Raw genomic sequence first — 72089 nt, forward strand, 5'->3', positions numbered from 1 at the left:
GAAAGGTGCAATAGTGTTGGCCATGGAGACTGAAGCACTGCCTATTTACAAAACAGGTACAGCACAGGAAGCAACATGACAAATTTCCTACCAACATTCCTCTGCCCTGCGCTACAGGGATCACTGCTGTAGCAAAAAGCAGTCTCCCTAGCCCATTAACTCTAGTCATTCTTCAAAGACTACTAACAAGCTGCTCGTTGGGGTAGTTTTTGTGATCTCTTGGGGTTGGACTAGGAAATCATTGTGTAACCAACACAAAACCAGAAGAAGAAACCCAACCACATGGTATAAATGCAGCTCCCTCCTTGGCATCCACACGGCTGCCTCTCCACTTCCCTGTTTTGGCAGATTGATGACTCGTTACATTCTATGGCAGCAGGTTTCTGTCAATGCAAGTACTGATTGTTTGGTCTCTTTCCATTTTTCCTCAGGTGATAAGAGACTGGGGCCAGGAACTTTCCTATGCCCTGGAAGCTGCTGTCATCATTGGCTCTTGCATCTCCGTGGCAATAAAATCTGTTCTGTTCTGGGCACTGCTCCATGTCTATCGCAGCTTTGGGCAGGGGCTGAGAGAGAGAAGTGAGTATTTAGAGTATAAACTGGCCAGTGCAAGAAGACTGCAGTCTGTAGCATTTCAGCCACAATCAAGCAGGGAGTTTGTCAGGCAGGAAAGGAGATTTGGAACAACTGACAGTTTTAGGACAATAGACAGACCCTTAACTACAGCAGATGCTTCTGTAACCTCTAAATTTTCTGACCTGGCCCTAGGCTCCTCAGCTCCTGCAGGGCAGTGAGTGACACATGCCCTCTCCATAAAGTAACGTCAGTCAAAGTTGTGTCTTAGCCTAGGCTGCAGTGGACACCTGCCCGGAGAGTAGCTTTATGTAAGATTTTATTCATGCATCTAAGACTACAGAAACAGGCACTTTTTATCTTCATAGTGCTTTCCAAACCTGCTGAGCCTCACAGCACCTCAAGAGGGGCAGCTTAACAGCTGGAAAAACAGAGGCACAGAATGAAGGGACTTACCAGAGCAATTGGCACTGTTGGGATTTGAACTCGCATATTTCCATGGCCCACTCTTGTGCTTAACCACCCAGCCCCTCTCTTACATCCTTTCTATGGCAATACTAGAAGGTGGCTCTGACAATGACCTTCCTTTTCCTTTCTCCTCCACAGTGTTTTCTTCCTATGGAAGGATTGATTCCTGAGGGGCAGCAACCCTGTTCCATCCCATTTGGTGCTCTTATAGAGTGAAACCACAGTGGGAAGGATCTCATCCCTCACCCTGCCTAAAAAGCATGAGATGACGGGGTCCATTTCACTGGGGGTTTATTCAGAAAACTCAGCCCAACCTGGGGAATTCGCTTCTTTGGTCCTCCCATTTCACGGTTTGGTCTCTACACATTCCGTAGGTTGCGTTGTGCTTTCGCGAGTCCATGTGTCCAAGCAGTTGTGGCTGTGCAGCTGATAACTCTTTCCAGAGCTCTCTCTGCTTTCCAGACTAATGCCACCCCTTCCATTCCACCATTGCTCCTGCTGACAGGATAGCACATCTTGCATTTTATTTCACATTGCTGCAACGACCACCACTTTGTGACCAAAGGCCAATAAGACGTGCACGTGGTGGAGGTTTTATTAATTTACCACCATAGTGGAGATTAATTGCACAGAGTTTAAAAGCAGAGCAGCAGACTGCTGTCTTCTGGCTTTCACATACACCACAGAGACACAGGTTTTCTGACTGAGCAATGAGGCATAAGAGTGGATTGGCCTGCTATAGTTTCCCAGTGGGGTGTGCAGCATTGTCCCCGGTAGCACTACTGTGCATAGCCTCTCTTGCACTACTGCAGATAGTAATTTTTTTTTTTTTTTTTTTTTAAAGAAACAAGATGTTTCTATGATTATTACACATCTCCTGGCTTCTGATATGGCTGTGCAATTGCTTGTACCATAACAGCCTGGGTAGGCCTCTTGCTCCTCAACTGTCATCTTCTTAAATTGGAATCTTTTTTTAAATCCAACTAAAAATTAGTTTGCAAAACAAACTCAGATTAACTAACTCTGACTGTGTGAGTGTAATAAATGTGCCATTTCATAACTGAGATTGATGGTTACATTAAGCCTTTAATACTATAAAAAAAAGTTTGATATTTTATTAATTGGAAGCTTTTGTTACTGGCTTTGTATTTTTCAATAAAGCATAAACACAGTTTGGGGGTGGAGAGTGGTTTTTTCTAAGGTTGTCAGCATGGTAACTTGCAGGGGAATCATATGGACTATGGATTGGAGCTACAACTGCAGTTTTTGTGTTGTGGGCAGAGATTCTTTTGGGGGGGTTGATATTAGAAATCTTGGATTAAGTACTGAGAGTAAGTAGCTAGTGTCATATTTTTCATTTTTATGTATCGTTTCTTACATCAGAGGCTCTCAAAACATTTGAAAAATTAATCCTCTCTGTACTCCTGTGAGGTGGAACTACATCAACTTCACAGCTGAAGACATGGAAGCAGATAAGTCAAATGATTTGTCTGAGGTCACAGAGCACAGACGTGGCAGCACCAGGAGCGAACAAGGGAGTTCTGTCTATGGTCTCTGCCCTAAGCCATTGGACAAATACACTGGCTTCGCTTCACTAAGAGAAAAGGTTTTTACTTTTATAAATGGTTGCAGAAATGCAGAAAGCCAGTAAGATTTGTTCAATACATTTTTTGAAATAAGCAAACTTGCCCTTGCTCTCTCCTCAGCAGACACTGTATGGTAGTCGCAATACTTCTGCTGCACAGCTAAGCTCTGCCAAAATGTTATTTCAGTTACAAAAAATGGACACCTTGCGAATATGTCCTCGTTATTTACTATTCCTCTCTCACATCCTCCTCCTAACAACGTGATAGCAGAAATGGTTTTATAACTAGAAGTAACACAGCTGTGACTACACACAAAATCTAGAAAGCAACAATGTGTTGTTATGCCTCAGGGAATTAACCTTCACCTTTTAAGAATAAAAGGTTCTTATCCCCGACTGAGGTCTTGTTGAGCTCCTCTGGCAGTCTCTCTGCTACATTTCACATTGAACTCATTAAAAAACAAAAACTTAAGAGTAACAAGCTACCTATTCAGTTCATTTTAAAAGCACATTAATACGGCTACCCCCTGATACTTGACATACAGGGGGCTGTTAATCTGTATCCACAAAAACAACCTTAAAGACTAACATTTATTTGGGCATCAGCTTTTGTGGGTAAAAACCCACTTCTATGAAAGCTGATGCCCAAATAAATGTTAGTCTTTAAGGTGCCACCGGAGTCCCTGAAGCCCCATAAATGTTTATTCTTTAGTTACCAGCTCAGCATAACTGTCAACATTAATATCTGAGCAATAAAAGCTTTTGTTAAAGCAAAGTTTGTTAGTGAATTCAGTGCATGTGCAAGTGAGGGACAAGTAGGGTTTGTTGAAGCAGGCATCCCATGGGTTTGAACCATGCAAGTTTCCCCACATAGTTACGCCCGTACATTGGAGTCATGATCTGCAGCACACCCAGTTATACCAGTCCTGCACCCCTCTCACTGGCTCTGCCAATGTCCTCCAAGCCTGACCTGCAACACTTTCCATCATGTCCCAGATATTCCAATCCTAGGCCACTCTTGAGCAGATTGAATCATTACAGACCAGGGTGAGACAAAATCACTTTCACCAATGACTAAGACAAGAATTGAATCCAGCTCTCGAGCTGAAAATCCAGCCTTACTCCACCAGCAACCAGAATACAAAAGCATTGATATGGCAAGAATGGGATCATTTGTTCCCAACAAATGAATCCCAGCTATTTTATACAGAATCTAACAGGGGACTACAGCTATCAACAAGCTTTACCTTGGGCAGCATGGATTTAGGGTTGTAATGCCTTTCACCTTCAGGTCACGGGTTCAAATGTGCCCCATGTCAGCGGTTACTGAGTAAAGCTGGCTGAAGACTTCACTCAAACTGTCAACCAGCCCCTGTCATCAGCACTCAAAGTTTCTCTTAATAGGATTCGAGGAGGCTAATGGTTCACACCCATGAAAATTGTAAGTGCACACAATAGACGGAAGATAGTTTTTTTTTTTTTTTGTATGATCATCTGACCCATGGCTCTTTCCTCAGAACTGTTTCTAACCACAGATATCTAGAGCAATTGCTCAACATGCTGACTCTAATTTTTCTTCAGAAAAAGACCCAAAGGGACTTGGCCCGACAGTCCTTGCTCAGGCAGATCTCCTATCGAGGTCAGTGTGAGCTCTGCTTGAGCAAGGACCACTGCTTCAGGTCTAAGGTCATCCATTTTATTTTTACTACCATCTTCTCTCCTTACTGACTACCAGCCCCCTTTGAGATGTTTGAATTTTCAAAGGATTATTATACCTGCTGGCATCAGACACTGATTTGGCTTTAGGGGAAAGAAAAAAAAAATATCAAAGAATTTGATTTGGAACACACCCCACAGAGAAGCACATGAATTTGGAAAACAAATACAGAAGAAAAGACAACATTTTAGGCCTTCGAACTTTGCAAGTGCTTGAATATAACAATACGGCATGAATTGTTATTGTGGATATAAATGCCTGTCAAAGCATCTTAACAGTGGTGTTTATTGTGAGATAATCCAACTCAAGAATGCTATTGCAACTGCACTATATATTCCCCCCTCCCACCTTTTTAGTACACGTTGATCTTTGAAAAAAAATGTTACACAAGGGCAGGACATCAGAAAGATAGTTCCCTACTGTCAACTTTTTCGGGCCAAATTCTCCTAATTTGCACCCTTTAAATCCCATTAACATTGGGGCTGCACAAAAGCAGAATTTGGCCCTATTTCTTTTAAATGAACTGATGACATGATGGGGAGGGGAGAGGAGAGGGGCCAGGCCCCGATCAGTGAACCAAATTCTCCCCTCAGATATACACATGTAGTTCCCACTGGTTTAAGTGGGAGTGGTTCAGATAGCCCCGATTTTATTGCTACTTTAAATACAAACTAGAAATGCTAGGTTTCTGGAGATTACAGGCATTCCTGTAAAGCATTTTTTTATGAATATAAGTGGTCCCCTTTTGTGCTTCTTCCTCCTCAACCTGCAAGAAAAATTACAGGACGTATTTGTTTTTGACGACTGGGGTAAATCTAAGGGGTTTTTTTGCCACTTAAAACCCAGTAATTTAAAACTGGAAATGTTATTTGGAACACTCATTTTGACAGGAGAGAGAAAGAGAGAGCGAGCTTGTGACCCATATGTAAACAATTGTGGGAGTCATGCTGTCAGCAAGTTGAGTTCAGCCAAATGAGTCCCCTGATGGGGCAATGCTATTCCCGCACAGTAGAGGCAAGAAAAGGAATCACGGTCATGTGAAGGTCTGGGTGTGGTTTTGGGCGGTGCTTTGGTTACAAATAACAATGTTTCTCAACTGGTGAGACATGTCTCTGCACTGAGGAAGTGAAAGCCCTCCTGGCACATAATCTCAGGCATGTCAGCTCTAATGTGGATACACCATTCAAAACCAGCTATGTTAACCAGGTGCAGCAAACACTGAATTTCCTTCACTGCTTGTCAATCCCCTTCATGTGGCCTGAGAATATGCACCAGCTGTTGCTTTGTTGGACAGGTTACAGGCTAGGCTAATCAAGAAATCCTGTAAAGATGCCTTAGATTCCCAAGCTAATTAAAGATTCTTTAAGTATTTATCACTGGGTACATGTCAGGATGAGCTGTCTGGCATCAGAGCCGAATGTTCATTCATAAACTTTGAGTCAAATTTTGCATGGAAAGATTGTGTTTAGTATTCTTCCCAGTGTCTCAGAGGTTGTCCTTAATTTCACTAGTTCTTTATCCCCGGCTCTTGTAATTTTTCTTCTCTTAGATCCTTAAGAAATTCAGTGTAGCTATGTGAACACAATGCTTTTGTTTTAGCCTATACAGCAAATGCCAGAAGCTTATTTTGTACCTTTCCTTAAAAATTGGAAGTCTTTTCTCATGAGTGCACACATGCTCAGTTGCACCTCCATATATCAGTGACACTATAGAAGCTAGTGTTCAATATGAACCCTAAAACACACTGTACTTTTGAGAAATTACTGCGTATCTATTTCTATGATCTAGAGACCGGTCAAATGCTGATGCATAAAGCCAACTTTTAAAAAAAGTTTATTGAAAGGTTTGAAAAATATTTGATATATCAGCAATATGTAACAAGTTTCCAAAGCGTTAACATGAAACATTGGGATTTTTAAAATGTCAGTATACGCTGGATTATACTATGTTACATCAGTTTTAGTTCTTCAATAACTTACATTTTCCTTTTTCTTTTTTTTAAGTTTTGGAGATCACCAACTCATTTTTCCTTTCAAAGGAGTAAGTTACAAATCTTAGGCCCTGTCTACGTATGAAAGGGTTTGCCGGTATAGTTACACCAGCAACCCGCACGCTAGTAGAGATGCAGTTTGTCTCAGTAAAAGAGGTCTTTTGCTGATACAGTTTAAACCATTTCCACAAACAGAGTAAGCTATACTGGCAAAAGGAGTTTTTTGCCAGTATAACTGCATCTACACTAGGGCTTTTGCCAGAATAGCTGTATCAGTAAGGGGTGGCGGAAGAATAATGCCTCTAACTGACATAGCTATCAGAGTGGTAGCCGTGTTAGTCTATATCAGCAAAAACGAGACTAATCAATTAAGGCGGGCTATTATTTTTTCCTCCTGCTGATAATAGCCCACCTTAATTGATTAGTCTCGTTAGAGTTGGTATGGCAACCCCCATTTTTTCATGTTCTGTGTGTGTGTGTGTGTGTGTGTGTGTGTGTGTGTGTGTGTGTGTGTGTGTGTGTGTGTGTGTATATATATATATATATCTTCCTACTGTATTTTCCACTCCATGCATCCGATGAAGTGGGTTTTAGCCCACGAAAGCTTATGTCCAAATAAATTTGCTAGTCTCTAAGGTGCCACAAGTACTCCTTGTTCTTTTTGCTGACATAGCTATGTTACCAAAAACATTTTAGTATAGCATAGACGAGGTCTTAGTAACCTGCTTGGGTACGGCCAATTAGGAGAGATGGGTCTTGGGAGTGGGGGTGGGGTGGGGCATTCTTACAATTAGATAAATTCTTAAAGTATTAAAATACAACTCACTGTTTGGGGTTTTTTGTTTAAGCAAAGCTGTTAAGAAAACAGGATTAAGTATCTTGTCCGAAGTGAAAACTGAAGCATAAATCCACCAGGTTACTTTCATGATTGTAGCTCTTTCTATTCAGCTGTGTAGCAATCCACAGATTTTTGTCATCAAGGTGGCTTTCATAGGCAAAACTATGAAGAAATTTCACTCCGAGCCAAATAATGCAACTGCCCGTGTATGTTAGATTAATTTTAATAAGAAACATAAGTCAAATTTAGAGGGAGTAGTTACATACAGTTTTAGAGATTACATTTTATGAAATGTACATTGAAAACTTAAGTTCCACAATTTGCTCCATGTAATGAATGATATTTACTATTATAAAAAAAGCACAAATAAAAAAGGTGCTAAAATGCTAGGTTTTAGCTTTTTTTTTTTTTTTTTTTTTTTTTTTTTTAAAACAACAACTGCTGTTCTATATAAGGCTCATTTTTACTTATTTTGCCTTACCATTTTCTCAAATGGTTTATTTTTTCACTTCCTATCCAGCAAAGCCTTCTGTCCATTCTCATTCATTTTAGTAAATTTATATACTAAATCTTAAAATTAAAGGCTCTACTCTGTTCCTTTTCTCAATTATTGCATTTTTAAATAGGGAAATGTATCTTTTTCCAAAACAAAATATGTTTCTATAGCTCAGAAAGCAAACAGGTGTTCGAAAATTGAATACTTTGTTGGCTAAAAAACCCGTAAGCAACTTTAAACAGTGATATAACCATTATACTGTAAATTCAAGTGAAAAACAAAGATCTAAAGCTGTCTGAACATACTCAAGGGTGTCACAAATTTTGCTGGTCCAGACGGAATTCAACCAATATTCTAGTTAACAAAACATTTACAAACTGAACATGAATTTATATTAACACAATATTAGCGTGATTTACACCATTACCAGAGAGTTTAAATCTGCTGCTTTATGCAGAGTGCTCTCACCTTGATTTGACAAAATTAAACAGACCAGGGCAACATGCAAAAACAAAACAAAAAAAGACATTAGCCCATGAATCAGAGGACTGCAGGGTAGGTAGAGCATGGGAATTAATACATCTCCCATTGTTACCCCTGACTGCACAAACACTAACAAGAGCAAGACAACCATGAAAGTTCAATAGAGCTTCTTTGAAATCCCACACTTAATCAGTAAGACACAGATTCCTCTGCAATAATATGCTGTAGACTTCAAGATTAGCAGAGAACCTCCATCCCTTTTAATGGTCTATGCAGAGATACATGAAGATGCTAGGATTTGAACAATATGGTTATGAGAGACTGCACCACAGAGAACATAAATGTAAACATTATAACTGAGTTTGATTTTTAGTAAAAGTGATTGCAGTACAAACCCTTTTTTCAAACTACTTGTTTTCATAAAAGCATGTACAATAAAATATGTACATAAACAGGTTAGAAACATTTGAAAGACTCTTAAAAAAGTACATACAAGACTTAAAATATCTTGAAGTGTGCTGAAGGCACCATTGCTACTATGCTGGGAATGTGTCCTGTTTCTGATCAGCCTATCAATGCAGTATCCCTTTTCTCCCTACTCAAAATTCAATCCTGAAAGGAGCACACTTATCTTCAATGGGCGTGAAGAGCATTCAGATCCTAATATAGAATGTGAGACTAACATAATTAGTGGTTCAAACGAATAACAATACAGCCATCCTAGAAGAGACTCTGCTTGTTGGGTCAACAATGAGCACTTGATGAAAAATCTGTAGTTTACAACCTCAAATGCTGCTGCTTATCCCAAAGGGTTAAAAAGAGAGAAGAAAAAACCCAAACCTTTTCTAAGGGTCACAAACATGCTCAAAAAGCAGGGAACTGCTCAGGCATAATTAGCTCATCAACAAAAAAGTATGCCACTTTACCAGTTTGTCCACCCAGGCAGTTGTCAATGCTGCCTATGGGGACCCTAAATGATGTTAGTTCAAATGGACAGAAAGAAAAAGGGTTCTCAATACTTACAAAACTATCTGTATTTCTGATAGTAAGTTGTATCTGAAGAGCATCTGTATAGTGGTTCTTTCCCCTAATTGTTACTATATTTTTATGGAAAGGCAAAATATTTAAGTAGTTCACCTGATGGGAAGACATTTTGACTACCATGCATTCATTTAAGTTAACAAAGAGCATTTTAAAAAGAAAAAATCCTTTGAGTTTTAGATGAGAAGTCTTAACCACGGAATTACAAATCTACCAAATTAACGAATATTTTAACGCCATTTTTCTATTATGTATCTGGGTACAACCTATAATGCTAGTCTGCAAATTACTTGTTACAATTGTGTTTGAGGTGGTTTGTAGATCTGTGTGTTAATATTGATTAAAAATACCAATCCATTATAAATTTAAAAAAAATCAGATTCTAAATTCTTCCACTCCTATTCTCAGGAGACAGGAAGCAACATGATAATTTCTGGGCATCAGCAGAGCAGACTGATATGAGTGAGGTACATCACTATTTAAAAATATATGTATTGGTCTATTCCCCCTAGGCTGAACAAACATTTTTATACAAGGGATACTGCCATTTTAAGTTCCCATGAGTCTCATTAGGTGTCGACATTCAAAATTCTTCTTCAACAGCAAAGTGATTTTGCTTCTTCCGAACATTCCAGTGTAAACACTCAGCCAGGCTTTCAAACCAGTCACTCACAGGATCTCGGAAACAGATCGAAGGGAGGGGATAGCAAGAGGTAGTGATGCTAATACTGAAATACAGGAATACCCTCAGTTAGTAAAGAGGGAGGATAAATGGTAGTAAAACTGTACATTTGTGGTTACAGAATCAAACAGTCCTGGATTCCCAGATTTATCTATCTTTCTTTCTTTTTTTAAAAATACACCCTTGGGACACTGGCTACATCACTAAGCATTCAATCCTTTGGAGAATGGTCAGTTTCCAAAGTCTGGGGGTGACAAAGATGGGGCACAGTGCCTAAATAATACAATGAGCAGAGTGCTTTACAAATGTTGAGAGATTCTGTAAAGCAAAGCTCTTGGGAGCAGAGGGTTCTAGGCCAACCTGCCTTGCCCGTGATCCTCTCTCATCTTACCCCTTGCTGGGGTTTAAGCACCTCACCTTCAGACCAACTCAAAATTTAACACCTTAAAATATTAAACTGTCACCATGATCCTCAAATTTCAAAAATAAGGGCAACAAATACTAGAGTCTAACTTTTCTACTAAAGGACCAATCACCAAATCTAAGATTGGGATCTCCGAGTCTTGCTGTTCACCTAATCTGTCCGTCCCCTCCATTTTTCAAGTGGTCAGGGCAATTCAGAAGACTCCAAATGCAAGAGCCTGGCAATTTTCCAATTCCCTGCCTGCCCACAAATATGAAACAAAGGCAGTGTGTCACACAGCATGACTGGCCTACCATGGAAAACACCACACTGAGCAGAAGACAATTTGGGTTTTTTTCTTAGCGTATCCTCTCTGGGCTCTCACATTTCATTGTATCTATCAAGAGGTTAAGTCCTTTCAGCCACAGCACTGTGTCTCATGAGCTGCAGAATCCTGTCACTGAACGTAGCAAGACTCCATCAATGCATCTGCTGTTGTATACGTTTGAGCACAACAAAGGGATGCATCTGCTCTTTATGATGTTTTATCAGCTTCGCCAATGGCACAGGACACAAACATGGTCTTATCCTGAGAGGTACAGAGTACATGAAACTCACATTCACCTCACTGGGCTCAACAGGTCTCATGATCAGGACCATAAGTTGAAGTCCACAGAATTCTTTAAGGACATGCATTAAGTAATGTGTGTATGATTTTTCCTGACACTTCCTTTGCTTTTAAAATGTGATTGAAAATTTTTTTTTTCAAGTGAGAAAATGCCTGAAACAATGCCTGAATTTTTAATTCAGCTTGAAATTTAAGGGTCATGATGGCCTATCATAAAGCCTCAATCATTTGCCTACTATAACCCAAGTTTGAAAGTGTGGCCGCAGATACTTGTGTCAATATTATGAAGGAAGGTCATAACAGTCAAAGAAAAATCTTCACCTGTCTCCATGGCAGACTTCCTGTCTCTTCCTCCCATCAAATGAAACCCATGCTGTGTTCCTGGCATCAGGGGACAGCATGATCTGAGGAAGAGAAAAGCAGAAGACTCAAGAATGAAATAATAAGAACTTTTGTAGCTAAAGGGCAAAGAGGAAGCACTCCCCTGAATATTACACTTTTGTTATTACTCTTCAGTGATCTAATTGTTGTACTGAAATTTAGCTTCCTCTCCTGCCATTTTTTACTGAAAGGTTTGGCATATTATGGATAAAAGTTTAATATTTTATATACAGTTTACTTCATGTGCAACATATACGTCCCCTTGTTATATGTACATTGGAGCCTTTTCCTAATGATGGCAATAAGCTGATTTACCAAAGGCATTCCAGTTACAAAAGACCTGAGCTTGATATAAAAGTCAATACATGACCCAATTCAATGAGATGAGATTATGAAATTCTCCACAGAACAGAGTCTAATCTGCATTCTAGAATAATAAATTTGAATTTTGATGCAGGGTGAATCTAAGGCTTGCAAATTTAAGACAGTTTTTCTTTTAAATAAGAGATGCCATGAAGTGATCAACTACCACCATAATAGCATTATCATCTACTGTGTAGATAATTGTGGGTTTATAGAGATGCCATTAATAAACAACAAATCCATGAAATACAAACTTACCATTTCTTTAAACTCCACCCAGCATGCTCACTCTCCTGGCCACATTTTCTGCCCCACACCCCTCTAAGAAATAGCCCAAAACTTCCATATTATACATTACTATACAACTGTTTCAGTTATATAAATTAACAAACACAAAACACCTGGCATTTTTTTGAACTCAAAAATGTATTTGTGAAAACAAAATCCACTCTGTACCAAGACCTTGCCTGCCAAATTTTTCTGCAGAACTATATTTAACCACAGTAGTAAAAGACAAAGAGTTTATAACAGATGTGCTAATAGCACTTTCACTACACACCCGTGAAAGACTTTTGACACTAGGGTCTGATCCTTCACTGCCTTTCACCTTGTGTAGTCATCTACATCTATGCAAAATGGATATAAAACACTATTACTAATTAGAATGGTAGTGTATTTACACCCACTTTGCATAGGTACAGATGACTATATAGGGTGCAAGTCAGTGGAGATTCATGGTCTAGAAGTTTATTCTTCTAAACAAGTATATGTTGCTTCAAGAGTACTTGACAAAGTTCTACAGTATTCAGTCATGTTTTGGCATGGTGGATAATAATGAACACATTCAACAGTTATCTCCATAAGTTTCTAACTCTAAAAAACGAAGGAACACAATTTAACCTTGAGCTCAACTCCTGCAGGAACAACAATGGGTCTGAAGGACAGTGAGTGAGGGCAGATTGGGGTGATCATTATTGCAGGAACATTTGGATGAATCATTGATGCTCCCGCTGCAGCCGCATAAGCCGTGCTACCAGTTGGTGTGGAGACGATCACGCCTGTGAAGGGAACAAGAGTTTTATCCGTGTGGCTGCTTGGCTCGATGCTGTTATTTAAAAGGAGGCTAAGAAACAGGACTGTTGCACTTCCTTCATTTGAAAATACTAAAAAAAAAAAAAGTTCTTTCTGACTTTAGTCATTAGCTGGATTTCTCCTCCACTCAACACAGGTGTAGTAGAGGCTGGAATTTTTAGCTAAATGCTTTAAAAGATTGCTTATAAAAAGTTAAATTGGTGAAATAGAAAGGCCTAAACCACCAACTCGCATTTCATATGACAGATGTGGTAATAAACACATGACCGCAAGCCAGAAACATCTTTCCCAATCCTAGCACTGACACAGACTACACCTCTGCAGCCTTGGGCGAGTCATGTAAAACTACTGATAGAAAAGGCCTAAAGATCTGATGGAAAAGGCCTAAAGACCTAAGTAGAACTAAGGACGTGCATTCAACCTTGCATTTAATCATGTTAGCTATTTGTTATTTGTTAATCAATTTAATTGGCTCACTTGGCTCACAAGTATATGCAGCTGTTTCCCCATATCTCCTCAAGGTTTTTAGTGCAAAGGGTCAGCAAATGTACCTTGTTTTCCCTTCTTAATGACAAATGTATCCGCCACAGATGTCTCTTGTATCCCCCTCCCCAAAAAGTAAGATATGTATCCTGTGTAACCTATTATCCATAAGTCAGCGTAATGACGCAAAAGGATGAAGGCTAAGTTGTTTGTTACTGGTTATAAAAAGGGCCTGTTCGGCCATGTAAGGTGTGTCTCTCTTCTGGCATGAGCCGATGAGAGCGCCCGCTCAGCTGATCGATCAATAAAGAACTTGGTACCCGTCTTCCTGGCTCTCCGTGCCTCCTTGGTGTAATTGGGTAAGCTCCGGGGAGAACGGGCCCTATTTGGCCAGCACTACTGTGCCTCAGCTTGCCCCTTTGTATAACGCAGATAATATTTACTTTTCTTAGAGGGATAAGAGGATTAATGTTTCTGAAGAGTTTTGCAGGTGAAGTGCTAATATTAAATAAGTAGTGACTTCATTAAAAGATCTTAAGATTTCAGCAAACTCAGACATTCAACTCCAGGATCTTCCCCAACCGTCTCCCCCTCCCACCCCTTGCCTTTTGTCCCTAATTCCCCTACACAAACAAGTGGTGACTTGACACTAGGCCTCCACATAATAAGATACACTCTGTAAGCCTCTTTTCTGCTTTCAATGCTGCTCTATGGACTGCAACAATTGTCTAAATGAAACTCACCACTCCTCTGCACACCTAGTTTTCAACAACCCAGGAGCAGAAGCCAAGGCCTTGATTTCTACCTCATAAAACAATGCACCCTTTTTTAAAAAAGTAGGAGCAACCTAAATAAGAGCTGATTACCTCATACTATTAAGACAGGAACAGGCTGTAAGCTTTTTGATTATGAAATGGCCTTACCGTCACCTTGAACTGTGGTTATGAGATGTCCATCTAGAAAAACATCCACATTGGAAAGGTAGGAGGAAGGACCTCGATCCACAACAACTTCATTTAGGACCTGACATAATGTACAATACCACTAGTTAGTTATTTCCCTGGCAGCATAATATTTGACAAGTGATCAGTTAAGTATGTCTCCCAGATCTCTGAAAGGTTAACACCCTCCCCACCCCATTACAATGTCAGTCTAGCTTAGTCTTGGAGAGACATACTTTTGTTTTAGTGATCACCAGTTGTAATGATTATTTGGTGCAGTGGATCAAAAATTACTTTCCAAAAGCCAGTTTCCATTAGCGTTGATAGATTTTCCCTTTGCTTATATGAATTAGTGGGAGATTCAGTGGTAAAGATTACTCTAAGTAATTTCTTGGTTTTCAAAAAGTAAGGAAACCTCTGGTGCAGATACAGAATATTACAGAAATTAAACACAATGAGGTTGCTTCTGCACACTCCACCCACCCTTTTTTCATTAGCTTTAGTAACCATTCTGGAAATTATGTGGAATCAGATATCATAGGTGTCATAATACTGGGTTAATATAATTGGGTGTAGATACAGTACACAAAAGAGAACTGGAGATTATCTCAAGTGAAGAGTGAATTATTTCTTAGTTCTTTTGCTTATTTCCCGTTTTATGCTATTCAGACCTGATATTGCATGATATGCTTGCCCATTTCCATCTCTAGACTTGTAGAGATCACTCCATTTTCTTCAATACCATTTTGTATCAATGTCTTCTTCTCTCTGTGTTCCTTTACTACTTTCACTTTCAGTCTGCTCCGGAGAACAAGCGCTGCATTTCCTATAAGAAAAAAATAAGTGAAGAAAAACAAATACCACACACACACACTAGAGTGGCACCTACTACATTATCAGGAACTGCACTATTTTCACAGCAAGCTGGTAGTATTCACTGTGAAATGTTTCCCCCCATTTTTCAGTTGCTAATAATGTTCTCAAGTTTCTTTTGCAGGAGAATTTTCCATCCTTTGTCTTAATTAAAAATAGAATTTTTTTTGTAGGAATGAGCAAAACTTGAGTCAAATTTGAATAACATAAGCATAAAAACCCACTTTCCCCCATATGTTCTAATGAGAAATCTGAGAATTTACATGTACATAACCTAAAGCAGCTGAAGATAGAAACTTTGTAGTTGGCTTGTTTGATAATCCTCAGGGAGATGTAAGTAAGACAAGCATGAAGACAATCAGTTCATTTTTAAAAAGGTATGAACTATGAAAGACAACAATTTAGCAACATGAGAATTCTGTTAACATGTTTGGATGTCTTAATTTTGGGGTGCAAGCTGAGCAGCTGTATTTCCCAGCGACCAGTGGCATCAGTTTTTTTTATTTTATTTTATTTCAAACACAATTTAAATACCAAGAACTACTGTAAATGCAACTTTCAGGTTGAGAAATCAAGCACTTAAGAGTCAAACTTCAAAAGTTAAGATTTTTCCTTCAGTGCTAACTCAGTCACACGCATTTTTCCATACTCCATGTAAACTTGAACAGTTTACTATTTAACAACATATCAATATATATCAATATAATTGGCTATATTAGAGTCACAAAATAACATTCTAGAAGAAACTTTAATTTTTTGAATTTTCTGACTTTTGGATGCTTGATTTCTTACCATTTTAATATGGCATTGTTTACAAAAACAGAGAAGTTACAGGTGGTTGGGTCATCTAGAGTATGTCCATGCCATTAGATCTAGGTTTTTGCATTTTATATTCATAAATTGTGCAAAACATTAGTTCTATATTCTTTCCTTACATACCATAACCAAGAAGTGATTTCTGGACCATTCCAACTTTACAAATAAGTGAGGAAAACAATATTGAAAGTTAATAAAATATCTATGTATTTATTTTTGATAGTTCAGCTGAGTCCTATTTTAAAGAAAAACTCTAACAAGACAAATAAAGGATAACTCTCTAAAAAGCAGCAAAGACATTAGAAGACTTACCTTCTATAACTTGAGTAACTTGGGACTGAAAGTTCTCAAAGTTAAAGGGGGTGAGAAATCCAAGAGATCCCAGATGAAAAGCCATAACTGGAGGTACGCTACCCTGTCAATAGAAAGAAGAATGTTGCACAAATCAAACAGTTATGTTATTTCCATGCTTTTTAATGTGTAAGAGGTACCATATTACAGCCCAATCTGTCTGCAAATATCTTAATTACGGGTTTTACTTCAGTTGTGCATAATAGTAAAAACAAAAGGTATAATCCACCTAAGTAGCTCTCATGCTTTTTGGATGAGAAGGGGAGACTTGGCAGGAGCAGAATAAAATAAACACAACATGGCAGAAAACTTCAAGACTGTTTCTAACATATAGAGGACTTGTTTAGGGAGAGGACCTCTAATAACTATTCCCTATAGGACTCACCTGAAAAAGTGAAGAAGCATAAAGCAAGGTACCATCTCCTCCCAGGCATATGATAAAGTCTATCTGATTGGAGATATCATCATAATCTAGAGGATAACATTGACAATAAAGGTTTAATTTACATAATGTATCAAAGGTTTAAATTTATGGATGTAAATTTGGTGCAGCACACTGATGCTAATTTACAAGTGTAAATAATTGACAGCAGGCTATCAAAACAACAGCTACATGGGTTTATCAAAAATAGGTTTCCATCAGACAATTCTGATTCATTTGAATGGATCACTAAGGAAACAGGATTAAAAGGCAGTAAACCTAGATTTTAAGAAATCATTACTGTACCTTCTCTGAAAGTGCAAAATTTCTTCTTCACTGGTCCAAAATTATCATCATTAACTATGGCTGGGTCTTCTAGCACTTTTTTTTCTACATAAACTATCATGTTGTTCTCCTAAAAGAAGCATAATTATTTACTAAAAAAAAAAAATCTGCTAATGAAATGACAAGTGCCTGACCCTCAGCAATATTCTATTAGTTTAAAACATATAATGATGTAAAATATTACAAGACTGATTGCCTACTTCTGTATGTATTGTTACAATCCTGTAGCATTTAAGCATTACACTTATTGTCATATGAAGGCCACATAACGATTGAATTAATGACACTAAACTTTGGAATTTTCATTACATGCTTGTGATATGGTAATGTTTGCTAATATTTTTCTCAAGGCATAATGAAATGAATATTTTACCCTATTCATCTATGTTAAAGAAGCAGATTCCTTTAAGCTAAATTAAGCTGAGCTCTTATAGCAAGAGAGTCACTTGTTTTAAAGTTTAACAATTTATTATTTCTGTTGTTCTCTATATGTATTGACTTATGTATTCATTTGTTCATTATTTATTTGAATTACCTCAGTAAGATATACACAGAGTTCTTTAAAAGGCTGGAGCAGACTGGCATCGCGAATCTTTTTGATAACAAGGACACTCTTTGGAGGTTTGTTCCATGTCAACCGCTGACTTGCTGGGTCCTGAATATGCCTGTGGAGGGAAATCAACAGTATAATTATTATATGTGGGAAAATGGATTGTAATTTCATGACCATCAAGTTAACAGTCCCCTTTAGTCAAAGTATGCTGGACTAAAAGAGAGATGAATAAATCATGAAAAACCTTAATACGATAGCTAAATTTAATCTAGTAAAGAGATCAGACTGGCTACAATGCAACGCCACACCAGCTTTCAGCAAATATGTGATTGCACTTTTCATTGAGAACATTCTGTTCAGTCTTTATTAAGAAAACATTCTAAGTTTTAATCATGAGAGGTCCGGAAAGATGCAACTAAACAATTATACAGTGATTTATAATTAAAGCGGTTTTCTTGGAGCCAAACAGCACTGCTTTATACTGTATAGGGTTCTGACTAGAGGGACCATTTTTCTGCCCCAGTATAGCAATTCTTATTTCCCCACTGAGTTGACAGACTCAAGTAATATTAAGGTGCCCACTCCTGCAGGTTCAAACATGCTAGAGAAGTTTGAGAACATGGGTCCTTTGTTTCTGCTGGGAGCATAATGATAGCTACTAAAGCCCTTTCTTGAACTACAAACCACTCCACTAAGGGTGGTGTCTACACAGCAAGTAGGTACCCATGGCTGGCCCATGCCAGCTGACTTAGGCTAGGGTCGCGGGGCTGTTTCATAGCTGTGTAGACTTCTGGGCTTGGCTTGCAGCCCAAGCTCTGGGAACCTCCCGCCTTGCAGGTTCCAGAGCCAGGGCTGCAGCCTGAGCCCAGAAGTCTACACAACCCTGAAACAGCCCTGCAGCCCAAGCCCCATGAGTCGAAGTCGGTTGGCACGGGCCACCCACAGGTGTGTAGTTGCTGTGTAGACATACACAAACAGACTTCCAGCAACTGTGCTCCCCATCTCTTGCATTAGAGGCCATTCCACTTGGACTATCAGAGTGGTGAAGCATTCAATTGTAAATCTGGGAGCGCAGTAACATGAAAGACTACCTATGCTTTTCATCCAACACTATAATATTCAGCATGGGTCTATATCAATCTAAAGAACAGTAAACAGTTTTCTCTCAATTATTTTAAAGGCATGTTTCCCTTAGTATTTTGATACAGCCACTCCAATTTATATACCAAGCTTCAGCCAAAACCATTTATAGCTCAATTTTAAATCCTACAGATCATCAATCCTACAGTTTTTCTTCAGACTTGAACATAGCCATCAAATTCATCCAAAACGACAGTAGAGTAAAAAGAGTGAAAGCATTTTAATCAATGAGACTCTCAATCTGAAATAATTAAAACCAAAACTTGTCAAGAGTTGTAAAGGGAAGTTTTAAACATTTCAGCTCTAGTCTGGGAAGTTCCCTACGTAAACATTTTATATTTCCTCTTCAGAGATATTACAATAGTGCTATTCAGAAGGAATAACTAATTAGCTTAAACAGCTGTTCAAGTTATTCTATTCCTACACAAAAACTTCACTAAGGTTCTTGCTGTATAAGAGTGCATATTTTCCTTTAAAAAAGACTTTTACTATCCAATTCACTTTTCAGTTTGTCAAACTCACTTCTAATTTTACAGAAACAACCTTAGCCTCAGATCTAATCTAACAATTAGACCAATATAACTTTTTGTGGATTTTTTGGGAGGGAAAAATCTGTAATGGAACCTCAATTGTAACCCTAAATATGAGGCAACAACTGTGGCTCCATAATACATTTAGCTGATTTAGGGAACACATCTACATTCTGCTCTATTTCTTTAGCATGAATGTCTAAAGCTAAGTAAATAATTTCACATTTGTGCTTAGCAGTTTATAAGCATCTCATCTTTTTCCACCTGCTGTAGATGTAATCTAGGCAGAAAAGTGGATTAATGCAAAGGCTGAACAAGCCAAATTTGCAAATAGATTTGGAATAGCCATCTTTTGGAAGATCGAGGGTTAAAACAAACACAGCTGTTTTATACCTCCCGGCATCTCCAACATACATAGGATCAAAGTTTCATTAAGCTATCCTGAATTGCAAAATAAAAGCTGAAAAGATCAGCTCCTATATCCAGAATTGCTTATACGTATATTGTATGTAGATATATAGCATTAACTACAGACTGTAGTGAGATACCAAAACACCAAGTACATAGTCACTGACATAAACAGTACTGTATTTTTTTTATATAGATGTAACAACAGAATGTAAAGGTGAGAACAGGGATCAGAACTCATGTACCCCATACCATCTACAAGGCCTTCAGTTTCCTCCATCCTTTTCTCCACTATATTTAATCCTATTAGATGTTTCAGTTTTGAAGACAAAGTATTTAGTTTCAAAGGTTATCACAAACTAAGGTAACTATACACTTTCAAATCTCCTCCAATTTCACCATCCAACTTCTAACTGAACTGTTTTTAAAAATAAATCCTGAAGGAGTAAGGAACTGAACAATGAAGAAAAGTCACAAGCAGCACATTTGAGATTAATTTTTAATTGCTGCAAAAACAATTGCAAAGGGAAAAGGGATTCAAATTTTACAAGTCATTTTCAACATTAATGACCACGAAGGAAACAGTATTGTTTCTCCTCTACACATTTTCAGAAAGTAAATTAGAATATCCTCATATCTGTAACAGAGAGCGACAGGATAAAGACATTTCAACATAATCAGGCTGGTTCTCTGTCAGCTGTAAGAACTGCAGATTGTATCATTACCATGTCACTTAGTAATCTGAGAACACATCAGAACTCATATGGACTTTATTCAAACAAACAAGACAAACAGTTTATTATTTCACTGTACTCACCATTTCCAAGCAAATCTATTAAATGAGGGATCATTCATAACATGCTTAAAGATTTTCATGGCTTTCTTCAAAAGTCGTGCAAGTGCTCGAGAGAAAACTCCAGAAAAGGCCTTGACCTAATCATTTTTAACTGAACTGCTACCTTAAACAAATCATTTTTGTCTGAAGTAGATATCCAGTTGAATGTTTCAAATAGTCCTGATAAAATGTTTTTGCTGCTTCACAGAAAAATTCCTTATCAAAGTGCTACAAAAAAGTATTTAGACGCATCCTAATGTCTTTCATTTGCAAAAACCCCTTTCAAAAAAGTTTAACTGAGCCTAAAAGCTACCAAAAATATAGTATTTAAACAAAAATACAGTATTTGATTTCATTAAAATTTATTCCATTCAGTCATTTCAATAGCTTTTCCACAAACAAACTCTTCAATTCTGTCAAACACTAGCAATGTAAAAAGACTCAGATTTTGTGCTTTTATACCAACTGCTGCCTTTGCACTCTATTCTAGGATTTTCTGTTACATTCCTCTTGCTGAAAGTATTTTAAATGACAATCTGGAAAAAAATCTGACTTTAAAAATACAATTCTTAAAAGCTGAAACTATCATTTACAGTTTAGATTTCTAAACAGCCTTTCTCTCGTATGACCTGAGAATGTCCTTATCTCCCCAGCAATTCTGAACACTGCATGAGCTGTCTTTTTCTTGGCAATCAGAGTGCTCTTAGTACTGCCTACAGTCTCTGTACTGGACTAATCTTGACATGCTATCATTATACTGTACAGCTCTGAGTCAGCCCATGGGGAGGAGTATATTTGCCACAATCAGGTGGTGAAATACATGATGTAAGCAAAATTTTAAACAAATTACAATCAGAGCCACAGACTCCTGTTGACAGAGGGCGAAAGGAAGTTAAAGACCTGCCTACACATTACAATTTCCTCCACACCCTCACTGGAAAAATCACCAACACACTGCGGAAAAATTACTACTTTAAATGCACATTTAAAAATCCAGATCACTTCACTTTGTAAATTTTTAAATTAAAAATTAGAACAACAGTGCACCCACCAACTTATTTTAAAGAGATATTTACCAAGATGGTTAGTCCAAATTGGTATTTATCTTCTCTCTCATCCCACTCCTATTTACGAAATTAGGAATGAATTCAGTGTCTGCTCAAGAGAAATAGGCATTATTTTTATGCTATGCAACTGATGTCCACTGGCCGACACCACCTGAAGAATTGAAGTAATGCCTTGTTTCTGCACTAACTTTACCAGCAGAGCATGAGATAAGCAAAATTGCCTGGTTGAGCTTAGTTTCACCTACAGCAGGTGTCACAGGCAAAACGCTTCAATTCATGAGCATGCACCTAAAGTATTGTAACTCTAGAACTATCAGCTTGAAACTAAGGCCTGGTCTACACTACCCGCCTGAATCGGCGGGTAGAAATTGACCTCTCGGGGATCGATTTATCGCGTCCCGTCAGGACGCGACAATCGATCCCCGAATCGACGCTCTTACTCCACCAGCGAAGGTGGGAGTAAGAGCCGTCGACGGGAAGCCGCGGAGGTCGATTTTGCCGCCGTCCTCACAGCGGGGTAAGTCGGCTGCAATACGTCGAATTCAGCTACGCTATTCACGTAGCTGAATTTGCGTATCTTAAATCGACCCCCCCCTGTAGTGTAGATGTAGCTTGAGAAGCACAGGGGAAGTGTTTACCACACTATGATACCAATTAGCAGTTTCTGCACTTCACAATGCCTATGCAAATCTTTGTGTCCCCCCAGTCTTTAAATGGAGAAAAATGCCAGTTTATAGGTAGAGTAACACAAGAATGCCAACAATAAAGAATAAAATAAAGGATGAGAAAGAAATCTGGTAAAAACACCAACAGCCTCAATTTTCAAACATCTACTACTCCTCAAATTCACATGATATTGAGATTCTTTACAGAAAACAATTCTCTCCATTATAACTTTAAACTTCAAATCAATGAAGAAGGATTCCATCACTATCAGATAGTATTGTTCTAAAAAAAGAATCCCTTCCAATGAAGCTCAATCTCCATCAGTGACAAAAGTCAGGGCTGCCCGGGGGGGGGGGTGGGGGGGGAAGAGGGGGGAAGTGGGGCAATTTGCCCCAGGCCCCACAGGGACCCCCACGAGAATATAGTATTCTATCGTATTGAAACTTTTTTTTATGGAAGGGGCCCCCAAAATTGCTTTGCCCCAGGCCCCCTGAATCATCTGGGCGGCCCTGACAAAAGTTCTTTTCTATGTAATTCACATCAGATACCAAGAATTACAGATTATGTGTGACTTCCCAGAATATAACTAATGTACTTAATACTGTTTGAATTCCCTGCATTATTCTAAGTGAAATGGCTCATGCCCTTTGCCAACTGGAAATAAACTTATTGGCAAATGTGGGCCATAAATATACTATACCCTATATATAAATAAGGACAAGTTGTTACAAGTTATTCAGTTGTAATTCTGCTAAGAAGCTAAAAACCAAAGAATCCTGACAAATGTATCTTTAGAGAAGCTGTACTACGAGATCAAACTATTTTAGAAATACATTAAGATTACTTATTTAATTGAGGTATTACATATTTTGATTAGATCAACCATCAAATGCTTAGGTATGAAATTTAGAATAATTTTGCCAAGCCACATTTATATCCTCCAATTCTGGATCTTTAACCTCCAATACAAAGCCAGTTTTCACCAGTCTAGAAAAGAATACTATCAGAGTGTGGCAGTCTATGACCACAATAATGGCAGCGCAACATGCTGCAGTGGGTCAGACCTACAACAATTCATTTAAAAAAAAAAAAATAGCTAAGTTGCTATAAAAGCAACAATTGCATTATAAACTTTTAAACACAAAGCATTAATAGAGGAAACTTGGAGGTAACTTGACTACAGCAATACAAACAAAGCCACTACAGAAAATTTGCTAGAGAAACAGAGACTAAAACAAAACTGCATAACCTTGGACATGAAGGGACATTGTCAATTTGAAAGCTAGTTAATGTTTTAGAAAATTAGTTAAAAGCAGTTTCAGGTACTACACCTGCCCTCTGCATTCACCAGGACTTCCAACTTTGCTAACAATGTTTAAGGCAGGAAGTTTTTGGAGAGTGTTGGGGACAACTTCCTGGTGCAAGTGCTGGAGGAATCAACTAGGGCAAGCAGGGAAGAAATGGTAGGAGAAGTAGAAGTGGGTGGCAACCTGGGCAGCAGTGACCAGGAGGAGGAGCAGGAACAAACCATCCCAATGTGCAGAAAGAATAGCAAATATCGCAGGCGACCAAGTTGGCTTAACAGAGAAATCTTCGGTGAGCTTAAATACAAAAGGAAGCTTACAAGAAGTGGAAACTTGGACAGATGACTAGAGAGGACTATAAAAATATTGCTCGAGCATGCAGGGGTGTAATCAGGAAGGCCAAAGCACAATTAGAGTTGCAGCTAGCAAGGGATCTGAAGAGTAACAAGAAGGATTTCTACAGGTATGTCAGCAACAAGAAGGTAGTCAGGGAAAATGTGGGACCCTTACTGAACCTAGTGACAGATGATGTGGATAAAGCTGAAGTACTCAATGCTTTTTTTTGCCTCGGTCTTCACAGACAAGGTCAGCTCCCAGACTGCTAAACTGGGCAGCACAGCATGGGGAGGAGGTGAGCAGCCCTCAGTGGTGAAAGAACAGGATAAGGACTATTTAGAAAAGCAGGACATACACAAGTCCATGGGTCCGCATCTAATGTATCCAAGGGTGCTGAGGGAGTTGGCTGATATGATTGCAGAGCTGGGAAGAAAGTGGTGTATTCCTGAAACACTTTGTTAAAGCAACCCCTAAAGAAATATAACCCAGATAACTGGCTGCTGTCAGTAACAGCACAAGAAAAGCTAGTTAAACATGGGGAGAAGCAGAAATATGACTGTGAGATACTGCGTAAGTGTGATTTTTAAGTTGACAAAAAAATATGAATCACAAAGAGATATAAGGTGGGTATACCAATGACTTTACAAGACTGTATTTATATGTTTTTCCAAATCACAAAGATTAAGCCAATAGGCACACTGATTTTACTTTTAAGAGTCCAGTTCAATATACACTATCTGTCCTCTTCACAAGATGATTTTTCAGGGCTTGTGTGGTGCAAATGGTACATAGATTTTTGGCTGCATCAGACCCTACACAGGTACTTCTTAAGCTAACTGAAAAAATCTTTGTTTAAGCACCGGGTAAAATACAGTGGATATTGATTAAAAAGACAGACCAAGATATTCTCCTGAATGTAGGACGATAATACCGTGCATCTGAAAAAGAGGTACTTACATTATAGTTTTAGGGTTTTGCAGCATACATGCCTTTGGTCCAAATGTGGTCACTGGGCATGGTCCATGCAAGGAGCGTGTCCTCCTGAAAAATGAAACACATGTAAGGAAATGCGGAATATAATTCATTCCTACTTCATTATCCAAATTACCTGTGTCTTTGAAGTAGTTATGGTAAAAAAGAAGGGTGGGGGAAATTACACTTCTAAAGTCTCAGTATGCAGCTGATCAGCAAGTCAGTGTAATTCTGACTTCAGTGATTATTGCAGTTGAAGCATTAGTAAAAGCTCATCTAGTCCGTGTATAGCATGTAGAAATACTACTACCCTTCTAGTATCCTAGTACTGTACCAAACAGACTTACTTGACTTGTTCCAGCTTCACCTCCATTCCCTACACAGGAAACACCACAAACTCAATAATGCCAGAGTGACAGTGAAGTTTCGCCTACACAGTTCTGCCAGTGCACGTCAATCCTGACCCGCAACATTCCTGTTATTTCAGTCCTGGTTTTCTCCTGAGCAAAGGCTAGTAGATGTGCTGTTATGTAATGGGACAAAAGTCCACTAGAGATAGTAGGTGAAGATCAAACTCACTTGACTGTGACAATCAAGTCTTAAGCATAAAAACGAAAGACTAAAATCAACAATATAAACTTCAAATTCTTCTTGACAGTGTGAAAAGTGAAAGCATACATTGTTAAAAAACTAAACTCCCATATCAGAATTAAAAATACATAATTCTTGAAAGTCACCTTTTAGGGTTTTTTTTTCCAAACTACTGTAAAGAATATGAATGACTAGTAGACAGGTTTTTCCAATCACACAACATGAATCCTAAACCAATACTTAAGCAACAACCACCAACAATAAGAATCTAGAGCAGGGGTAGGCAACCTACGGCACGCGTGCCAAAGGCGGCACGCAAGCTGATTTTCAGTGGCACTCACACTGCCCGGGTCCTGGCCACCAGTCCGGGGGGCTCTGCATTTTAATTTAATTTTAAATGAAGCTTCTTAAACATTTTAAATGTATATAAAGTAAATAAGATAACAATAGTTTAGTTATATATTATAGATTTATAGAAAGAGACTTTCTAAAAACGTTAAAATGTTTTACTGGCATGCGAAACTTTAAATTAGAGTGAATAAATGAAGACTCGGCACACCACTTCTGAAAGGTTGCCGACCCCTGATATAGAGAATTAAAGAGTGTTCAGCTGTTGGATCGACCAGGTGATTACAGCTTTTTAGGTAGTGCAGCAAAGTTCCTGAAGTTACAGCACAACATTAAGACACTACGCTACAGGAGACTCTCAGCAAATTTTTGAAGAAGGCTTTACTAAAAGACAAGCAAAACAGCACATATATTCCAGTTGTAATATTGCCCAGCAAAACAAACAAACAAACAAACAAACAAAAAACAACGTCTGTGTTCTGTCTTTGTTATATAGTTCAATAGTTTCATGGCCTTCACTAAACATTTTGCAACAGAACAAGTGTGCCTAGTTAAATATTTAAAATGCTAAGAAGGACAGCTACCAGGGCTTCCTTCATACCGGATCTTAGGACATATGCACTTTAAATGATAAAAGTATTTTAGCACAAATTAAGTGTTCTCCAAACAAACAACATACAAAACAGCTGTAGATACACATTCAGAACTTCAAAGCCAAAGACCAAAACCTATTCTTTCATATCTTTTTATTTTCTCAGGCCATGCTCCAGGGAGACACTGCAGTAACTGGTAGTTTTTATGATTAGACAGCTGTAAAGACTGCCTTGAATCAGTTCCCAAAGGACTTCAGTCCATATAACCACAAACACATTCATCCTAATTCAGCACACTTGTTTCCTAATTTTCTTAAAACACTACACCTTTGTTAAAGCAGATCCTACAGAAAAGGCAATAGTATCCAATTTTAGAACTAATAAGCTATGCAAAATGATTGATACATATTGTATAGATACACAACACCCACCCCTAAAAATATATTCTTAACAGGTATGCATATTTAAAAAGTACCCTATGTTTTAAACTGAGACATGCAGTGTGATCCTTGATAACCATTTTTGATAAAATTCACCATGCCTGGATACATTTTCAGGTCTTCGGCAATGTCGTTGAGGCAGTAACTTGCAAAACTTTGCAGAGTAAGATACCAAACATACCCAAATGAGTGAAGAATTGGGGCAAGCATTTCCAGTGTAATTGCAAAAGGTTCTGATTTTTGTTTTGTACATTTAATAGAAGGATTAGATTAACTATTCCTGCATTACACCTCCAATGGAAATTTGAGTTCTGAATTTCAATTTAGCCTCAAACAAAAAGGGGCATAGTCCAGTGGCCTGAACGTGGGACTAATACCAGTTCTAACACAAGTTTACCTTGGAGAAGTCACAACCTTTCTGCCTCAGCTTCCACCCGCCTCCCCCAACCTGTAAAATGTGAATGAAGTTTACCTACCTCCCATATCTATTGGAACAATTAGCTAATGATTGTAAAGCATTATGTAAATGTTACCATAAGCATTATAGTCATTCCCACTGAAAAGTGACAACAGGGAAATATGCCTCTCCTGTTCCTGATTAATTCATGTAATGTGCTGACTCATTCCCAGCCCCAGAGAATTTACAATCTGCCAAAATACAAAATTAGATGAATAGTGGAAGAAAGAGATACAACATACAAGCAAGTGATTGTGGTGACATCCTGTTATTTCCACATTTTTTAAAAAGTTTGAATAAAATTTGTATTCTACTAATAAAAATAAATAACAATTTCTCCCTTTCCAGCAGGCCAATAAAACTGCATTTATTGATATCAGAGACACATGATGGGTGAAGTAATATCTATTATTGGACCAACTTCTGTTGGTGAGAAAGACAACTTTTGAGTTTACACAGAACTCTTCTTCAAGGTGACTTAACTGATGTGTCAGTACAATGTATTAGTATAAATTTCAAGCATTGCTGAGCCTATCGAAGGAGGAGACATTAACAGATATTTTTATACTTATCCTTATTTATTCTATTATTAGCAAGAAGAAAAACAAACATACAAGGACTTTAATTACACTATTTCTGAATAGTATATTAAGGATGAACAAGAATTACAAGTATGTGTAGGGGAATGAAGGCAGCACTGATAAAAAGTCTCCATACATTTTGAAATGATCATATTTTAAATTAGGATAGTAAACTATTCCCTTGCCTATGTCCCCTCCCACAGCTTCCACTCCACTCAAATTCTCCCCCCCCCCCCAATTGTTCTGTCCCTTTCACCTGCATATTTTATCAAACCTTAAAGAGTGGCATGAAAGAAACTCCTTCCTGCTCCTCCTACAAAGGGCAACCTCTAAATACCTCTGTTCCCACATGGCATTAAAGCAATGAAAGTTATACACAACTCTACGTGTTTGCAGTATTACAACATTGTGCACTGTATGGATTTGTATCTTTAAGGACCTGATCCTGCATGCTGGATCATAACCTCAACTCCTGTGGCATTCATTGAGAGTAGAAGCAGCTCAGAAGCTTAAGAGGATCAGATCCTCAACTCTGATGAAGAAATTCATATTTGATACAATTTACCCAATGTACAGCACCATGTACATCTTTCTAAGGCACTATATAATTAAAATAGGTTTTAGGTAAGGGTGTTATCAGGATCGAATACATGTGCCATTTAATCAAAGGATAAGATTCTTTTATTAAGTGAATAGAGATAAGAAGGTATTACTAACATTTTCTATTCTAGTTATAATGTACTAATGTGCTTTAGAAATGTATTGAACTGTGTGGAGAGAGAGCCTGCTAAGTTGATACATAGAGAGAAGTACTCAGTTACAAATACTGCACAGCAAATCTAAGATAATTTTAATTTGACATTTTACAAGTTCCTTTGAACTGGTGGTGAAAGTATCACAAAACCAGCCAAAGAGTGACTTAATTAATGAAATATATTTTTAAGTAGTAAACCTCATTCAAACCACGAATGGATATATATCCCTGACTGCAAAGATAGATTGTAGTTTCAGAGCAATTTCTATCCATCAGAGAGCAAACTAAACAAAAGAAAATGGAAACAAATTAAGAAATGTGTGTCCAATAGAAAAAAAGCAGGTTTCCTAACTAAAAAAAAATAAAATAAATAATGACTTGGAAATATTCACACCTAGAAAGAGAGCAGAATTTAGGCCAACAGGCCTTTTACTCATGTAGACTAATATTAGGTGTTTAAAATCCTATGAACACAATCAAATTTCTGCACTTAAATGCTATTAATTATAGGATACATTTCTACATAAATACTTTGTTTTCTTATATTGTACTATGCAGTCCATAGGCAATAACAGGAAACTCCAAGCATTAAAAGGTTTCCACTGACCCTGCAAGAACATCCTCCAAAAATTTTTAAGTACATTAGCTTTATGTCCCTAAAGAAACTCCACAGAAGCTGCACTTGTTAGAAAACATTTAATTAGCTTACAGTCTGTTTTGAGATCCTCCTGTCTTTGATTTGGGATTCCCTCTCCCCCAACCCCTTTCCCCCCCACCCTTATAGTCTCACCTACAGATGCTCCACATTGCAGCAACAATACTGCTAGCAACACAGTTTGGATGGGGGAGACAATCCTCTCTGGTAAGCAGCTCCTTTAGAATCTTGTCCATGCCCCTCAGGCATCTGGAGGGTCAGAGTTCATTAGTGCGAGGTACTCCCTCCCTCCCTCGGCAAAGCATACTGCCTCCACAGTACAGTCTTTACCTGCCATTGTTGGTCTGAGGAATGCCACACCAGAAGTTAAATCCAGGTTCCCCATGTGACAGAAGATCATACTAGTAGGTTAACAATCTGGTTCGAGGAAGGCAATAGACTATGATCTATGAATAAAATGACTTCTGTGCCATCACCCATTACTATACAGCTGAAATGCATCCAACCAGGTTCTTCTTACCATGTATGCTAACTCTAAGTGGAGCTGTGCGAAAGATCTGGTATCAAGTCCAGCTCTGCTCCTATAATTTAAGGAAGCCTGAACCTTCCTTTTGGATTATATTACTATCAAGCTATTAAATTAATGTACCTCAATGTCACAATTTGTTCCATACTTCATTTTTGTAAGGTGTGTAGAACGGGAAGTTGGATCCTTTGCATGATGGTTGACTTAAAACTGACAACAATGTAACACATTGTATCTATCTACTCTGTAAAACACTACAGACCTCTGTTAAATAAAGCCACATGTATCCTTATTGTCCCTATAAAGAACTTGCCAGAACTAGAAAAATTACTTGAACGCCTGTATACCTATTTTCTCAGTTATGGGCAAGTTCTTTTAGTATATTATAAACACTGCAGCTATGCACTGCATCCACAATTCCTATGCTTTGTAAGAAAAAAACGTGAAAAGCTATTACTAGGTTCAAAATTCTCTCTTGAAGCCAGCAGATGATATACCAATAACTTTTTTTCCTTGGTAACATACTTCTAATCTCAGGAGCTATTTAAGGGTTACCTCACTATATAAATAGAGACTAGAAAAGCAAACATAAAACTTGGGTAAATTTCACTTTTGCCCTACTTCTACAAAAGCAGGAAACTTCCTGCTCATTCAGAAAGAATCATCAGCATAGAAGATTCAAGTCTAGTTTATTTCATACCTGAATTCTTTGGTGCTTCCAAGGGCTGGTGAAGCAGACAAACTGCGGGTCTTAGCCCGACCCCGGATAGGGTTAGCACAGCTCCAATCCTCATCATCATGACATGCTGAGCAATGAAAAGCAGATTCAGAGCTCTCATCATCTTTACTGATACAAAGGTTTTCTTGTTCTGTCTCCATGGTGGAAGTAAAGGAACTTCAGCTGGGGGAAATACAGCTTCCTTTGGGGAAAAAAGAAGTATGATTTTACTTTATTTCAAATTTTGGAGAGTAACAAACCACAAATTAAATGGATGCTATCTAAGTTCATGGGCATAGAACATGACACACACTTCTCAAGCTATTCTTGAAGAGATTCCCACCCTGCAGGGAATTTCAGTGCTCTGCCAAATCACAAGAAAGAAATCGGCAGTAGGATGGAGGGATTGAGTGAAGTGCATGTGTGTTAATGATGCCGGTTACCTGGGTTGTTTAGGGCCACTTTCGGCTGCAATTTTAAGACCATTACAATCCTATTTTAAAGAGTTGGTAACCACTTTCTGTTATAAAAGGAATACCGGACAAAAGCCAAAAGTCATTCTTAGAAGTAACATATCAAAATCTGCAATTACTATTGTATACCTGGATTCATCCTCATCAGGTAAGCGGGACAGATGGGCATCCCTAAGTTGCAATGTATAATACACTTGGTCTTAAGAGCATTTTCAGTAACTGTGAATCCAGACAAGGGGGAACAAGGCATCACATTATGCAGTCCAATACTTTTTTCTATCAAAGCAACTTTATTAGCTTGATATCTCTGTGACCAACAACAAAGCTGTGGAGCAAATGAACAAGAACTAAAAAATTTGGTTAAGCAGTTCCAGAACACTGAACTACAGTGGAAGGAATGGACCTGCTAAAGTAAAAAAATTAAAACATTTTGAGAGAATTTGGATAGTTTACTGAAACTATATATATATATATAAAAAAACACAACACTGTGGTTAGTTTGGGATCTCTATTCTTCTTGTTGCTCCCACCACTTCCAGCAATGTAACTTCAGGCACAGCTCCCATCTGAGACTAAGCAACTAGCAGAATGTCAGGAACAGCATTGCAGTGGACCTGAAAAAGGAACTCTAAGTGGACTTTCTTTCTTAAAACCCTATTTAGAGAAGGTGGGGCCCTGCCAGGCACACAAGTCTCAAGTCTGAGCATATAGTTTTACACGGGGTAGATTTCTAGCCTTTAAAAAAAAAAAAACACGAATTTCAAGAAGACAAAACTGGCATTGATGCCAACTCTACTGAACACAAGAAGAAAGTATGAAATAATCCTGCACTGCCAGGGAAATAAATGGATAAAATGATCTACTAGGTCTTTCCCACCTTCAAGATCGATGAGTCTACGTGAGTCTACCAATCTGTTAACAGAACTTCCTTCTGAAAGTCTGCTACAACATCAATATATATTTTTAGTCACATTTGGTAGATAACGAGTTACATTCGAGTAGCTTCTCTACATAAAACATTATACACTTCCTCCTTAGAGAATGTAAGATAACAATGGAATAAGCCAACTCATTTTAAGTCCTTGAAATGTTTACTTTCCCCACAAATGTTAAGAATCTACATTTGCGCATATCCATATCTGAATATAGCTGATGAAGAATCCTTCTCTATATATAAACAGCAAACAAATTTCAGTTTAAAAAGGGAATCTAATCTAAGGATAAACAGTGATTAAAATAATTAAGCTTGGATTAATATTTTATACTTACTCTTTAATAAGATCAACAGAAAATATGTTATCTTGCTATAATATTTGAAGGATTACACTTTTACAACTGCACCTCCTTTTGAACAGATTTCCTAGTACATACTGTGAAGAATGTGATAGTATGGCATATCAATTAGGAAAGACTGATAAACTAGGGAGGTAAAATATTAAACGGTAAGCATTAGTCTTACCAGTTAACCTACCCTAACTATTAACCCCCAGCCTCTCTCCCTTTAATTGGTTAACCAGTTAAACTATATAATTGTAAGCATTTAAATGGTTAACTTTTAAAACAATATTTACATCCCTATGGTAAACAAATATGCTAATAATAGTAATTTGCAGTGATATAGCTGTGCTGATCCCAGGATATTAGAGAAACAAGGTGGGTGAGGTAATATCTTTCTTTCACCCACACAAGTTGGTCCAATAAGACAAGCTTTCGAACTTACACAGAGCTCTTCTTTGGGTCTAGGAAAGGTACTCAGATTGTATTTTCACACAACTTGTCTTTCTAATGATAGTAATGATACTTTGACATCCTATAGCACAGTGGTCTCCAACCTTTTTAAGCACAAAATCACTTTTTGAATTTAAGTGCAACTCAGGATCTACCTCAAAGAAAATGTAGAAATAACAGTAATCACACAAACCCGAACACCCTTGCCCCGCCCCCTCCCCAAGGCCTTACTCCGCCCCTTCTCCAAGGCCACGTCCGGCTCACTCCATCCCCCCTGCCTCCGTCACTTGCTCTTCCCCACCCTCACTGGGCTGGGACAGGGGCTTGGGGTGCGGGCTCTGGGCTGAGCCTGGGGCAGGAGTGCAGGAAGGGGTGCAGGCTCTGGGAGGGGGCTCATGGCTGGGGCAGGGGGTTGGGATGCAGGCTCTGGGAGGGAGTTTGGGTGCAGGGGACTCAGGACTGGGGCAGGAGGTTGGGGGGCAGGAGGGGGTTCAGGGTTGGGGTGCAGCTTCTGGCCAGGCACCGCTTACCTCAGGCGGATCCCAGGCGGCAGCACAGCAGGACTAAGGCAGGCACCCTGCTTGCCCTGCCCCACGCTGCTCCCAGAAATGGCCAGCACATCCCTGCGGTCCCTGGGGGGGCAGAAGGGGTCTCTGTGCGCTGCCCGAGCGCTGACTCCGCAGCTCCCATCGGCAGAGAACTACAGCCAATGGGAGCTGCAGGGGCAGAGCCCCCTGCCCACTCCAGGGGCTGCAGGGACATGCTGGCCACTTCCGGGAGCTGCACATGGAGCCCCCTGGCCCCGCTTACCTCAGGCGGCTCCCGGGCAGCCGCACAGCAGGGCTAAGGCAGACTCCCTGCCTACCCTGGCCCTGAGCCACTTCTTGAAGTGGCCAGCTTGTCTGGCAGCGGCTCCGGGGGGGGGAGGCAGAAGGCTCCACACACTGCCCCCATCTGCAGGCACTGCCCCCACAGCTCCCTTTGGCCGCAGTTCCCCATTCCCAGCCAATGGGAGCTGTGGGGGCGGTGGCTGCAGGCAAGGGCAGCGCGTGGAGACCGCCTTTCCCCCTCCACCCCGGAGCTGCTGCCGGACATGCCAGTCACTTCCGGGAGCAGCGCCAGGCCAGGGCAAACAGGGAGCCTCTGCCTTAGCCCTGCTATGCCACTGGACTGTTAGCAGCTGATCTCCCGGTTTGGCTGCAGGAGGGTTGGCATGACAACCCTAGACTGAGACCGAGATCAACTGTCAGAGGCTCCATGATCGACCAGTCGATCATGATCTACTGGTTGGTGACCACTGCTATAGCAACTTTCCAATGGTTTCAAAGTACCTTACAAATATTAAGCCTCACAGCACCCTATTTTAAGATACAGAAATTGCCTCTGGCATGAGATACTGTTTCAAAACTATCACTGGTTCACTACTGACTCACATGGAAATGACACCTACTGAATCACCAACCACCACTTCCTTCATTCCTGACATGAATTACGTCCCCATTCCATAAGGACACAACTACAAAAATAGATACAATTTAGTGGCATGCATTAGTTATCAATTTATAATGTCCTTCACTTTTCCAAGATACAAACATTTAGTGGCTTAGAGTCACCTATGAATTTGAGCTTGGAAATACTCATTTCAACATACTTTTGACTTTCCTAATATCTAGGAATTTCAGAAGAGGGGCCTGGCTTTTAGAACATAAGAAAGGCCGTTCCGGGTCAGACCAAAGGTCCATCTAGCCCAGTATCCTGTCTACCGACAGTGGCCAATGCCAGGTGCCCCAGAGGGAGTGAACCTAACAGGCAATGATCAAGTGATCTCTCTCCTGCCATCCATCTCCACCCTCTGACAGACAGAGGCTAGGGACACCATTCCTTACCCATCCTGGCTAATAGCCATTAATGGACTTAACCACCATGAATTTATCCAGTTCTCTTTTAAACGCTGTTATAGTCCTAGCCTTCACAACCTCCTCAGGTAAGGAGTTCCACAAGTTGACTGTGGAAGCAGACTAAGAGCATAATGGCATACTAATGTGTGTGCCAATTACTTGATTTGTACACACAATTACTGTAATGATGCATATACACATATATACATATACACACACAAAAGAGTCAGAGTTTGGCTCATATGTACATTAATACTATAGAAATTACTTTTTGACATGGAAAATTATGCATCTAAGCTCTTGTTTGTACCACGGTTTTATACAATTTCTCAAAAAGGAGTACTAGCTGCTTCTGAACTAATCAAAATACAAGTCACTTAAAATTATCTAACTTTATGGAAATAAGCCACTTTAAATATTAGATATTAAATGCCTAAAATAAAATATGAAAGGAGTATTTCAACATATTAGTATTTTAAATGTCATGTGCTGAAAAACCCCTTATTCAGTTTATTTGGGTCCATTCATCACCTTTTAAAGTAGTTATTACAGTATTCTTCAAAGATTCATTTGTTTGTCACAGGTGTTAGTGACACCAAACATCTGTTTTGATATAATCCTGGACTGTATTCTGAATTATGTAAAATAACCTTCCCACAGCAAATGCCAGGAAGTTTTCATTTAAAATTTTACCTTATGACTTGCATATAAAGTATAACCAAGATTATATTTCAGTGTAGATGGTCACCAAGCAAGCCCTACAGAAAGTTAGAAAAACAGAATTCTATTTCTGTCTATGCCTAGTGGTGCTTTTGAAGTGTATGTGATCCCAGTACACTACATCTATGAATCAACTTAACGTTTTAAGACAATCCAATGCCTCAACTACCCCCTACTTCTACCTCTTTGGTGTTTAAGGAATTATTGGTCTGAGTATCAGTAAGTCTTTGAAGTGGATTCCTGTGTTCTTCTAAGCGAATATCAGCCAAACCTGGAGTAACTATAGCAAGTCAAGTGCCTATAGTGCCAAGTGACCAATATGTTTCATTTCTTATGTGGAGCAAAAGCCAAATACTGGTGACAGCTCGATAGCAACTAAAATGACAATCACCCAAGAAGTCTATTTTTTTAATTCATGTGAAATTGTTTTTATGATTGTTATTCAGCACTCCTAGTGATTTTGCCAGGGTGCTTTATAAATAAATTTATTATTAATTACTGAGTATTTATTTTGGCAGCTTGAATACTGTATCATTAGTAAGATCCATTCAGTCTAATGAAAGTGTTCAATTCTTATATTAAATTCACCTAAAAAAGCGTCAGGCAATGATATGTCAAGTTTTCACAGCTATTTCACTGTAACATTATCAAAGAGGAAAAAAAGTCTGAACTTTTAAATTCAAAATTATTTATTTTGTATTATCATAGTGCCTAGAAGACCCAGTTATGGGTCAGAACCTCTTATGCTAAGTGCTATACAAATACAGAACATAAAAACAAAAAAATGATAGATTGTAAACTCTTTGGATTAGGGACTAAGTAAAAAGACAAGAAATTGATACAGATGGGGGAGAACAAGGAAACAATGAAACAGTATTGGTCACCATGATAAGCAGTTTCTCAGCACAGCAGCAGCTTAGCCACTCTCAAGTTTTTTATAGGCATCTTGGCAAAATTCTCCTTTGAGGAGATTTTGAAGGAGGATAATGAGTTAGTTTTGCAGATGTTTATGGGTCACTCCTCCCAAACGTAAGGAGCAGCCTGGGAAAAAGCATGAAGGTGCTTGTTAGAAAATTCAACAAGTGGGCAATGAAGGCTAGCATCTTGGGCCAATCATAAGAGAAGGCTGACATCTCAATACCGAACCAGGGATGATAGGTAAGGTGGGGATAGACCATGAAAGGACAATTGTGCTATTATATTGATCCCTTCATAGTGTGTTTACAATATCTAATACGGTATATACGGGTGTTTCCCTCATTAATACTTTGGGAAGGAGGTCAAAGTGAAGTTAGATCAAGAATTGTACAACAGCCTTCATACATATATCATACCATATATACATTTTTATTAGATAACCAGAAATTGTATTGGACATTCAGATCACACCATTTGATCTGTTACAGATCTATTATCATTATTACTGACTTACTGTAATTCTCATAAGGGTAAGAAGACCGTTACATTCAGAAATCATTATCTTAGCTTTCTTTTCTATTAATTTGCATTATGCCTCTTCTGTGTCATTTATTCAGTAACTCAAGGAGTCCTCTTCACCAAGAAGCCAGTCAAATGGAGGATTTCCTTATATAGCCGTTTGCACCCAAAGGTTCCCCTTCAGTCCCACCAACAATGGAGAAGCGTGTGTCAGCTGGACAAGTGTTTGTTTTGGTTTTTTATGTTTTAGTTACAGATTTCCCTCCCACCCACTCATGTGGATGGAGTCAAGAAGTACTGCACGCTACAATCACTGAAAGCACTTGTGACTCAGAAGCGTCTTTCCAGTGGATGGTTATACAACTTCTAACTCTTCTATTTCCAGTGAAAAATAGAAAGCACCACTGTAAAGAGTCAAAAATACCCGAGTAGAAACTTTTCTGCAGCAGCCCTCCTCCCCAAGATCATCTGTGCAACACTTCAAGCCACATTCTAGCTGTATTGTTTCTCTTCCTCTTTAATGTAGAGCAAAGATAAAAAGAGCAGATATAACTAGATCGCAAGGCCCAGAACAAAACTGAAGTTCCCAGCCACTTCCCCAATAGTTCAACCATCAAGACTGTGTGGTTTAATAAAAAAGAAGCCATGTTATTAACCAGCTAAGAGCTCCTTCATATGACAAGGTGCAATCACAGGCAAGAGGGGGTTATTCTGTCTGTTGAGTAGTCTCTTTTTCCGGCTCTGAGAGCACATCTGTATGTTTCCATTCCCTCAGTGCAGATTTAAGAATGATTATTCTTGGTTCACAGGAACTGTGAGAATGCTATTGTCTGTCAGTGTGTTTCTTAGGCACCACTTGAGACCATCTATGGCTTTGCTAAGGAAACCTGCACTGAAACTAGTTACACCACGAGATACCCTCTATGTAAGATATATATGCATGAACCACATGCCAGCTGGTCACCAGTTTAAGGACCTGTACCAATGAAGCCACATTTGATACACACAGGTCATGAACATTGGAGTGGCACATGGTATGTCCACAGTGCTTCAAGAACCACCAAAAAGACCCACATATATTTAGGCTTGGATTGATTATTTTTTATTGGTAAATGTTGGTAAACATCAGTTTCACCACATGCTAACAAAAATATTGACATTTTTAATTATAAATATTGTAATTGAAATTTACAGATAGGCAAAGAACAAAATATGCTGCTTGAGAAGTCAGAGATTGATTTAAGGCTATTTAACTTGTATATTTTGATATGTTGACAATTTATGTTTTAACCATTATAAAGCTTTATTTTTGTGGCTCAGGGTGTCTACTGTCATTAAATTAGTACTGTCGTTACCTGCTGCCCATTATCTGGCCACCCCATAACTTCGCACAACTGTGAAAATTTAAACCAATAAAAATGAAAAAAAGGCTTAAAATAAACACGGATACCCATCAAAATGATAAAAGGAAGTAAAAGTGAATTCTGCCAAGCCTAACCCTAGAGGCCAGTTGTGTGTCAAGCATCCTCCTGAGGGGCATTGCACGGCTAATGCCAACACCCACCAGCCATCCTGCAGGCACAACAAAATCTGGTGCCCCAGCATGCTCAGCTCCCCCAGGACAGGCCCTTTACCGTGAGACATGGACATCCTCCTTCAGGGGACAACACCGGGCACCCCCACTCCCCAACTGGGAAAGTTACACACCAGGTCCCTGAGCCTGCCTCACAACATCCCACCCAGGGGCACCAGCTGCTGCCCATAAGAAGGCACCACAACAACCCTGGCTTTGCTATCTCCTAGGAGCAACCCCTCGGCCCTGGGTCTGCCAGGCCCTTCCCACCTGGCTACCAGCCACCAGGACACCCCCCCCCCCACACACACACACACTCCCTTCACCCCTCCCCACTCCATCACCCCCTCCACCACTTAACCCGCCCGCTCCATTCCCCCACCCCTCCCTCCCACTCCATTCCATTCCCCCTCCCCCGCTCACCGCGCTGCGAGCTCTTCCCCCCTCAGAGGCCCGCGTGCCGGAACCGGTGGTATTGGCGACGGTTGCTCCCGTCCAGTGAGTGCGGCCGATAACGCCGGCGCGCCTCCATAGTCCGCCCTAGTTCCTCCGCCTCCTCACGAGACTCAGCCGCAGCCGGGCCCGCGGGGGGAGCCGGCAAAAGAGGAAGGGGGGGAAGAGACGACAACCCTGCGCATGCGCGAGACCGCCGCTGTTTCCCATCCAGGAGAAGGAGGCGGTAAGTGCAGCGGGGTTGCGTACGCGAGGGTCGGCCCGGAGTCCGAGGGCGGGGGCCGAGAGAGGAGAATCACGCTAATGCGCATGCGCTAAACTTCCCACACCAGCGAGAGGGGAGCGAGGCAAAGGCGACGAACAACGACGCGCATGCGCGGGGTGCGGTTGGCTGAGCGTTGGCGCGATCAGCATGTGTGGGCGGGTGGCGCTGCCGCGGGGGGCGGGGGGAAGCTTCGCGCAGGCGGAGTGGCTGCCCTGTGAGGGGGGGGGTCCAATGGATTTGCCCCGCCCTCTGTTGTGGGGGTTTGCTCCATTGCAAGCGCCAGGCGGCCAGACTGTGCTGGGACAGGGGGGAGTGAGGCTCGTGCTCCTTGGGGTCAGTGCGCTGCACCTTTTTGCACCATCGAACCCCCCCGGTCACCGTGTTACACATGCTGAATGTTGCCAATTCCAGGCACTCATGAACCATGAGTCGGGCATAACAACCCCCACGAGCGGCTTAAAAAGCATGAGATTTTTTTTTTAAAGATTAATTTTAGGCTTATTTTATTTCCCCAATTTTTGAGCTTGGGTCACATTTTCAAACATGAGAACTAGAAACTTCTCCCTTTTTAAAAAAAACAAAGCCGAGATTTCCATCTCATCACTAGACGGTAGACCGTGAGAGCTGGGGCTGTGGAGAAAACAGCAGACTTGCGGTAAAAGTGCAAGAGTTGACAACATTAATGCTGAAAAAATATTTCATTTGTATTACTAAAGCCATACTGTGCTAATCACTGTACAAACATGTAAGAAAAAAAACAGCCTTGCCCAAAATAGTTAACAACTGAAGTTTAAGATGAGAGGCATATTAATTTTATCAGGACATCCCCCAAAAGAATCTAGAAATTCTGCAAATCTCCAGTTCAGTGGATTCCTCCCCTCCAACCCCTTAAACTTCACATATTTAATTACAGTGATACTTGGTCACCTTTTTAGAAATCATGCTAATAGTTTGTGCTCCTTCCTACTACCTTTTATCTGATGCTTGCAAAGTGCTTTATAAATCTTCTCTATGCCTCACAAAATCACTGTGAGGTGGGTGTGATGTTGCACTTGATATGCTTTATGGAAATATGCTTATGAATATGACATAACTGGAATATGCTTTATACTAAATACTCCTTGTATGGTGTCATTAGAAAGCTTGTAATCTACTAAGTGTGTTCATCCTATTTGTTTGCATGTATTATTTCTATATCTGGAGTTAGGAGAATAAGATATAAACTTGTATCACTGCTGTAAACATATTAAGTGGAAGCCATTAAGGGTGCTCGAAAAACAATCAGTTGTAAATGGCCTTAGTTACTTGAAAGTCTTCCTGTGTACATGTGGGCTAGCCCATGGGGAACAGAGACTAGGGATGTTACAGTGACATGTGACCATGTCATCTGATAATGAAATCTATCTTAAATCTGGTACTTTTTCATTTAGAAGGAGGGGTGGGGACCCAGAGAGACACAAGATTCCCGCCTTGTGCCAAAGCTATAAAAGGGGGTGGAGCAGGACAAAATGGGCAGCCAGTCATGAGAAAACCCCTGCTTACCACCTGAGATGTCTGATGGAACTAACAAAGACTGTACCAGGGGAAAGGATTGGGCCCAGACTAGGAAGGAGTCTAGTCTGTGAAAGAAGCTTATTCAAACATCTTTGAGGGTGAGATATTACCTGTAATCAGTTTCTTAATGTAGTAGGCTTAGATTTGCATGTTTTGTTTTATTTTGCTTTGTGACTTACTTTGTCCTGGCTCTTATTACTTGAAACCACTTAAATCCTACTTCTTATACTTTATAGAATCATGTTTGTTTATTACTAAACCCAGAGTAAGTGATTAATACCTGGGGGAGCAAACAGTTGTGCATATCTCCCTATCAGTGTTATAGAGGGCAGACAATTTATGAATTTACCCTGTATAAGCTTTATACAGAGTATAACAGATTTATTTGGGGTTTGGATCCCATTGGGAGCTGGGTGTCTGAGTGCTGGAGACAGGTAACCTGCTGAGCTGTTTTTAGTTAAAGTCTGCAGCTTTGGGGGCGTGGTCCAGACCCTGGGTCTGTGTTGCAGCAGGCTAGCGTGTCTGGCTCAACAAAGCAGGGTTCTGGAGTCCCAAGCTTGCAGGGAAAACGGGCTCAGAGGTAATTTCAGCACATCAGGTGATAGTCCCAAGGGGATCTCTGTGACCGAACCCATCTCCAGAAACAGCAATGAAAGGTGTTGTACAATCTTTAGCAATTACTTCAAGACAAAGGCAGAGCTGAGAGTAGAGTCTGTGATTTCTGATTCCCCATCCCTGCAGTCATCACTTGACCTGGAAAAAAATTCATACTGGTCTTTATGTGACATGACAGTATATAGTACCGTATGCAACCCCAAAGTGAGTGTTATCACTGTGTGATGCCGTACAGGGCATGGACAGTGACTGATGCAGTTACATTTCAAAGCATGGAGCTTCAGATGGATTAAAAATCATCTTAAACCACTTATTTTGTTTAAGTGACTAACCAGCACCCAACTGCAGCCTGTGATGAACACACAATTGGTATCATATCCCTTCAGAACCCTATTCCACCTTCACAGCTGATGGGCATCCATGGTTTGTTGACAATGTTTGGTTGTAATACAGAAGGAAGGCCAAGCTCAAACAAGGCCCTCTGTAATTTGTCCCAGTCTGTACATGGTATGTTGTAATTTTATCAGCAACATCTTTAAAACTTATTGCTTCAATATTTAAATAGGCAAAATACAAACCAGATTCTAATCTGTGTGAGAAGTGCAAGTATAACATATGGGCTGTGTGAGGGGGAAATGAAGTCAATGATGAGATCATGAATAAATATCTTCATATGCTTTACCTTGCAATTCAATGTGCAACGGTTAGATCACCTCCCATATATAATAGGGATGTTTTTGGGTGACCATGTACTTAGCAAATTCCAAGAGTGATTCAGCAATTAATTAGCACAGGTGTTTCTGTAAGTGTGAAATACAACAGTAGGAGAGCAATTCCAGCATTTAATGATTGTAATATAATGGCAGTTCCTGGGCTGAAATTTGAATCCTGACGGGTTTATGAATCCTGGTGGGTTTATGACCAGGTTGGCCTATTATTTTGTTCTTTTGTGTTGTGATGGTAGATGGGAAGGGGTTACACAGTCTTTGCTTCTTTCTGTGTCTAGTGATTATTTCTGAAAGGGTAAAACGTGAGTCTACCTTGCAAACAAATATGTCACCAAAATGTACCAGGCATAGAGCATGTGAAAACCACTGTGGTAGTCAAACAGAGTAATGATGGTTCTGGGTCTATAAGACACTCAGTTCCAAGGTTCACTTGAGCATTTGGCATATAGCTAGCTGCTCTTTATTACAGAGTTAGGAATGCTTGGGAGAGTTAGCCATTCCCCCACCATCTTCTTAAAGACTATCAGAAAGCAAAAGATGAGGTGGTGGAGTGGGGTAGTATTAACCTTAAATTAAAGTGTTAACTGGTGTCCTAGGGGACAAATGTCACTCACCAGCCCAAAATTCAGATTTTCTTTTAAAAAAGTATTACAAAGTTTAATATTCTAGAAAGTTTAAATGAGCTGGGTGCTTTAACTGCAGTTAGGATGATTTTGCTGTCATCATCTCGTTCTTATTAGTACTCCTGAGGGAATTCTGCACCAAAAAATTAAAAATTCTGCACACAATATTTTAAAATTCTGCAAATTTTATTTCTCAAATAAAGGTGGAGGCTCCAGCATGGCATTGGAGAGCACAGGCCACTGGCTGCACAGAAGTGGGAGATCACTCTGCAGCTCCCCCCGGGAGACAGACTCAGCTGTGAGGCTGCACCCTGACACAGCGCAAGGACCGGACCTGCCCCAGAAACACCCCAGTGCCCTGCCCCTCCCTGCTAGGTGCACCCAGGTGTGGGCAGGCAGGATCCAAGTGTGGAGGGGCTTAGTGGTAGAGGGGGAGGGGGGAAATCCAGGTGTGGATTGAAAGGCTTCTGTGTGAGGCCATCTGGGTGTGGGTGGCTCAGTGGGGGATCCAGGTACACAGGGGATCTGGATGCACAGGGGCTTGTTGGGAGGTTCTGGATGCAATGGTAATGGGATGCTGGAGGGGGGTTCAGGTGAAGGTGGTTGGGGCTCAGCAGGGGGGATGGAGCTTGGTGGGGAGTCGGTGTCAGGGGCTCAGTGGGGGAGGTCTGGGTGTGGGGAGATAGAGCTCAGCAGGAGAGTCTGGGTGTGGGGGTCTCAGTGTGGGGGTCCAGATGCTGGGGGAGTGGGGCAGCAATCCAGGTGCAGCTGGTTGGGGCTCAGTGGGGTAGGGATCCAGGTGGCTCATCGGGGTGGTGCAGCAGGAGTGGGGCTCCTCAGGGGGGTTCTGTATGTGGGGTGTGAGGCTCAGTGAGAGGGTCTGGGTATGAGGGGTTCTGGATGCACGACAGTTGGGTGGATAGGGGAGCAGGTCCCTGTACAGTGATCCCTCCCCCTGCAGCTGAGGAGCAATGGGTGCAGGAAACGGTGGTGTGGGGGAAGAGTTTGCAAAGATTCCTGCAGCTGGGGGAGAAAGCTGGGGGTGGGTCTGACCCAGCACCGGATGCCGTGCAGGGGAAGAGGAAGTCCTGTCCTACCCTGCCCAGCCATGACTAGCAGCTGAGCCCGGTGCGGGGTAGGAGTCATCAGCCAGGTCTTCCCCAGTTCCGCCCCCTGCCCTACAGTGATTTACCTCTCTGCCGTAGATACCCGAAACATACTGCTGTGGAATGTCACATGGCTGCTCTTGTGGCTTCCCTTTGCTTCCCCATCAGAAAGTCATTTTTCTGTGGGGAAGCAAAGAAATCTATGGGGAACATAAATTCTGTGCATGCGCAGTCGCGCATAATTCCCCCAGGAGTATTATTAGTTACCACATTAGTGAATATTCTTTAACACAGAGGATAAAATAGCAGCCCTGAACATTCATCCTGACCCTTTATTTGGTAATTGGCTAAAAATTCTCCCTGCTTTAAAATCCCTCCCAGCCCCTCAGAACATACATCTAATCTCATGTAAGAAGCTCTCCAGCTCAGCCACAAATAAAGTCCCCACCTCCAAAAAGCACTTTCCTATCTATTGGTGACTTATGGCCAAATCCTAAGAGAAGCTGAGAAACTACAGCTCCCCTTGAAGTCATCACAAACTGCCTCTCACTTCAGTGAAAGCAGGATCAGGTCCCTAATTCTGTACTCACCTAATGCATGGTGAGTGTCTTCAGGTCAAATCCCCAGGGATAAGTTACAGGAGGGCTCAGAACCTCTCAAAATTAATGCCTTAGGCACTAATGCCAATTCTGTTCCCATTGAAATCAGCAGGAGTTTGTCACAGGTTCAGGAAGGAGTAGGATCAGGCCCTTGTGTAGCTGCCATTGTAGACAAACATAAGAACGGCTATACTGGGTCAGACCAAAGATCCATCTAGCTCAGTTTCCTGTCTTCTGACAGTAGCCGCTGCCAGGTGCCCCAGAGGGCATGAACAGGTAATCATCAAGTGATCCATTCCCTGTCGCTCATTCCCAGCTTCCAGCAAACAGTGTTTAGTTAACTTCTGCACAGTTGTCTCAGGAGATATCCTGTTTTCTAGTGATCAGATATTACTTTAATTGCATGATGTAATTATTATTTGTTAGTCCAGTCTCAAGCATATGGCTCATTCAGAGCAGCTCTGGCTAAATATATCAGACCAGGTCAATTTTGCTAGGGTAATTTACACCATCTGAGGATTGGGCCCATTATTTGCTACATCCAGAATTGTTTTTCTAGGTCACATAGGGAGATAAGAGAAGGTGGCTGCACTTGATGGGTTGGGGCAGGTTGTTTTGAGATATCACATGTTCTCAAGTCAAAAGTTCTGTGCATTTTGCAAGGAAGTGGGGTCAGGAAATGAAGTGAGTGCAACATGGAATTGAGTGCCAGGAAATGAAATGACAGTGCACATTGAAAATGAGGAAGTTGAAAGCTAAGGGCTGGGGAAATGCCAGAGATTCAGTAGAAAGAGGGTTTGCTGCCACCACGACATCGGAGGATAAGCAATACTTTTAATTTTATTCACACCCCCCCCCCCCCATCATGGCCACCGATTTTCTCAATCTTTGTGTATATGAGAACACAATGTATGGTTCTGGGATGCCAGTGGTATTTTAGAGAACAAATTGGTATTAAAATGCTTAAATGATGCACAAATGTAAAGTGATGGTGGAACTTGAGGTCAGGAAGGAATTGCTCCCCAGGCCAAGGAGCTGCAGGGTTCTTTTACATTCCCTCCCCCTGGAGCACTTTTAGGATAAGATGGAAATATCCCACATGATTTTCTGCAGCTTCAGAGGCAGGGCAGTTGGCTGGCCTTGGTAGATGGAGAGCCTAAGGCACAAAGAGGAGACGGAACATGCTCAAGATCATACAGAGAGAATCAAAAATAGAATCACTCTGCCTGCTCCTTTTCCCGTATTCTTAGTACTAAATGATGTTCTCTTTATCGAGATGCAATCCCTCTTACAAGAAAGCAGCAAAACAATTATAGCCCAGCACCGAGGAGTTATGCTCAGGGATCCAGTGTTTGTGTAACAGTCACGTACTCCCAGATCTCCAGTACACAAACCAGGCAGGAGACATTTCAGTTGCTCTGAGATTCTAAATGATGAACTTTTCAGCCTTTGCACAGGTTAAAGGAATAATGCTTCTTTAGGATTTTGCTTTCCACTACTACTTCCAATTTGAATAAATATTGATTATTAAAAATAAAGATGTAAAAGAAAACGGATTTTTGAGCCCATTGACAGCATCCCTTGCCTGCATGGCACTGCCAGACGTCTTGTAAAGGCCGTGAACTCTGGACTTGATGAACACTTATCCTTATTAGTTAATGGAGATTAGATGAGATTGCTAACCAGCTGTGTGTCTCCTATTTATAACAAACCTATATGTACCACAGCTATGCTGCAAGCTGCCCAGGTTCCACAGTGACCTTGGAAGTCCTGCTTCCTGGGCTAATGGAAGAAACACAGCATGCCATGCTCTGTGACATCCTCTTGTTCCTACACAGAGCACAAAACAGTCCAAGTGAAGGACAGTTATATCCCTTTTGAGCATCTGCTTGCTGACAAAGGCAACAGAACAGGTATGCGTGCACAGAACCGTATATTAGGCTGCACATAGTAAGGTGTAGTGAAGGTGGGCCCTTCGTGAGAGAGGGATGAGAAATGAAATGTTTGAGGGTCTCAGAATTCAGAGTTCCTTGTGCCTCATTCAAGAAAAGCCAGTAGAAGGAAAACCTTTGGTACTAATACCCACAGATAAACAAACACATACAGTTTTCTCTGCTTAGGTCCTTGGTTTTGCAAAATATAAAGTGCATGGCTTTAGGTTTAATGGAACACTATTGTCAGATTCAACCTCAGCCAGTCAGATCAAACAATAACAGGATGTTTCTGCTAAAATGCTCAGCAGTGAAATCATTAACTTCTGAATTGTCATTAGGCCTCAGTTAACAACCTGTTGAGATGAAGGAATTCATGTCTCCCTTATAGCTGTTTAAGGTTTATCTACCTGCCATTTCTGTGTAACCATGAGGAATAGGAACTTAATATTTTTCAAAATGGAAGCTTAAATCCTGTAGAACCTGATAGCAAGTGGAGATATGACAAACCAGTTAATAATGATGCTTTTTAACCACAAAACCATTGATGGAGGGACAGGGCAATTATACAATACTATTGCTTTAACTTTTCAGAGTGTTGTGCAAATAGTAACTATGTCCTCATAAGACCCCCCCATGAGGTAGGTAAATATATATAATATAGGGAGATATACTTATCTCATAGAACTGGAAGGGACCCTGAAAGGTCACTGAGTCCAGCCCCCTGCCTTCACTAGCAGGACCAAGTACTGATTTTGCCCCAGATCCCTAAGTGGCCCCCTCAAGGGTTGAACTCATAACCCTGCGTTTAGCAGGCCAATGCTCAAACCACTGAGCTATCCCTCCCCATTTTAAAGATGGGGAAACAGGTTAATGGACTTGCAGTGCACTCACAATTCAGTGGCAGAGCTGGGATTAGAAATCAGGAGGTCCTGGTTTCTAGCTCCATGCTCAATCCACTTGATAATGCTGGCTGTCTCTGATAAGCTTGAGAGCCGTTGGCAACTGGTATACAGAAAGCTCAGTTAGTGGTGAGCAGAGAGACTTAGCAGGAGAAAAGTTAAATGTCATAAAGGAGGGAGGGAGAACCCATGGCAAAATCTTTACCAGGAAACCCAGCAATGGGCGGATGAAAGGACCAAAATCTCAGTATTGTGGAGAGTGAACAACTGGCTAGAGAAGGTACACTGAGAGTCTGTGTTCAGATACCTCACTTCCGTTAGTAAGACTATTGCAGGTAAATTTCATAAGAGTTTCAGAGGAATGTTTAGCAATGTTAAGAAGGGATTTATTCAGAGGGAAATGTTCTTAAGGGAGTTTAAGCAGAGATTTGATGGCTGGGCAAAAGGAATGTAAAGCTGTGATTTAAAAGGTCAGCTTAACATTGATAGTCACACTTAACCATAGAGAATGCCATTTAGGAGGTAAGAACTGCAGGAAACTCAGCTGTAGGAAGCACAATCACCTTATCTGAGCTGCTATGTCTGGGCTCAGCAAGGAGGGGAAGGGTCACCAAGTTCTTTTGGTCTAAAATAAGATGGAGCTTGCCAAAGGCCAACTACATGCTCATTTAATGGAAGCTAATATCCTAGGCCCCGCACAATCTGGATACAGGCCACATTATGGGACAGAAACAGCTTTAGTGGCACTGATGGATGAACTCCTGTCAATAGATAGAGGACAGACATCCATTCTCATTCTCCTGAACCTCTCTGAAGCATTCGACACTGTTGACAATGAGATAAAGCTATACTGCCTGAGAGAAGCGTGCACACACACAAAACAGTGATGGGAAACTGCTCCTCCATCGCTAGACCCCTCATTTGTGGAGTCCCACAAGAATTAATTCTCTTTCCAGTCCTATTCAACATCTACATGCTGAACTGGTCAGACAACATGAACTCAAGTGCCAAGAATATTCAGGTAACTAACAGCTCTACATATCCTTCACCACATATAGCCACATAATCACCACCAAATAGCCCAGTGGCTGAATGAGATCAGCTTATGGATGAAGAACAGATGGCTGAAGCTGAACCCAAGCAAGATAGAGGTGATGGAGGACAGATGAAAGCACTTTGAAGAGTTTGCAGCCATGGTGCCAGTCTCCTTTGATTGAAGGCCCATGCCCACAATTGGCCAGTTCAGTCTGTAGTTCAGGAGTGCTCCTGGATTCCTTATTGACACTAAGTTTTCACATAGTAACATGGACAGTAACACTTTCTACTGTTGGATTTTTGTTTGGTTTTGTTAATAAGAAGCCAAATAAACAGACTCAATTGGTATTTCTTAATCAAAGATTTAGTCAAAGATTAACACAGCACGATACAGAAAGGAAGGCCATAGTTACCAAAATGATCTGGAGACCGGAGAAGCATCTGTAGCTCAGTTCACTCCTAATTCCCCAAAACACCCATCCTCCTATATTTGTTCAAGACAAAGAAAAATTCCTTTCCCATACTGAACTACATGAGAAGTTCCTTTTTATGGTATCTTATCTTGTCTAATTAATAGGCTAAAGATATCTGAAACTAAGTCCTTATTATAGAAAACATCTTGTGAGGGTTTACGCCCCTCCTTGCAGGGCAGCACGGCCTAGTGGCCAGAGTCCATAGGATCAACCCTTGGCGCAGGGTAGCACGGCCTAATGGCCAAAGTCCATGTAAGCGCCCCTGGTTGCAGGGCAGCGCGGCCTAAGGGCCAAAGTCCATATACGCGCCCCTGGTTGCAGGGCAGCACGGCCTTATGGCGAAAGTCCATATACACGCCCCTGGTTGCAGGGCAGCACGGCCTTATGGCCAAAGTCCATATACGCGCCCCTGATTGCAGGGCAGCACGGCCTTATGGCCAAAGTCCATATACGCGCCCCTGATTGCAGGGCAGCACGGCCTTATGGCCAAAGTCCATATACGCGCCCCTGGTTGCAGGGCAGCACGGCCTTATGGCCAAAGTCCATATACGCGCCCCTGGTTGCAGGGCAGCACGGCCTTATGGCCAAAGTCCATATACGCGCCCCTGGTTGCAGGGCAGCACGGCCTTATGGCCAAAGTCCATATACGCGCCCCTGGTTGCAGGGCAGCACGGCCTTATGGCCAAAGTCCATATACGCGCCCCTGGTTGCAGGGCAGCACGGCCTAATGGCCAAAGTCCATATACGCGCCCCTGGTTGCAGGGCAGCACGGCCTAATGGCCAAAGTCCATATACGCGCCCCTGGTTGCAGGGCCGTAGGACCTTACTACTGGCTCAGCGAGGGGGTCCTACCGAAACGCTGAGGCTTACCGGGGTCAAGGTACCAGCCCGTCACCTCCCCCGGGACGCTCCCTACCGGCTGGGGAGTTGGGGTCTCCCACGGATCCCAGGGTTCTCCGTGAGTCTCTGGATCCATCGCCTCCTCTGGTTCCTCCCGCAGTAGGGGTTCGTGCCGGCCTATAAAAGCCTCTGTTCCTGGCAGCTTCAAGAGCATTGGCTGGTCCTCTGCAGGAGCTTCCCAATTAGGTCCTTCCCCTGCGGCCGCCAGCCCCGACTGAGCTGAGTTCCCTGCTTTTATACTCAGTGAGCATCTGGAGCATGCCCAGTATGAACGGGGCAGGACTTCCTCTGTCAGAGCTACTGGTCTGACGTCACTGGGGCCAGTGCGGGGCGGGGCTGCCCCTCACACATCTGTACCAACAAGTAATTCGTAATAAACTAAAACCCTCTCTCAATAGGTAATTATTTCATCGACCACCAAAGACACTTGTAATAAAAAGTCTCTCTTTACCTGGACACGTTCTCCACAGGTCAATGGGGCAAGGTAAAAAGTATTATACACATTCCATTATTTGGTCACACACCAAAATTTAACCGAAGTACAAAGTCCCTAGACTCATAGATACAGAACACTTTCGTTCATGCACTAAGGAGCATGGGGTTTTATATACAAAGAATTGTGGGAATACAAAAGATCATGAGGAGTCTGATTTATTTGCTAACAATACTGTTGCTAATTGGCTTGTGGTGAAGAGACTGGATGGGGACTCAGGAGTTCTGGATTCAGTTCCTGGCTCTGCAACAGACTCCTTATATGACCATGGGCAAGTCACTTCATCTCTCTATGCCTGTTTCCAACCTATAAAATGTAGATAATTTATTTTCATCCATCTTTGCCTGTCTTTAGGGCAGGACTATCTCTGGCTTTGTCTCTCTAGAGTGCCTAGCACAATGGGGCTCTGATTTTGGCAGGGGCCTTTAATTGCTACTGTAATACAAACAAATAATAGATCTAAAACATGCTTTCCTATTACCGTATATTCCTAGACCCACAAAGGAGTTGGGTTACCCTAGACTGGAGGGACGGGAGGGAGAGTACGTTTCTCTGATTTGGGGAATCAGAAAGCTTTTCCTCAGGGCAAACTTTCCCTGAACCAACTAAAGGACTAGCTGAAGATGTTTGATAGGCAAGTTGCTGAATAAGGGGCATTCAAACCAAGTCACTAATTATATGTTGTGGTCCTGGGGAAATCATTCCAACTCCCATCGGTTTCCCTCCAAGTGTCACACAGCAATCTATACTGAGAGCTTGATTAGGGCCAGATGTTCACATTGCTGAAGTCAAGACTGTGTCAACACTTTCAATGTCAGTCTTGTCATATTGGATGTGTGTTAATATTTGAGCCATAGATCATCACCCAGGAAAGTGTGGCTGAGCGAGTAGGAATCTTGGCAAATTAAAAAAATAAAACCATTTGACAAATAATCCAGTTCACAAATTTTAAATCACACAAGATTAAAGCAAAAAATAGGCGAAGAATTTGATTTTTTTTTTTTTGCACCTATTTGTCACTCCAGAATGTCTCCACATAGAAAATCTTGACATTTGGCAAGTATTCAGTCTATTATCCGATTAGTAACTACATTTAGCACATAAGAATTGCTACCCTAGAAGAGGCCAATGGTCCCTTGAGCCCAATATCTTGTCTCCAACAATGATGTGCACTAGACATTTCAGAGGAAGATGAAAGCCTTGTTTTGGCAAAAGCCATCAGAGTTTTGTTTGATAGGGACCTCCACATTTGTCTCTAAGAAATCTAAACATCTTTAATCATCTCAAAAAATAGGGCTTGCTCCCCTCACCTGTTCTGGATTCAGACATATCCCCTCATCACTATATAGAGGAAATAGGGTTCTACAGTTAAAAGGTTCCAACCTCCAAATTCAGCTGCTTTTCAGCCTTTGATTACCAGCATGGGTTGGTTTGTTTGGGTCCTTTCTGTGGCAGAAACCACCCAAGTCAGACAGATGATATGATAATTGTCATTGCATTGAAATGGAAAAAGTTGAGCCATGAGCTTTCACAACCAAGTGGAGTGTGAGAAAAACCATTGTTCTTTGTCAACAATGCAAAAACAGAAGTAACCGAAACACTCTTTCTACTTTGGAACCTATATGACATTCTAGTCATGCCACTGGACAGCAAAACACATTGTCTGCTACCCAGAAGCCATTGGGTGGCTATGGTCTCATCTTACAGTGTCAGGAGGTACAGGCTCACTTAAGTGCATGAGAATTAAACATGCAAATCCTGTTCTTGTCACTAGTGAAGGTAACCAAGTAGGAAATAATAGTTTCTTTTGATTACAGTAGCACGCAAAGGCCCCATCGTGTCAGGTGCTGCACATATGTGATACAGTAGGGCTCTTCCTGCCCCAGAGAGCTTACAGTCTAAGCAAATGATAAGAGACAACATGTATGAAAGAGAGGTCAAACATGGATGAAAGAAGACAGGATAAGAGTGAAATGACTGAGCTTGGAATAAGGAGTAGGAATCAGAACACACCAACTGCCTTGCCATAGCTGAGTGATGAAGAAAGGGGAGGAGACTATAGGAAATGGGGAGGAGGGTGAAGCAACAGCTGATAGGGTTGTTGGGTTTTCTTTAAATATAACACTTGCCCTTTCAGCTCATTTTGCTTGTGTAGTTTTTTCTCTTCTTTCGCTTAAAATCTCAACGTGTAATTGAACATTTCAGCATAATAGCTCGAGGCACATACTTCATCAAAGGGCTCTTCCTGTTACGGGAATTACTGTACCTTGGACCCATGCACTTCAAAGACTTTGGCAGCCCTGCTTTTCAGCGTATAATACTGTCATTACCTCTTAAGCCAGAAATACCCTGCAGCAACCGTGAGCAGAATATATGTATCACAGGTGATAAAAGCACGAGTTGTCATGGCCGTAAATGGAAAATAATTTCAGATGAGTGATAAGGTGCTCTTATGCTGTGAATAACTTCACAGTCCATGGGAGATCATCACTGCACGTGTTAAGAGTTCCCGCGTTGTGACAGCTGACATACGGCTTTGATGGAACATGCTCTAAGTACAATGGGGGAGGAGTCCAAGAATGAGTAATGGTGAACAGCCGAGGGAGCTTCCTGTTCCCAAACGCTGTCTACAAAACACATCTCTAAATGACCCTGATGGTGGCCCCACCTTCTGGAGTCTAATGGATAAAAAGCCATCTGTGCAAGCTTGCTTAGTCTGTGTATTGGATGGGCAAAAATATTATTACGATAACTACAAAATGTAAAACTTGCAAATAGAACTATGAAATGCAGCATTCAGATTGGACAGGTTAAAAACCCAAACCTTGGGTCTATATGAAAAGAGTTAGTGGTGGGTGTCACGCTGTTGGGAGTGGTTCAAGACAGTGAGTGCCAACTTCAGGGCAGACTGTCAAAAAGCAGGGCAGAAGCCCCACACTGATTGTAATTAGATTTCACTAACCGAGTAACCAGTGTGAACGCTTGAAGCACTATAACAATCTTACCATGGAGTCACAGACAATCCCCTTGGACATTCCAGTGTATTTTGCCCCGCAGGCAAGCTGGACTATCTGATAGATGGTCACTTTACACCAAAAATCACAATCATATTCAGGTTACTCCCAGTCCCAAAGGACCAGTCACTTAATACAGGTCAGTTGTATTCAGATCTCAAACCAAAGACAACATCTGTAGCCAATCCTGCAATAAACTAATTAGAGATTTATTAACTAAGAAAAGAAATGTGTTATTTACAAGGGTAAAGCAAGAAACATACATACACACACAAATGAGTTACAGTCTTAGATTTAAAAAGGTAATTTAAGCTTCTATAAAAAGATCTATATGTCCTTTATGGCTGACCCACTGTGACATTCCCAGGGTACAATCTGGACTGTTGGACAGCTGTGTCCCTCAATTCTCCAGCCTGAGGTGCCTTTTACACTACTTTGCTGTGAGAGCAACCACTCCTGGCCTTGCTTACACACAGCCTTTAGCATGCAAATTACTCCCAGCTGAGTTATGAGTGCTTCTAGCCAGCCACTCCTGAATTATATTGCAGAGTGACACCAGCAAATTCCCAGTCCCAGATTGTCCCCAAAAATGTGCATCTTGTACTGCCCAGCTCTTTCCTTCTGGACAAGACAAGCTCATAGCAAGTCTGTCATTTTATTAAAGAAGATGATATGTACAAACACTTATCTCAAATGAAGTTTCCCAAACACTTCTATCCAAACACACTGGCTTAGATAAAACAATAAAACAAGTTTGTTAACTACAGAAAGATAGATTTAAAGTGATTATAAGTAATGAGGCATAAAAGTCAGAATTGGTTACAAAGAAAGAAAGAGTGAAACACAAACTAATACCTAATTTAACAAGCTAAGTGAATTTAAAGCAAAAGGTTTCTCTCACCATATGCTTACAGCAGTCTGGATGGATTCTTCAGCCAGCATCCTTCCCCGAGTTCAATGATCCTTCTTTTGTCTTTCAAATGTTGTTGATACCGTGAGTAGAGATGAGGGGAGAGGGTGATTTTTATATCTTTTCCTCCTCTTTGAGAATAGTCTCCAGCTGGAGTTCAGGTGACAGCAAGTCTGTTTATATGGGAACCACCAGCTGTTCTATTGCCAAGATGTAAATTTCTCACACACCCTTCTTCCTGCCAAAAAATGGCTGCTTAACCAGGTGATAGTCCATTTGATTTTGTTGACACCTCGCTGAGGCATCAGTTTGTCCTTTTGTCTCCGAGAAACTGGTCTGTGCCTGCTTTTCTAAACTTGAAGCATGTCTCAGCAATGTCATACAGTAGAATCTTATAATTTTACATACAATGTTGCCACACACATTTTACCAGGACAATAATGCTCAGCAGATTTTGAGTTTTCAAACTATACATCACAAGGCATACCTTTTACAAGACTATGATAAATTGTGTAAAAAGGATGAACATGAGGGTACAGACTGTCACACCTCTTGCTTATGTTTAGGAATCTTTGCCCCTCGGAGCCCAGACAAGCATAAAGATCCTAGTTCCTCCTTGTCAGGGATTTGTATTCTCTTCGCTCCAGAAGCCAAGCTGATGGGATGAGTTCATGCACAGGCTGACCTTTCCTGGAGGGAGTGAGGAATGCAGTCAACCAGGCCTCTGTCCTTTGATGCTACACAATGCCTCATTTGCCTTCAGTGGGCCATCTTGTGTGCAGGACAAGCACTTTACCTTAATTAATGCTTCTCTTCGTTTGGTGAGCTACACAATTACAGGTTTACAGTGCAAACACTCAACTTGATACCATGGGATACAGATATTATAAGTATGATTAATACATGCAGCATCCCACAAGCATTCCATAAAGTCTAAACACTAGACACATTCTTATAATGCTAATATCTATTTTAACTATACTAATCCACATGTAAGCCAGATTGGTTCAGTGAAGCCCTGGCATGAGCTGGCACCTAGTCTGCCAGCATCACAGTGGGTGTCCAGTCTACTTTCACCTCTCAGCTGGCAGCGTTGTTGGAAGTTTCTGGAAAGAAGTCAAGGATTCCAAGCCACTCTCTCTAGTGATCTCTCCAGGTTAGCTTTGGGGAATATGGTCATGTGGGGGAAGCTGGCACTTCAGTGCTCTTGCTACACCTGCTTTGTGGGGAAGGAGAAGTCATCAGTCTCCAGGGCTGTCATTCCAGCACTCAATTAAACTTTACACAAAATTGTAAGATAAACCTTTACATTGCTCTTTCTCAATATAGTTGGACTCAGTCCTGAGCCCTTTGAAACCTAGCAGTATGGCAATTCCTAAATCAGTGAGTTTTGTAACTTCAGTGGCAGTAAGTTCTGACCCATTGCTTAGTGAGCAAGCATGGTCTAGCTGATAGGGCGCTGGAGTGGGCGTTGGGAGACCTAGCATTATTCCTGGCTTTGCTACTGACCTGCTGGGTGACCTTGGGCATGTCACTGCCTGTCTCTGTTATCCAATCTGTAAGCAGGTGATAATTTACCCGCCTAGTTAAAATGTTATTGCTATATATTTATTTATATCTGACAATTTGGAGATTGGCTATGGAAATCCTGTGTACACTGGTATGACAATTTAATTTCACTCAACAGGGGCTGGAGAGTGATCCACCAAACACACCCTTTAAAGGAGTTCCCATTCTATGCAGCCCTAGCTCTGATTGGGCAAGTTGTTTTTTTGTTTGTTGTTTTTGTTTATTATCTCATTGCTGACCATGAAGCTTGCCCCATGGTTTATTGTTTGCAGCATATGAAACCATCCGACTTAACAGGAAATGCATAGTCAGAGGGTAAGGAACTGGGCAATGCAGAATAGGCTGCTTTCAGGCACAGATTGGGGCAGAGTGGACAAAAATTCAATTTTCATCTGGTTACCTGCTGAGGCTAATTTTACACTTCTTTGATAATGATTCACTAACACTGATATTCATAAGATAGTTGCATGGGTGGGACCATGACATGGCTTTGACATGAAAGGTAATTGACAATACATCTGTTGTAGAAAGGTGACTAATACTTTGGTTTCTCTTCAGAGCAGACCCAGCTCTATGCCACTGGTCTACTGGGTGAACTTGGGCAAGTCACTTCTCCCTCTGCCTCCTTTTTTCATCTATAAAAATGGGGGATAATGATACTGACCACCTTTGGAAAATGCTTTGAGATCTACAGATGAAAGGTGCTATGGAAGAGCTAGATATTAATGTTATTATAAAAGTCTTGGAAATCCATTAGTGCTTCTGATCCGGATTTATGAACATCTGAAGTGAAATCCACACCATCCCATTTATTACTCCATCCCAGCTTTTAAACAGCACACTGGGAGGTCTTAATCAGTTGTGTGGGGTTATGGGACCAAAGCAAATCCTGGATCTGAGCTTTGGGAAATTCAGATCCCAATCCACACTTCATGCTGGCTCTAATATTTGCCATGGGATGAATCAAAAATCTAGTCAATCTCCAGTACTGTGAGAAGCTTGTTGCTCTGGCTCTCTCTTGTTCTATGATTAGCAAAGTTGCTGGCTTATTCTTAGGGAGCATCTATACTTGATGTAAATTTACTTGATGTAAATTGAAGTTTTGTTTTGTTTTACTCAGCGTATTCTAGAGGGGAAAAATCAGTGTAATTTTGAAAACTTGAGAATACAGGAAATGTAGTGAAATAATTGGTGTGTGCTTCAAAGGCAGAACTAACCAGTGGCAGCTACGGGCTGATAATGGAGTTAATTTTGAACAATAGATATTACATGCCATCCTTCTATATTCAGTACTACTGAGTCAGTTAGGTAACCATCAAAGAGAGAGACTAAAAGAGGTCCAATCCTCTATTAACCATTGATTCATTTACATTAGAATTCCCCACATCTCAACCTTATTAACATTCTTCTCATGTATTTCTTTTTTTAAGCTGTAAGCCACAGCTGCTCAGATCACAGATGTATTTGAAAACCTCATCCTTCAATACCTTTCTTCAGAACTCAGGAAGTGATAGAGAAGTAAAAGAGAAAAAAAAAAAACCCCTTAGCCTTGGACAAAAGGAAATGTCCCCTCCTGGATGAGCTCTCAGAATGACAAGAGCAGCTGCACCCAGCCTTTTAATGATCCTTCTATTTGAGGCAGGTGGCTTAATAAGTTTCAAATAAAAGGATTAGACATTTAGAGGGATAAGACCGCACCTGCACTTACAATAGGTTGGATAAAATTACCAGCGTGATCAGTCCTGTTGCTTCATGGTAGAAGCTCATCTCCAGCTGGGGTCAGGAAGGAACATGCTCCCCCAGGGTCAGCTTTGGGACAATTTTGGATATTAAAGGGGTTTTACATTTTTCTCTGAAATATCCAGGCCACTAGGGGACAGGGTATCAAAGTAAATGGAGCACTGGTCAGTTCTTGGGTGGTAGGTATTGACACAGTCACAGGGCTAGCTCCATCTCTGTCCCCTTTCTGGTCTCTCTCAGAGCACCCTGTCAGGTATCAGGCCTCCTACCTTTACCTTGGCTATGGTGGAATTCTACACTTTTTCCTGTTTTAGGCTTGGGCTCCACTTGAAAGGTTATATCAACATAACTACGTTGGTCAGGGGGTCTGAAAAAAGCCACACCTCTGGCTGACAGTTATGCTAACATAACCCTCATGCAGAGGCAGCTTTGTGAACAGAAGAGCACTTCCATCAACATAGATAACATTGTTCAAAGAGGTATCATTCCTGCACTGTCTGAAAAAACCCTTCTTTCAGTGTAGGCTGCATCTATGGTACGGGACTGTGCTGGCATAACTACGCCGACACAGCTATGAAGGTATAGTCTTCGCAACGTAGATAATATGCTTAGACCAGCCTGAGGCTACAGTACTGAATAATGCCCATACATGACTATTGAGTCAGCATTCCACCTACTGTTTGTCAGCTACAATACTGGCATGTAGACACATTCAGCTCTTGCCAAAGCAAGCATAACTCTAGCTGGAGTCAATGGAGTTGGGCCTGCTTCCAACTGAGGTTGCGTGCATGTACAAGGGAGAGAAATGGAGTAACCAAAATGTGCAGCCGTGTCCACTATCCCTCAGGCAATTCTCATTCTTTACTTGTTTTGGAGTTTTCCTGGGAATAATAATTGACAGAGAGTCTTTTCTGAGAAGGAAATCTGATTCTGCCCTTTTATTATGGAAAAATGCCATATAGATCTCTGTCTCAACCCTCAAGTACTCAATTGCCCCAGTCACAGAACCTGGGTGTGACAGTCTGTACCCTTATGTTCACCCCTTCTATGATTAATTTCATACAAAGTATGCCTTGTGAGGTATCATTTGAGAACTCAGTTTGCTAGCTATTATTGTCATGGTAAAATGTGTGTGACGACACTGTGTAAAATTATAAGATTCTACTATATAAGACATGTTCCACATCTGGGGAAAACTTCAAACCAGTTTCCCAGAGACAAAAGGCTAGTAACACCTAAGCCAGGTGTCAACATAATCAAATGGATTATCATCTGGTTAAGGAGCCATTCTTTGGCAAGAATCCTAGAACTGGAAGGGACCTCGAGAGTCTAGTCCCCTGCACTCATGGAAGGACTATTATCTAGACCATTCCTGACAGGTGTTTGTCTAACCTGCTCTTTAAAATCTCCAATGATGGAGATTCCACAACTTCCCTAGGAAGAAGGGTGAGCATGAGAAATTTAAATCTTGGCAGTGGAACAGCTGGAGGTTCCCATGCAAAAGACGGTCTCCTGAACCTCAGATGGAGATGATTTTCAAAGAGGAAAACATCTGTGAGAATAGAGGAAATCATCTCTTATCCCTTTCTTTCTGCCCACAACATCCACAATGCCTAAAGGACAAGGAAAGGAGCATTGAACTGGGGAAGGGGTCCTGCCCGAGAAGCATCCGGTCAGTGAGACTGCAAAAGCATGTGGTGAGAGAGACATTTTGTTTTGAATTCACTTAGCCTGTTAAGTTAGCTCTTAGCTGTGTTTTACCTTTTATTTTCTTGTCAAATTCTGACTTGTCTCTCTCATTACTTGTAATCACTTAATCTTTATTTCTGTAGTTAATAAACTTGTTTTATTGTTTTATCTAAACCAGTGTGTTTGGATTCAAGTGTTTGGGAACCTCCATTTGAGATAACAGGGTTTGTACATATAATCTTCTATTAATAAAATGACAGACTTTCTATGACGGGTGGGCAAACTATGGCCTGCAGGCCGGGAGCTGTTTTAAGCTGGCCCACGAGCCACACCAACGGCTCGGCCCCGCTCCGGTGCTCCCACTGGGACACTGGGTCGGAGGCCGCACCACGTGGCTCGGCCCCGCTCTGGCGCTCCAGCTGGGGCCCAACATGGGGGCCGCACCATGCGGCTCCCGGAAGCTGCGGCATGGCCCCGCTCCAGCTCCTACGCACTCCAATAGGAGCTGCAGGGGCGGTTCCTGCGGATGGAGAAGGGACATGCCACTGCTTCTGGGAGCCGCTTGAGGTAAGCGCCGCTCAGAGCCTGCATCCGCTGAGCCTCTCCCCACACCCCAACCCCCTGCCGCAGCCCTGATCCCCCTCCCGCTCTCCAAACCCCTCGATCCCAGCCTGGACCACCCCAAACCTCTCATCACCAGCCCCACCCCAGAGCCCGCACCCCTAGTCAGAACCTGTACTCCTTCCCACACCCCAGCCCTGATCCCCCCCCCCCAACCCCTCAGTCCCAGCCCAGAGCACCTTCCTACACTCCAAACTCCTCATTCCCAGAGCCCGCACCCCCAACCCAATTTTGTGAGCATTCATGGCCTGCCATACAATTTCTATTCCCCGATATGGCCCTCAGGCCAAAAAGTTTGCCCACCCCTGCTCTATGAGCTTGTATTGTCCAGGAGAGAACTGGGCAGTACAAAATACACATTTCTGAGGACAAGTCTGGGACTGGAAATTTGTTGGTGTCATTCTAATATAATTCAGGAGTGGCTGGCTAGAGCACTCATACAATATAGCTGGGTGTAATTTACATGCTACAGGCTGTTTGAGCGCTAACCAAGATTGATTGCTTTCATAGCAAAGTAGTATAAAAGGCACCTCAGGTTGGAGAATTGAAGGAACACAGCTGTTCAACAGTCCAGATAGTACCCTAGGATGTCACACTGGAAATGGAGGCTTTTAGGGATTGTATGTTGATGAACTTCAGTCACCTTGAGCCAAGCAGACAACTGAGAGCATGGAGCAATTGGGGGGGGGGGGGAGGAAATCAGACCTTGGGATGCGAGATAGAGGAGTGTTTTGTGCAAACCTCTCAGCTGTGTAACAGAGGTAAAATACTATTGGGGCAGTGCCCCCTGGTGACCATCAGAAGGACAGTAGCTTTCTTTGATTTACTGCTAGAAGACATTTGCTAGGAAACAAATTTAAAACTAATATTAAACTGATTTTTTTTTAAGGGTAAAAGTTATCAGAAAACAGGAGCATTTCTGGGATTCATCATAACCACTTTGAGATCTTCCTATGGAAGGCACTCCAGGAAGGCAAAGTACTTTCTAAATATTAAGCCTCACAGTTCCCCATGACATATCTCAGTATTTTTATCACCCTGTTACAGATAAAGCAATTTAGTCCAACAGAGCAAATCTTCCCATCAGATCATCTTTCCTCCTTTAATGAACATCATTAAGACTATATAGGTTACCATTAAAGATCAACTATAAGGGCCTGAGCTTCTATGGATGTGTCTACACTTCAGTGTGAGCCCAGGGTTCAAACTCGGGCTCAAGGTTAACCCACGTCTTCTGTATACACGCACATTGGATCCAGGACCCCACAGCAGTGGAGGGTCTGAGCCAAGCCAGGACCCAGGATTCAAGCCCTATTGCTTTGCAGTGCAGATGGAGCCCCACCGAACTTGTGCTCTGTGAATCTGCCAAACATAGGCACCTATTCCGTGGGTGCTCCAAGAGTGGGGGCAGGAGCTTGGGGGAAAAAGGGTGGAGCAGGGGCAAGGCCCAGGGCGGTGCGGGGGTTGCACACCCTCAGGGAAAATTGGAAGCCAGCGCCTGTGCTGCCAAAGTATCCCACAGGCCAACTTTCTTTGTCCTCTGGACAGTCAAGTTTGGTGGCCAGTCAAGTTTTCCCATGCTGCACCACAAACAAAGGGCTACAGCAGCCACATTCTGGGAGGGCACTAGGGAGTCTGGCATATGTGTGGTTTAACTCGGGCCCACAAAATGCAGTGAAGATACTGGAGCCCCAGGTTGGGTTCAGGGTTTAGCTATTCCTAAAATGGGGTTACAAATGAGTGTAGATGCTCAAGCCATAGGTTAATAAATTCAGGCTAGCTCAAGCTCCACTAACCTTGGGCTTGCATTGCAATGTAGACATACCTGCTATGAGTGCCCAGCACAATGGGGTCCTGGTCCATGATGGGGGCTCCTAAGCATTATGGTAATAGAAATCATCAATATCTGCAACCACTTCATGGCAATATTCACCTGCATAGCGATTTAAAGGACCTCTTTATTCATGTGTATGATCAGAAATAGTTTAAAAAAAAAAAGTTTTTTCTATGAACAAGCTCCAGTCAACTCAATCTACAACAGCGTGTGGGCCTAATTCTCAGCAGCCCCACATCTTCTGCAGCCATTTACACCACCAGAAAATGTGTGTGTAGTGGGTGTACAATGTGCCATTCCGCTTGGGCAGCATCGAGTACTCATGGTGCACTGGTGTGACTGAATGAGCAAAGTTCAGGGATACAGCAGTTTAGAGACTAACTCAGAGCAAGGTTTAAACAATAGAACTTTGTATCACAATTTCTGTAACCTGTAAATAAATATCATCCATAACATGGTGTTTCCTAATTAAAGAAAGCAGTAGAGATCTATTGCTGTAATCCCAAAGCACTATTCATTCCAGGCACTTCCTTAAAGCATGCAACAGGCCCCTTTTCTTGATGTAAAGCATGAACTCCTATGCACTGAGAAGTTACCGGATGTTTTCGCAAGCATTCTGAGTGAAGGAGTCAGAGGTTTTACTGTATCATACATAAGCACAGGGTACAAGAATCTCTCTTGGTAACATGCTAAATTAAGCCAGCCATTCACTATTAACCTCAGTTTCTATTTATTTGCCAAATGTGCCATTTGTTTAGCAATACTTAACATTTGCAGAGATATCCCCACATAGCTATCCATCTACTTTAGAGTTTTATACTGCTGCCCATCACCATGATATCTGAGCACCTTCCATGTAAAATCACTAGCAATAGTGAAATCCCTAGTGGGCTTCATGGAATTGCTGGCATGTCTCCCTTTTCAGGGTCAAAACTTTTTACTGTAAAACAACATATTTAACTTAATCACAAAAACCTGTGACATGTTGCAATTAAAGATGACCTGCAGCCCTTCTGAGGGAGGTGACAGGGACTTTCATCCTAGGAAAAGCTTTAAAACATATAAAGTTGAAATATAAATCCATTGACCTTTGTTAAAAAAAAAAAAAATACACATGATCCAACAGATTTACATTTAGAGAGTTCTGGCTCAGCCAAGCTCCTTCTTTCTCTTAAAGCATTAATGTTTTTAATTTGATTTTGGTGCAAAATGTCAGCCTACATTATGACTGGGATTGGTGGGCAGTCTATCAAAGCAATAAACCTGCCCCCTAGGTGCGGGAGCGGTTACAACTCAGAGCCAGGGACAAAAAAGGAACAAACAGGGACAGGGGGTGTAGGTTAGGAGGTTAGCAGAAAGGAACCCAGAGGGGTCACTGAGCAGAGAAACCCAGACAATGACCATTGCTCTGCAAAGGAGACCAAAGAGTCAGTGGCTTTCACCCAGAGGAGCTCTGCCCAGATGCGGGAACAGGAAAAAAAAAAAAATCCAGAGAGACCCTCCTGTCCAGCTCTCTCTTCCTGGACTGACAGCCCTGAGGTCTTGCACTGAATGTGACACCACTGGCAGGAGCATGTATCTTTACTGCAGGATCTAGCAGGAGAAGAATTGTTCCAAGGACCAATCCCAATACTAGCAAGTGCAGAGAAACACTGCCATCATAAACTACTTGATCTGTATGGATATCTTGGTTGCACTGCCAAGGTGCACATAGCAGTAGTATTTGGGCATATAAAATATAGCCCTTTCCTGAGCTTGCCCCAGTGTCAAGATCTCCCATCATGGTAAGATGTGAAGTGATGGAAAAATTCACCCACACCACGTAATGTGAAAATTAGGGTAATTTGTTTCTAAACTTACCCATATCTGGAACACCTGTAGATAAGGCAGTATGTCCAGTGGTTAGAGCAGGGGCTAGGAGCCAGGATGCCGGGGTTCTATTCCCAGATTTGTCCTGGGTTCACTGTATGACTTTGAGCAAGGCACTTAACCTTGCAAAGAGTTACAGATTAGTTTCTCACAAGCTTTCATTTTACATCACATTAACAGCAGGTGGCAGTAGAAGCTGCTGTTTGTTGCTTTTGATCTAAACTAGCCAAACAGATTTAAATCAGTTCTGGATTGTTGCTATTTAGAGTTATTTTTTCCTCTGGATATCATCTGTGCCTCTCTGCAATATGATTAAGAGATCATGTTAGTGGAGTGGAGCAACATTACAGGATAATGGTCTTCTGCTTTCGCCTCAGCACTTGGGGGGAAAAATGTTGACTTGAAGCCCAGAGTGAGATCTTAAAAACAAGAGGCCATTAGGTCTGATGCACAAAGACTTCATTTAACCAACAGCATGTAATTCACAGATTAAAACAGGAGGGGATCTGCCCAGACAGTCACATCCTACCTAGCCTCTCACAGACGCAAAAGAGCCAGTGAGGTGTAGTTTGCCTGCTCAGCATGGGCAAAATATTTTGCAGTGGGCTTTGGTAAGGCAGATGCATGTATGATATGAACTCAGGTCCTGATCCTACAAGTTATTCTACCCAGGCAGACCACTGTGCCCTTGCATGGGGCTCTGCCTTTGTAGAGCAGTTTCCAGGATCAGAGCCTGTGGTTATCCAAATCCCAAGTAGCTAAAATTCTATTTTCCCCAAATTTCAGATACATCCCCTGAGTCCTTCAGGTGATTTGTATGAACATATGAGAAAGGGTGTTTGTGCACGTATTTGTATAAATATTTGTAACATTTATAGAATTAGAGCTGCCCCATACTTTAGCAAACCGAACAAAAAACTGCAGGCAATATATATATATATTCACATTGCCTTATTATTAATTATATATATTAGGCTAGCACTTAGAGGCCCAATTGGGGATCAGGGCCCCATGGTTCTGGGCGCTGCACACACACAAAGAGTTGAGAGTCAGTAACTTGTACCCTAAACATTTCTAATGCTCCCAATCACCTCAGTGTCTTGTTTCTCAGTGCTACTAAGATTTTCCTCCTTTCACATAAGTTTCAAATTAAAACTAAACTACAATTCACAGAGCCAATGAACCAAGTTCAAAGCCCTTATGAAGTATATTAAACTCTCCCAAATTGTGATGGCATCAAGGTAAGAGGTCGAAACCAAGACCTTGTTACAGGTCTGGGGGAAATGATGTTTTCCATGACACACAGCACAACCTTCAACTCCAGACAGCAAGGAGAAGTGTGTCTGGCCACTCATGCATGTAGAGTCCCTAAATAATACATAGTGCTACTGTGAGCTAGTTCTTGACACACATGCTTTCTGACAGACCTGAAAACCTTTCTGGTGCAGTCAGCAGCAGTGCAGGGAAATTCTCTGACGGGTGGGGTCAGAATTAAAACCAGTCCCTGCCTTTTTCCTCCAATCAGTTCTAGTTTAGAATCAGCCTCCTGAAAGCTCTTGGCTTTGTGACATGGAAAAGAGAGGAAAAGGAAAGATCCGCCTAACTTTCAACTGGGATGCAGCTGCCAAGTTACATAACTTTTCAGAGCGCCCAGACAGGATTATTTTATGGTCTGGTCTTCCTCCATAGAACTGAATTTCCACACTGCAAAGCATTAAAGTGACTCAAACAATACCAAGAAAAACAGGACTATCATTTGACTAGGATGAATACAGTCATAAATCCCAACTGATCTAATTGTGGAGGACATCCTGTAGAAAACCAGGCCAAGCATAACTCAGAAGGGTTCTCTTTCCCCACTAGGATAAACTATAAATTTATTTGTAGTTTTGTATTTTCCCCTGGTTTATTTCCAAACAAGCTACAGTTGACATTTCCAGAATGTTACACTAATCTCACCCTGATTCAATTGCCATTGCCCTTTGCCACATGCTGGACTGATGCAGTGTGGCAAAAAGTGACTGGGACTGCCAAGTTTCACCAGACTGAGCAAGCAGATGTGCAAAGGGAAGAGCAGATTTTAAAGGGGAAGGATAGTCTGACAGCTAAATGCAGAACCATAGGTCAGAAGAGCTGGCTTGTGTTCCTGACTTAGCCATCATGGGACCTGGGGCAAAGTTACAAACCTCTCTGGTGCCTCAGTCTCACCATCTCTAACATGGGGATAACACCAAACTCACAGCAGTGAGGAAAGGCCCTATTCGTTGCTTGTTGTGCTTTGAAAAGTTTAGATGGATGAGAATATGAAAGGGCAAAGTATTAATCTTTATGTGGCAGCAGCAGGTAGATTAAAGTATACCTTTGGGGATGGCAGGAATTTTTCCCTTCTTAATTTCTTTTAAAAAAGGAAAAAGGGAAAATCCAGAAAGGTTTGGATTTGAAAGCTTCTATGCAGTGTTTGCAACTGGAACAGTTCTGTGCTAGTGCAACAGAGCCAGGAAGTGAAACTACCTGCTTAACTGGCCATTCTGAAAGCAGTTAAAATGAAAACAAAGCAGTGAAGAGTTATGTTTTTAATTAAGTAATAATCTAAAGTATTCAGAGAAGAGATAGGGACAGTTTACACACACACACACACACACACACACACACATACATATGAATGCATTTAATCTTCAAAGCCCATTTCATCTCAGTGCAATCTGTAAATATTAACTAATTATGGGGTCTGAGTTGCAGAGGTACTGAGCGCTCACAATGCCATTTGAAGTGAAGAGGAGATGCAGCTGCTCAACACCTCTGAAAGATCAGGCCCAGAATTGTTAACTTGTTTTTTTAACAAATTGTGAGATGCTGAGAAACCACTAGGAGCAAATTATACGTAGCCATCACTGCAAATTCCAGCTAAATCAGAATGGGCGGAGGGCTCTAGTTGAGTATTTCTGGCTAATTTACTCTTGGTGTTTAGAACTGTGTGGCTGGCTTCAAAGTACAGGAACGATCCATTCACTTAGGAGTTACACTTAACCTTTAGTTCCAATAGAGCCATTTCTTAGGGTCTATTTTTAATTGTTGGCATCTTGCATTTCTGCTCCTTTCTTTCCCCGGTGCCAAGCTCTAACACCGTCACTTGACTGTAGCCAGTCACAGAATGAGGGAGATGAGTCTCACTCAAAGAAACCTCCAGCTGTTGATCAAAGAAGTCACAGGAGACCAGATTCACCAATATAACCGGATCAGCTTCCACAGTTCCTCCTCTCCTGAACCCCACAGCCTGATTTTTATTGGAATGGTCCAAGGGCCATCCCTTCTGTCATGCTGTCTGGGGTGGCTTGCGACTGTGAGTGTCTACCTCAGGGCAGACTATCAAAAACAGGGCAGACACTGTTTGGTGTGTTTTATAACTCAATTTCACCAAGCCAGTAACAAATGTGAACTCCTGGGTCACTCACTGTAAGTCTTACCATGGAGTCACAGACAGTCCCCCTAGACTCTCCAGTCTATCTTGCCACTCAGACAAACTGGACTTAGGTGATAAATGGTCACTTACACCAAAAATCACACCACATTCAGGTTCCTTCCAGTCCCCAGAGACCAGTCATTTACCCCCAGATAAATTGGTACCTAGATCTTACATCGAAGACAATGCCTGTAGTCAATCCTGTAATAAACTATCTAAAAGTTTATTAACTAAGAAAAAGAAATGAGTTATTGACAGGTTAAAGCAAGCAAACATATACACACAAATGAGTTACCAACTAAATCCTAAGAGTGGCAGAGTTGTAGTGATTTGTCAATTCAAAGTGTCTTTCAGGGCAACTCCAGGAGGCAGCCCCCTGGGGATCTCTGGTTCAGAGTTCAAACGGCCAAAAATATGGAAAATTTTCCCATGACTGTTTTATTTCCTTCATTCAGCTTCCTAGCCCACAGGATGAGCTTCCTTGCACATAGCATTTCCCAGGTGCGATAGGGCCATTAACCAATCCTTTGTATTGTGATGATCTTGACAGCCCATCTGAGTTTGATGGTCCTTCTGGATGGATGGGGAGGAGGGGATGATTCCCGTGCCTGAGTTCATAAATTCAGAGCAAACGTTTTCAAAAAGTTATAAAGCAAACTTACATATTTTCTTATAGCATGGAACACAGACGTTACAATTGAGATTTAATGCATTCAGCAACTAATAAGCATTTCATACTAAATACATTCTTATAAAATTAATACCTATTTTGAGCAAAACTAACACACAGGTGACCTGGTCTGGTCTCCTGCTATGAGGTTGTCAGTTCTTAGTTAATGCTTACAACCTGGGAAAGAGCTGGCATCTGGCCTGCCAGTGTCAAACCTTAATTTTTCTTTCTGACACCAAACAGGAGTGAGATCTGCAAAGGCTTTTGGGAGCTAGAGGATTAGCACACATCTGAAATGTGCAGTGGGCCAAATGTGGAAGAGTTCAGCTGAGTGATGTGGTCATCTTTGGAAGCATTCCCAGTTCCCTCTTTAGTGCAAACTGGTGTCCATCACTCCAGACAAGGAGCTGTCTTTCCTTGGATGTTTATTGTTCATTCAAGAGCTCCAAACTCTACTGGGGTGATGGATGGTAGCTGTTTAAATAGCAGTGAAAGGTGCTGCAAGATGCAGGGGAATGGGAGAATCAGGGCTTTTGCCTGGACCCAAACCTGCAACCCAATGGCTTCTCACTTTACTTGTTGCCAGAAGCACAGAATTGGGAAGTGGTGGTGGCGGAGGAAAGTTGTGCACTAAAAAAAACCCACCACCACCAGGCTAGATTCTTCTCCCTCTCAAGGCTATGAGAAAACACCCTTTAGCTTCAATAAATGCATGATCACTCCTTAGTTTGGCTTGGTGCTGTTGACACAATGCAAGATGCTCATGTCTTCCCAGGCTTTTCTGGAGGAGGTGAAAATGTGTTGGGGAATGATTGAAGTACTACAGTAGGAATGCCATTGCAGGAGGTTTGGTTTTAGTTTGTTTTAATTTTTTTTTTAAAAGTTCCAGGTTTGTCCTGTTCTGTGATTTGATTGAAAGCTTAGAGTTTACAAACCTGCACTGTACCTCACACCCAGGATGGTGCAGATTGAATGTAGATAAAAGTAATGTATAACCAAGGGACCATGATACATATCTAGTCCAGTCCCCTGCACTGAGGCAGGACTAAGTATTATCTCTAGACCATCCCTGACAGGGTTTGTCTATCCTGTTCCTACAAACCTCCAATGATGGAGACTCTACAACCTCCCTTGAAAGCCTCTTCCTGAGATTAACTACCCTTCCAGTTAAGTTTTTCCTAATATAACCTAAATCTCCCTTGCTGCAATTTAAGCCCATTACTTCTTGTCCTGTCCTCAGTGGCTAACAACAATTTATCATCTTCCTCTTTATAACAACCTTTTGTGTACTTGAAGAGTTATGTTCACCCTCAGTCTTCTCTTCTGCTCTCACACACCTGGATATTTTCATGCCCCTCATTTTAGGTCTTTGTGCACCACTGTACATGGAGAGGGACAGGTAGTCCTAAACAAATTGCCTTATGGAGATGAAATGCCCAATCCAGACATGAGAGATTCCTCAAATGGTTTGAATAGGCCATCACAATCAAGAAAGCTTATCTTAAGGTGTGTTTTTTGTTTTTTTGTTTTTTTTTTGGACTTGCCCTAACCTGGAAGGGAGGAGTGCTGTACGAGTGTGCATGAATTGTCTTGTATTAGCCCAATGGTTTTTGTATTGATCTAGGTAACAAACTTGTGGGTGTTTATACTGTAAGCTAGGTAGTTTTACACTGTGTGCACACCCGGAGTCTAAGATAGGCATAAGTCATCAATAAAAAATGAACATGCTCACCTATTTCATTTAGAAAGTACAGCTCACAATAGATGTGTGGCAGGTTTCCGGATATATAGATTCTGTACATTGTGTTGTTTCCTGTAATATAATTGTGCTAGAAAACACATGCAACTTCTGATATTATCTGATTTAAATGTAATCAGTGCTGGTAAGATAAAAGATGCTCTACTGTAGTTCAGTGCAAGACAGATAGTTTCAAAAGAGCTCAGGATATCAGAGTTCAAAGGAGACCCTCACCAATAGTGTCAACTCTTCTAGATTTCTGATGTATTAAGCACCCTGGAGACAGCAATATTAAAGGAGGCAATTCCATCAGCAGCTCCTGTAAGTTTGTGATGGGTGAACACTAACAGTTTGATTTTAAATTCCTAAGTTCAGGCAATTCTTCTAATCATATTCACAGACGGGTCTACAAAACTGGGCTGGGTTAGTATTGTGGAGAGCAGACCCTTTCAGAAGGAGAGAAGTATGTGAAAATGAAGATGGTTAACCATAATATTTCAGACCTCAAAAAGAGTGTTGGGCACAGGTTGAGGCATATATCATATCATATGAAGTGCATAGTAAACAGTCGACGTACCCATTTCATTTTGATGTCTATTGAAACTCTTGTACCACACCTATTACCATGGTTTTCTGATATCTGACAGGTGCTGATGTACACATAACACAGGTTTGGAGCTGTAGTAACCTAAAAGGGCAGGCAGTCTAAAAGCACTTTAAATCTAGAAAGGGAACAAGGAAAGATTTCTAAGAGAAGTGGAAAACTGGCACCAGATCAAGAGACCATACCCAAGTTTACACGAATATTACACTTAGAACCTGGTTTTCAGTTTGCTTTATGATGTCTCCCAGACTAAATCAATCATTCTGGAAAGAGATTAAGGAACTGTGGTGAAAATAGATGCAAGTTTAAACACAAAAATACATGATTCCATATTATGTGGTATGACTCACACTTCCAAACACCAGCTACTATGGGCAACAGTTCTTTGCTGTGTCCTTGTTTTGTTAGCAATGAATTTGAGTCCTCATTTTTCAAGAGGAACAGCAAAGCCAAAAATTGAAAAGTTTAAAAAGAGCATATTAATGTCATTTATTAAATAACATTTAAGTTCAAACTCGTGAAAAACATCTACATTTCTGCATCCTATATATACAGTGCAACATAGTATTATACAGTAAAAATGAATATCTACTGTGAGAATATCCATCTAAGCGGTTAGAAAAAAACCTGAATCTTATCTGAGGAGCTCAGTCCTAAAAGTCAGAAATCATTTCTCAAAGGTATTTAAAATAAATGTCTGCCTAAGTGGGGTTTCTACACCACTTTGTGAGGATGATTACCTACATGCAAGACTTCGGAGAGGCTCCCAATATGATCTGAAAAGTAACCCATTGATAGCAGATTCAGCGCAGAAGTGGGGGGTAAAGGAAGGAGTGGGAGCCTGGGGTTAGAAGACTGTCAAAGCTACAATAAAGAAGTGGGAGGGAGAAGGGAAATGCAAGCAGAACAGAGAGGAATGTGACCATCTCTAGTACCATTTACTCACTTTTTGATGGGAAAAAATGTTTTTGGCTGAAAATTCTCTTGGAAATTAGCCTTGGTTGACATTTTCTAGTTTTGATGAAAATTGGATGAAAAGGTGATTTTTCAATTTTGAAAAATTCTATTTTTGTCCCACCATAAACCCCCCAAAGTCCATGAAAATTTTCAAACAATGAAAATTTATCTCTTGATTGAAGAGTTCCCCCCCCCCATAAAAATATATAGCATTTTCAACTTGCTATGGTAAACGATGAAGGAAAAAATGTTTTGTTCCTCTTGAAAAATACACCCAAGTCCTGCATGTGGGTTGCCATCCATCATGGATTTCCAATGAACCAATCACTCTAGCCTTGTTCTTATAGTTTATGCCACAACATGGAGTTGCACCCCTGTGTACAGAGGGTCAGAAAAACTTTGTAAGTGTTACCATTTTACACCATTGAGGGAGTCCTCTAATGAGTTGGATAGTTCATCCTCTTTGACATTTTATTTTCTCCCTTGTGCACTGTGCCATTTAAAAATTGTTACATCAAACAAACTTTTCATTCTCTACTTCTAGCACACCAGGTGATCACCTCTCAGGGTCAATTATGTCAAGCAGCACTAATCTAAAGCAAATGGCTTATGAATAATTAAGGAAAAGAGCCTCCCTTTGTTCTAAATTATGGCAAAATTCACTGGGTGTAAGCCTGCAAGTAGTTGAGTGCACACACCACTCACAGTTTGCATTTCAGAGGGAGATTTTTACCAGGGAAGAGTGGTTTTATATCAAAGACTTTTAGAAAATGTGAATGGGAGGGAGAGCTATTCTCCACACACACCCCTGTGCAAATGGACTATTGTGTAATGTTATGTATGTGTACATACACAAACTACACCTAAATATTTTTTAAGGAATTTCAGTGAGTGAGGCTGACATCTGAAGACGGCAGCCCAGATTGAGGCTGTTAAGCATAACTGGTGATTTTGGGTACCCAAGCTACGATACATTACAAGGGACCTGATTTTTCAGAGGGCAGGTTCCCAGCACTTTCAGAAAAATCAGTTATTAATTTGGGTCCCCAGACCACTTTTGAAAACCTTGGCTTTGGTTTGACTAGAAAACAAGTACAATAGTGGTAAGCAGCAGCTCAAGCTTCTCCACTCCTGCTAAAGTGAGACTCAGTTCTGACCCACAGAACAAGCTCCAGATAAGAAGGGAGTTTAGTCTCCATGTCAGTTTTCTCCTTGGAACCTTTGCCAAGACTGCCAACAAGTTGGTGAATTACTATCAATAGCAACAGTGTAGTTTTCTAATAGGGACAACTGACTTCTGGGAATTGGATTGTGACCAAACTCATTTCCCTGTAGCAGACAGGAACATGGATGGTCACAACTGACCCAAATGCTAGAGATCTGGAAATGAAAGACTCCATATCCTGTTACCACTCCAGTCCTCCAACCTTGAGTCCTATCAGATTATGACCACTCTCACCTGGG

The 72089-nt window shown here is 41.3% G+C and overlaps 2 protein-coding genes across 4 annotated transcripts in view; one reads left to right on the forward strand and one right to left on the reverse strand.

Moving 5' to 3' along the window:
• The window catches only part of LOC135893398 (uncharacterized), a 25192-nt gene extending 22979 nt beyond the window's left edge, over positions 1 to 2213 (forward strand). For both annotated transcript variants that reach the window (XM_065421205.1, XM_065421206.1), the window contains 2 exons: positions 432 to 579; positions 1180 to 2213. In XM_065421205.1, coding sequence (XP_065277277.1) covers positions 432 to 579; positions 1180 to 1211 — 180 coding nt within the window. In that variant the 3' untranslated portion in view covers positions 1212 to 2213. The remainder of the gene's footprint in view (positions 1 to 431; positions 580 to 1179) is intronic.
• A 5383-nt stretch (positions 2214 to 7596) lies between these two features.
• On the reverse strand, positions 7597 to 38857 carry NADK (NAD kinase). 2 transcript variants are annotated; one of them, XM_065421221.1, is made up of 12 exons: positions 38697 to 38857; positions 30427 to 30646; positions 24767 to 24850; positions 17506 to 17635; positions 16932 to 17040; positions 16590 to 16675; positions 16166 to 16268; positions 14836 to 14990; positions 14147 to 14246; positions 12549 to 12706; positions 11226 to 11308; positions 7597 to 8441 (listed from the first exon to the last, which is right to left on the reverse strand). In XM_065421221.1, exons 2-12 carry the CDS (start codon positions 30603 to 30605, stop codon positions 8411 to 8413), a joined length of 1218 nt encoding a protein of 405 aa, XP_065277293.1. In that variant the 5' UTR covers positions 30606 to 30646; positions 38697 to 38857; the 3' UTR covers positions 7597 to 8410. The 2 variants fall into 2 exon arrangements, with proteins under 2 accessions (XP_065277293.1, XP_065277292.1); XM_065421220.1 differs by having other exon boundaries at positions 7597 to 9919.
• Positions 38858 to 72089: the final 33232 nt, after the last annotated feature.

Source organism: Emys orbicularis, chromosome 22, assembly GCF_028017835.1.
Source record: "Emys orbicularis isolate rEmyOrb1 chromosome 22, rEmyOrb1.hap1, whole genome shotgun sequence".
NCBI classification, from domain to species: domain Eukaryota; kingdom Metazoa; phylum Chordata; order Testudines; family Emydidae; genus Emys; species Emys orbicularis.

Coding starts and splice junctions, on each gene's coding strand:
- NADK (XM_065421220.1), bottom strand. CDS start 30,605: ATGGAGACAGAACAAGAAAACCTTTGTATCAGTAAAGATGATGAGAGC. Junction 17,636..24,766: donor CAAAACCCTAAAACTATAAT/GTAAGTACCTCT, acceptor TTCCCTCCACAG/GCATATTCAGGACCCAGCAA. Junction 14,991..16,165: donor AGTTACTCAAGTTATAGAAG/GTAAGTCTTCTA, acceptor TTTTTCTTATAG/GAAATGCAGCGCTTGTTCTC.